Below are 64,144 nucleotides of genomic sequence, written 5' to 3'. Positions count from 1 at the left end.
TTCCTCGCTCTTTCACAGCTCTTTGTTTTCTGCCTCAGATCTCATGGCCCATCTTCATAACTGCTGTACAGTCACTCCCTGACAAACACACTCCAAATTCCTTTGCCCCTCTTCTTCCTTTGGGAACACCCCTTCCCGAACAATCCGGAATCCCCTTGTCTGCTTTGTCCAAGCCAGAGTTCAAATACCTGAACTTGACTGACTGGTTTCACTTTAAATTCACGACCACAAACCTCCAGTGGGCAAACACTTGGCATCCTAGAAGCTTTGTTTTCCTATCCCCACACCTCCTCTCTCCCCCAGTTCCCTATATTCCTCTCCTCTGCTCACCTTCAGCTTATGATCTCACCTCATACCTGATCAAGGAAAGAGGAAGTATCAGAGGAAAAATCCTTCAAGTTCCCACCACCAGATCTCCAAAGCTACTCGTATCTGCAGCCACAGTCTGGTTTCCGTCTGGTTACAATAAACATCCTCCTATCAAAGGCTTATCTCAACATCTGTGCTGCCTTCCACCCTTCTCATGGCAGGCACTTTCCAGCACCTATCTCCTCTCTCTCCGTGCATCATGATTTTCCCATTCTACTGAGTCACCTTGTCAGCATGCAAACATGCTCTAGTGTCTTCTGTCGTAAAAACGACAGCAACCCACCTCTCCACCCACCCTCTTTCTCTATTACTCACACTTCTCTCTGTGCAGCACTCTGGTTCCAATTCCTAGCCTCCCATTCCTTCCCTAATCGACTTCAATTTAGCTTCTGAAATCGCCACACCATTGAAACAGCTTGGGACAATAAAGATTGGTAGTTACTACCAAATTTCTAAATACAATGGACAGTTTCCTGTCCTTATCTTACTCAACTTCTCAATTGACATGTTGATCAGTCCCCTGTTTGAGACACTCTACCCTCTCAGCTCACAATACTTGATAGTTTTCTTCCTTCTTCTCTATTTCCAGCAGTATCTCTGGAATTCTTAACCTTGGGCCTTTTTCTTACCTATATCTACATATGCTAAGTGGTCTCATACAGTTTTATGGCCTTTTTTCTTCACCACTCTATTGCCAGTGCTTTACTCAGGGCCTAATTTAATACATAGTAAGGTAGTATTTGATGAATAAATGAATAAATGATTCCTTGTATTTCTGTCACCTAACATAGTTCTTAGTTGGTTTCCATAAAATATTTGTGCAATAACTGAATGGACATTATTATTCTAATCCTGCAAATGAGGAAATGGAGGGTCAGAAAGATTAAATAATTTATCCATGATCACACAGCTAATAAGTGGCACAGCTGGTATTCATTTGCTCTTAATTCCAAATCTTTGTTCTCGCCATTACATCAAACTGCCTCCCTGTATATTTCACTCCTAACTCCAAGAATCTACCTTCATTTACCCTATTCTCAAGCCACAATGGAATGACCTTTGCACTTGAATATGCCTCTTATTTTCCCACCTCTCAGTCTTTTTCAGGCTTGAACCCATATTTCCACTTCTAATTGTACATTTACAGGAAGTTGTCCTACCAGTCTCTTAAGATACCTTTCAAATTCTATGTCAACCTTAAAATCTTAATTTTTCTGGTTGCAAGTAAATTTTCTCCCACCTGTGAACGAAAAATGTCGCCTGCCGTATTAGTAAACAAAGGATGTTGCAGCCATCAAGCCATCACGTTATGGCCACCCGACAGTTGGCCCTGGGGGAACTCAGGATGGAGGCAGGATTGCCCCACCATCCTGCAGTCAGGTGCTGACGTACCCGACCACCCTGGCAGTGCATCCTGAAGAAACTCAGGATGAGGAAACACAGGATACTGGCCCCCAGTAGCTGAGGTGCACATCAAAGGAATGCTTTCAGTGAGCCCAAACTCTTGCATCTTCCCATACATAGAAATGTACTAAATTCCTTAACTTGAGATGTCTGGTTTTCTTTAAATAGCAGTAATCTTTTGATGTTCCCACTACCAGGTCTTTGTTGCAAAAACAGCTGTATATCCTGGCTCCCCCATTGCCTCTTCGCAGCCGTCCCTCAGAGCGATCTGAGAGTCCTGTCTCCAGGGCTTGAAGTCCTCAGAATGTCCACCGAATAAAACGTAACTCTCAACTTCTAGGTTGTGCATTTTTTTTCAGTCAACACACTTAAATTGCCTTTAAGTACAACTGTATATTTGTATCATATTCTTTCAGTGTTGAAACTGCCTATGTGCAGGGATTGTAATCCGCACAGTGTCCCCTTAATATTATACCTTACCTTTCACGTTGAAAGGCTGAATCAATGTTTATTGACTTGGAATGAAGAGTTTCAACTTTGTATTTGATCTAAAGACAGAATACCCAAGGGACAAGAGTAGAACCAAGTAACTGAATATACAAATATATATTTAACATTAAACTCTATCCAGAGAATCTAACTGAGGGTCTGGATCAGTTGAGGGAATTTGGGGGAAAGATGTTGGTTCTTCTTGGCTCATTCAGACAATTAGGCCATTTTCTTCAGTGGGCTTTTGACAGGGAAATGGGGAGCTGCTGTGACTGAGGTGGTGAGATAAAGCAAAGTCTAGATTAGCAGCAGCTTGTGAGTCTTGAGTTGTTGGTATGCCATCTCTGATCTGATGCAAGTGGAGAAGCCAGGAAAGGGTGGGCTGGGAGAGTCAAAGGAGGTCCTTTGTGTCAACATGATGGGCTAGAAACAATCCCTTTGTCTTATCTTTCCAAACTTGTCTGCTGAGTGTAAGCGAAAATAATGAAGGAAAGGGAAGCCATCTTGCATTCTAAATCCAAGAATCTTCTCTGTTGCCATGAAACAAGTCATCTACAGGCTCAGATACAAAACGTCTGCTGAGAGGTCAACTTTAACACATTTCTGGCACCATTGTCATCTTTTTTTTTTTTTACATCTTTATTGGAGTCTAATTGCTTTACAATGGCGTATTAGTTTCTGCTTTATAACAAAGTGAATCAGTTATACATATACAAATGTCCCCATATCTCTTCCCTCTTGCGTCTCCCTCCCTCCCACCCTCCCTATCCCACCCCTCTAGGTGGTCACAGAGCACCGAGCTGATCTCCCTGTGCTATGCGGCTGCTTCCCACTAGGTAGCTATTTTACGTTTGGTAGTGTATATATGTCCAAGCCACTCTCTCACTTTGTCACAGCTTACTCTTCCCCCTCTCCATATCCTCAAGTCCATTCTCTAGTAGGTCTGTGTCTTTATTCCTGCCTTACCCCTAGGTTCTTCATGACATTTTTTTTCTTAAATTCCATATATATGTGTTAGCATACGGTATTTGTCTTTCTCTTTCTGACTTACTTCACTCTGTATGACAGACTCTAGGTCCATCCACCTCCTTACAAATAGCTCAATTTCGTTTCTTTTTGTGGCTGAGTAATATTCCATTGTATATATGTGCCACATCTTCTTTATCCATTCATCCTATGATGGACACTTAGGTTGTTTCCATCTCCTGGCTATTGTAAATAGAGCTGCAATGAACATTTTGGTACATGACTCTTTGAATTATGGTTTTCTCAGGGTATATGCCCAGTAGTGGGACTGCTGGGTCATATACCATTGTCATCTATCACAGCTGTCTCTCGTGTTCTTTTAAGCTTCAGTTACTTTGTTTTTTTCTTTTAATTTTTGGTGAAGTCCAAAAGTGACCAGGTGAAGCCTAAGAACTAGGATTAATAATAAATTCAGTTCAAATAAAACAGGTCTCTTGGTGACTTTTACGGGCCTACCATTGTACGCACTTTACAACAACCCTGAAGATTCAATAAATGATCGACTAAGGCTATGCAGCCAGAAAAAGCGGAGCCAGAATCCAGCGGAGGTCCGTATACTCCCCAAATGTTCGGCTGTGGAAGCGCTGTCCTCCCTCTCCGCGTGCTCGCTCTCCTGTCTTGGGTGGGAGCTGCTGCAGCAGCTACATCCCAACGAAGTCGAACGTGAACTTGTAAGTTTTATGATTTCCGCACGCTCTGAGGTGAATGCGGATAAAGTTTTCAAATTAAAGCAAACTGAGAATGTCTTTGGAAAGTACACATTCCATGGCAGGTGGTTCAGGAGCCCCAGACAGCTCGAGGCCGCGAGCAGAGAACAAAGGCGGACGACGGGCAGCGACTGGGAACCGGGAACACCGGGAGATGAGGCAGGGGCCCCACAGCCCACCGCGACGAGGCTCCCGTGAGGGGGGTTGGGGAGGGGACCCCCGGGAGGGAGGGGACGCCCGGAAGGGAGAGGACCCCCAGGAGGGAGAGGATGGGGGTGAAGACTCCGGAAGGAGGAGGAGGAGGCGGGGCGGCGAGGACCCCGGGAGGGAGGGGAGGGGAGAGGCGGGAGAGTGACCCCTGTAGGGAGAGGAAGGGGGCGGGGAGCCCTGGGAGGGAGGGGGTGGGGACAGGGGCGCGGACACCTGGGAGGAGGGGCGGGGAGCGACCCTCGGGATGGAGGGGGAGGGGAGGGGCGGGGAGCCCCGGGCGGGGAGAGGTGGGAGGAGAGGGCTGACGTGTGAGGGGCTGGGCCGGGGGCGGCGGGGAGGGGGCGGCGGCGAGCGCGCCCAGGGCGGCGGGCCGGGGCGGGGCTGGGGGCTGAGGGGAGCGGCGGGAGGTGGGGCCGCGGAGCGCGTTGGGCTGCGGCGGCCGGTAGGCGGGGTAGCGGCGGGCTAGGGCTGCGCGGGGCCGAGGGCAGCGGCTGGGGGGCGGCGGCGGCGGCGGCAGCGGGCGCGGCGGGCGGCGGCGGCGGCGGCCGCGGGAGCAGAGGGCCCCGCGGGCGCGCACGGCGGCGGGCTCGGCGGGCGGCGTCCTCGGCGGCGGCGGCGGGCGGCGCGCTGGCGGCGGCCATGGCGGTGGCGGCGGCGCTGGCGGGCCGCGGGGCGCGTGGAGGCAGGGGCCGGCCCCCGGGCGGCGGGCGGGCGGAGGGGGCGGGGCCCGGGCGGCGGGCGGCCCGCGCTGCGGCGGCGGCAGCGGCGGCGGCGGCGGCGGCCGGGACGAGGCGGCGGCGGCGGCGGAGGCGGCGGCGCGGGGCGCTCGGGCTGATGGCGGCGGCGGGCGGCCCCGGGACTGCGCTGTCCCCACGGCCGTGCGACAGCGACCCGGCCACCCCTGGAGCGCAGTCCCCGAAGGTGAGGAGCGGTGGACCGGCGGCGGCGCCTCGGGGCCGGGCCCGGGGCTGGGGGCCTGGGGGCGGCCCCTGGCCGGGGGCGGGGGTGGCGGCCGTGAGGAGGCCGTGAGGGGGCGGCGGGGACCCGGCGTCGGGCTGGTCCGTCTGGCCCACAGAGCCCTGGCACAGTCGCGGAGCCCCGCGCGGGTCCGGGGGCGAGTCGGCCTCGGTCCGAAGTCTTTTTGGCGGTTTCTGCGCCGAAGGAGCTTCTGAGCACGTCCCCCGGGGGACGTTCTGCTCCGCGTAGAAATAAAACTTTCCTCAGAAACGGAGAGAGTTTTCTTCACGTTAGTCTGGGATACTATATGTTTTAAAAAGCGCCTTCATTTGAGGAGTATGTTTCTGAAATATTTGAGCTCTTCCTAAAAAATAGAAATGTGTACAAGTGGAAAAACAAGCCAGCCAGTTAATGAACTTGGTTTGAGAACAAATAACCGTTCTCTTATTTTCAGGCCGACTTTTTTTTTTTCAAGTTTTGTAGTTTGCACTGTTTTAAGGAAGTAAAACGGACTTAGTGTTTTAAAGTCAGAGATGAGTGGAAAAGAATCGAGATGAGCGGTAGGATGTCGTGCATTAAAACATTTTGTTTTCAAAGTTAGTTTAGTAGTTTGTGACAGAAGGTTGGAATGGAGCGATGATTCGTACAACCTCAGTATTTCAGTTGTAACTGAAAAGTTGGAATTGCAATGTGATGGGGACCGGAACCCCGAGGACCCGTGTCTTCGTTGATCCGGGGTGAGCGTTGACATAGGGACGGTTCTTCGGTCCCCTGGCGAGGCTGCCCCTGCCAGGAGCCCCTCCTGTGCGGTCCTCTGTGCACGAGGGCCCTCAGGTACCCCTACCGGTGACGGCGGCCAGGCGGTGGGTCTCCGCACAGCTGTGCTCGCAGAACCTGAGGCTGGGCCTGCGTGCGGCGGTGGGCCGGGGCCCCCAAGTCCAGGCCCAGCTGGAGGAGCGTGTCTGAATCAAGTGTGGGACTCCCAGAAACGGGTTTAATCCCAAGATGGGAGCCGCCTGTGACTCTGAAATGCAGGTAGCTGATATCGGAGATTTCGGCAGCCTTAAAGCTTAGGACTTCTGGGTCAATATCGAGGTTACAAGCAAAGTTCTTTCAACTTAATTGCATTCCATCATAATATTAGGATGTATATTGCTGTTTGACCTCTCCGATGTTCACCTTATGTAATAGCACATTTGCCTAGAATTTGTAATAGTAAGTTCAAACACTACTTGTGAAATTGTGGTTTCAGCTTTTCTGAGGACTTCGCATTTTTAACTTTTTGTCTCTTTCTGAGTGTCTAAATTTTTTAGCCAAGGGAAATGTGCTTAAATGGATATTAAAATCCTTAAAGTGCTCAGAAGCAAGTAAAATATAAATGATACTCGAATGCTTATTGAATATGAAATGTTTCAATTGGGAGACTTACTGTTATGTGTAAGTTTTTGGAGAATGGATTTAGACTGTTCTTCGTCTCCTACCTGGTTGTTTTTCTTAATAGGAGTATACAGAGCTCTTCAATTGAATGCTTATTTTGTAAGAACTGAAAAGGAGAATATTCCCCGTTTTTTGCTATTTGGTAAAGAATCTGAGTAAATTCCTAACAGGTGGAGCCTTTTAACACTTTGTAATCATATCATCATAATCATATTAACTAACTTTTACTGGGCACTTAATTGTTCGCTAGGCCTTGCTCTAAGGGCTTCCCATGTATTAACTTATTTAATCCCTACATTAGCCAAGTATTGGAGGCAGTATTAGGGTCCCAGTTTTAGAGATAAGGAGCTGATCACAGAGGATAACTACTCAGCCCGTGAGGGGCAGTGCCCAGTAAGATGCCAGGCAGTCCAGCTTTGGCATGCTTGACCAACATACTTACTACCTCTGTATTCTTAGAACCGTGGTATTTAACAAAATTGTATTGTCTTAGGAAGCTACATTACCTTGATTTTTTTTTTTTTTTTTTGCGTTACACGGGCCTCTCACTGCTGTGGCCTCTCCCGTTGCGGAGCACAGGCTCCGGACGCGCAGACTCAGCAGCCATGGCTCGCGGGCCCAGCCGCTCCGCGGCATGTGGGATCTTCCCGGACCGGGGCACGAACCCGCTCCCCCTGCATCGGCAGGCGGACTCTCAACCACTGCGCCACCAGGGAAGCCCACCTTGATTTTTTTTAATCTATTTTTTTTAAGCCTTAACTAATACGCGATTAAATTAATTTCCTGGCACTTGATAACATCATTCATTGCCTTAATGAAACGGCCTAACTTAACAGCCCTTCGTATTGTCACTTAGTGGAAGATGTCGCTTAAAATTTTTTTTAAGCCTCTCCTTTTTGGGAGGTAGTGTGTGGTTTTATATAGATTGATGACTCTTATTAGGGTATATTTTTACTAAATTTTTGCAATGTAAGAAAAAAAATTAACAGGATTGATCATCTGTTTTTAGTCCTTTTGTGTCCTCTTTTCACAGGGATATAAGTACCTAAAGTAGCCAATTAGAATAGTCCAATAAACCAGCTATAAGTTGAGTTAAACACTAAATGATCCGTACATTTTTATCCTAGCTAGGATAGGAGGATTTGCTTTAATTTCAGAGTACTGCAGCAATTTTTTGTGTTTCTCTAAAGCAGGAGGCATTTTAACCTCTTGGTAAGAAAGCAAAAGTAGATTTAGACTTACAAGTTTATTGAAAATTTTCTTACTTTGATTTGTATTGAAGATTAGTTTTTAGTTTTTCCCAGGTCTTGCCCATTCCAATTTCTTGTCCCTCGTTAATTATAGTAGGAAGTTAACATTTGTATAATCCTTAGAAAGCCTTTAAGTTGAGCCTTTTAGCAAGTCTGGGAGGATACGTAATTAATCATTCCTTATTTATTATTCTTTGTCTTGTTATTTTTTGAATCTTTTAAATGTTTAGGATGATAATGAAGATAATTCAAATGATGGGACCCAACCGTCCAAAAGGAGGCGAATGGGCTCAGGAGATAGCTCTAGGAGCTGTGACACTTCCAGTCAGGATCTTGGGTACTGTCATTTTATTGCTTAATAATGTTTTTTGTAGTACATGTCTTTTCTCTGCATTAGCTCCCTGCTCCCCATCCCCCAGCCCTGGCAAAGGCAATTATTAAAGATTGTAGAATGTTTTTATTGTGTTTTACAACGTGACAGCAAAGTTGCTTTTTGCTACTTAGTGCAATTCAAAAAAAAATTTTTTTATTGTGGTAAAATACACTTAAATTCACCATTTTAACTTTTTTAAGTGTATAATTCAGTGGCATAAATTACATTCACAGTGTTGTGTAACCATCACCACCATCCATTTCCAAAACTTTTACATAATAAAATTCCCATTTCCCGTATCCCCAGCCCCTGGCGGCCACCATTCTACTTTCTGTCATTATGAATTTGCCTATTCTAGGTACCTCATGTAAATGGAATCATACAGTGTTTGTCTTTTTGTGTCTGGATTAATTTGGTTAGCATAATTTCTTCAGAGTTCATTCATGTTGTAGCTTGTGCTAGAATTTCCTTCCTCTTTAAGGCTGAATTATACTCCATTGTTATAATTATACTCTATGTTATGTTAATCTCTTTATCTGTTGATGGACACTTAGGTTGTTTCTACATTTTGGCTGGTATGAATAATGCTGCCTTGAACATTGGTGTATAAATATATTTGTTCAGACTTCTTTGGGTATATACCTAGGAATGGAACAGGTGGGTCACGTGGCAATTCTATGTCTAACTTTTTGAGGAGTTGCCAGACTGTTTTCCACAGTGGATGCACCATTTTATATTCCCACCAGCAATGTACAAAGTTTCTGACTTCTTCACATCCTTACCAGCTTGTTATATTTCCTTTTTTTTTTTTTGATAACAGCCATTCTAAAAGGTGTGAAGTGGAATCTTGCTGTGATTTTGATTTGAATTTCCATAATGACTAGTCAAATTGAGCGTCTTTTCATGTGCTTATTGGCCATTTGTATATCTTTGGAGAAATGTCTATTCAAGTTTTCTGCCCATTTTTAAATTTTTTTTTGTTGTTTAGACATTCTTATCAGACGTATGATTCGCAGATATTTTCTCCCATTCTGTGGGTTGACTTTTCACTCTGTTGATAGTGTCTTGATACACAAAATCTTTAATTTTGCTCAAGTCCAAATTATTTACTCTTTCTTTTGTTGCTCATGCTATGAATCCACTGCTCAGATTTAGCAGTGGATTCATATCTAGAATCCACTGCTAAATCTGAGATCATGAAGATTTACCCCCTATGTTTTCTTCTAAGAGTTTTCTAGTTTTAGTTCTTACATTTAGGTCATCGATCCATTTTTAAATTAATTTTTCTGTGTGATATGAAGTAAAGGTTCAATTTCATACTTTTGCATTTGGTTGTCCAAATTCCCAGCACCACTTTTGAGAAAACTGTTCTTTTGCCTGTTACTTTTAATTGGATAGATGCATAAAATGGTATATATTTTGCTTGTATTATCCACTGATGAAATTTAGAGGTTGAATTGGTCCAGGTCCAGACATCTGTCGTCTTTACTCTTCAGGATTGGGGATTGATCTGCAGTGCACTGGGTATGTGGAGTCTATGTGCTTCATAGTTCAGTTTATTGAGAAATGGGTTTTTAGAGTTCTGCTTTCTCTGCTGTTTGTGACTCACTGAACAGAAGATGGGAAACAGAAGTTGATTACTTTATACTTTGGGTGCATGAAGTAGTGGCTATGGGTGCTAAGCCCGTGAGAAAGAATTCAGAACTGGTATCACTACCCTGATTTGCAAAAGCTAAAAGACGTTGCCTTTGTTCCTGACAGTTGTGAGACTTTGTTCTTTGTGATATGTGGAAAATGTTATTTCCAGTGTACTTTTTAAAAAATAATTCATTTATTTTTGGCTGCGTTGGGTATTCGTTGCTGTGTGTGGGCTTTCTCTAGTTGCAGTGAGTGGGGGCTACTCTTTGTTGTGGTGCGCGGGCTTCTCATTGTGGTGGCTTCTCTTGTTGCAGAGCATGGGCTCTAGGCACGCAGGCTTCAGTAGTTGCAGCATGTGGGCTCAGTAGTTATGGCTCGTGGGCTCTAGAGCGCAGGCTCAGTAGTTGTGGCTCATGGGCTTAGTTGTTCCACGGCATGTGGGAAGAGATCTTCCCAGGCCAGGGGTCAAACCTGTGTCCCCTGCATTGGCAGGCGGATTCTTATCCACTGCGCCACCAGGGAAGTCCTCCAGTGTACTTTTTTGCTTTGGTATTCCAGATGGTTGTTTCTTTTATCTCTACCTCTTTTGTAATTTCATTGATGCACATGAAAGCATAAGAACTTCTTTGTATTACAAAATCGTAGAAGACTGAGAATTTAAATAATTAAAATAGTTTTTCCAAATCCTTAAAATATATTCTCAAAAATGTTTAAAAATGAATATCCTTTAAAACAAAAATGATTAAAATTTTATAAAAGCTACATTTAAGGCATAATATATATTTCTGTGCTTAGCTTTAGCTACTATCCAGCAGAAAATTTGATAGAGTACAAATGGCCACCTGATGAAACAGGAGAATACTATATGCTTCAAGAACAAGTCAGTGAATATTTGGGTGTGACCTCCTTTAAACGGAAGTATCCAGGTATTAAGTCTTAGTTTATATAACAGATTAAATCTAACTTTTAACTAATAGTAATTATTTTTGATAGGTTGTCAAGTTCTGAATATTTGAGTACGGATTATTTATAACGTGTTTTATATTCTACTGCTTGCTGATTTTTATTTGCACCTTTCATTCATTCAGCATCTCTCTCTTATGTCTTGTAAACTGATTTACAAGCTAAATGAGGAAGATGAATTTCCTGGAAAAACTTTAGGGAGAAATCATTTTGTAGCCACATGAATGAACTAAGGGTTTTGTTTCTTGACTGTTGCTTCTTGGCCTTGGGGACGGAGATAGCTACATCAGCTATATCTGAACTTGGAGAGGCTGTGTTTCATCAGTTTAATACAGTTATTTGTCTTACCTTCTGGCTTTGGATTACTCTGTTTTCAGTTTTATTTTAACTTTAATTTTTTTAATTTGTAAGCTTTTTTGTGTAGTCTTTTAATAATATTTGGAATATGTAACAGGGAATACTTTTTTAAATCCATGAAGATTTTAACTTTAAACATTTTTATAAAGTTTTTTAATCTTTTAAATGTTTTACAAATGTAAAAGACTATTTTTGATAGTCTTTTATTCTTTTTTTTTTTTTGGAGATTTAGAGCGACGAGATTTGTCTCATAAGGAGAAACTGTACCTGAGAGAGCTAAATGTCATTACAGAAACACAGTGCACTCTAGGTAATGAACATTAATGAGGCGATACCGGATGAGTATTTATTTTCTTTCCCAAAATATTTTACAAAATTAATAAATAGATTGAATTATTTAAATGCTAAACTGTTAACTTCATTTTTGATTATTGTTAAAATACAAAAGAGAATGATGTTTTATAACAATATCATTTTCTAGTAACTTTACCAGAAGTGTCAAAGTGTGTGTATGTTTTGTGTGCAAAATTTGTATAGTACTTTTTAAAAGTATTGGTCCTTGTCTCTTAAAAGGCAAATTTTGCTCAATTTTTAGTTATGTGTAGTTATCTCCCTGCTTTATTTGTAATTTTCCCTTCATAAATATATTAAGGCAACTTTTTTTTTTTTTTAAATTTTATTTATTTATTTATGGCTGTGTTGGCTCTTCGTTTCTGTGTGAGGGCTTTCTCTAGTTGCAGCAAGCGGGGGCCACTCCTCATCGCGGTGCGCGGGCCTCTCACTATCGCGGCCTCTCGCTGCGGAGCACAGGCTCCAGAAGCGCAGGCTCAGTAATTGTGGCTCACGGGGCCAGTTGCTCCGCGGCATGTGGGATCCTCCCAGACCAGGGCTCGAACCCGTGTCCCCTGCATTGGCAGGCAGATTCTCAACCACTGCGCCACCAGGGAAGCCCTAAGGAAACTTTTTAATATAAAACCATGGGAGTTCATCTCAGCAGTTGGTATAATCTGATACCATGAGTTTCAAAAATTGCCTGTGTGATTTATGTGCTGATGCTTTTGGTGAAATTTGAATTGACTCTATAATATTTCTAGTATATCGAATTTGAAGACTAAGAACTGAAATATATTGAAAAAGCCTTTTTTCTCATCTAGTATCCCATGTTGATTGACAAGTGGTTAGTGTGCATCATTATTTAGCAATTGTTTCTAGTAAAGGGATATATGTTTATATATAGTATGTAGAATCTTAAAAAAGTTTTGGTTGAAAAATTGATTTATTTGCCTTTGCAACTTTGGTAATCTATTTCTTTTTAATTGTTTGACTTTGTATTATGAATATTATTTTTTATTACTTTTGAATGTATTAAACTATTTTGTTTGACTATTGGAAAACTTCTTAAATGTAGAGTAGTTTGAAGGAAAAGCAAATTTTGAAAATTGGTATGTTCACTTAGCCTTGAAAAAGCTTCTTTACCTTTTCTTTGGTCTGAAATAGGCTTAACAGCATTGCGCAGTGATGAAGTAATTGATTTAATGATAAAAGAATATCCAGCCAAACATGCTGAATATTCTGTCATTCTTCAAGAAAAAGAACGCCAACGAATTACAGATCACTATAAAGAATATTCTGTAAGTATCTAGGAAACCACCATCTTGGTTTGGGGGAATGATGTTTTATAAAGTTAAATGTGACTTCCAACTGTTATATTTTTATTTCAGCAAATGCAACAACAGAATACTCAGAAAGTTGAAGCCAGCAAAGTGCCTGAGTACATTAAGAAAGCTGCCAAAAAAGCAGCTGAATTTAACAGCAACTTAAACCGGGAACGTATGGAAGAAAGAAGAGCTTATTTTGACTTACAGACACATGTAGGATCTCTTACCTTTATTGATCCCTGAACCTCGCTAATTGCTTGTTACCGTAGGCTACTGAACACCTTTACTGTAATGTTTTGTACCAGCAGTATGTCCTTTTCTTCCCCAGAACCGAAGCTGTCATTTTTAATGTGCCTGATACTTACTGTTTGCTTCACTTCTCTGCGTGTGTGTGATATGTCTCTTGCTTTTTGGTTGGCATGCTACTGAAGGAGTCTAGTAGCTGCATAGCATCCTTGTGTGTCCCAGGGATAGGTACAAGAGATTTCCATAGTAGTTCATGTACTTCTCACCCTTACCACATGAGGTTAAAACTTACTATTTCCGTTTCATAGATGAGGACGTTGAGCTCCAGAGGTTTTATAAGTAGCCCTTAAGTGGTGAGCAGACACACTGCCTTTCCTCAGAAATGATGGCCACGGTAAACAGCCAGACAAACTCACTAGAACTAGGAATACCAACCCCCTTAGGTCATAGCTCCTAATGTCTCTTATATTTTTAGCTTTTGGGGGGAGAAACGTGGTAGAAAGCAAGAGGGGGCTGTTTTCCTAAAGCCTTGATTCTTGGCATGGAGTTGGGTGTGTCTTTCTCTTTGTGTTAAACCAGGTTATCCAGGTGCCTCAAGGGAAGTACAAAGTGTTGCCGACAGAGAGAACCAAGGTCAGTTCTTACCCGGTGGCCCTCATCCCTGGACAGTTCCAGGAATATTACAAAAGGTACTTAGTGGTTTTTTTTTTTTTTTTTTTTTTTTTACCATTAATGCCAGTGTTGGTGAGGGACTTCAAAGCCTTGTGTTTGTCTTCTAGAAGTTTTTAGCTCTATAAGCATCACCATAAGATGTATAAGATTTGTGTCAGTCTTTTCTATCTTCTCTGGTTCTGTGGTGAAGAATGCTCTTTACAGAACTTGAACATCTGCTGACAAAGCCTGGGGTGCCATCTCACTGCCCACCTGTTTGTGTTTCTGTGGACAGGTGCTAGGGGTTCTCCAGACCTCCATCCTTAAAGTATGGTCCATGGCCCAGCATCGCTGGTGTCACGTGGAAGCTTGTTGGAAATGCAGACTCTCAAGCACGCCCCCAGACCTTCTGCCTGGGCATCTGCATTTTCACAGATGCAGAGGGCATGAAGGAAGGCACAGAGTGGCTGTGGGGAGGCATGGCCACCTGGGAGCTCCTGCTATCCTGGCCTGGCCACTACTTCCGTTCCTGTAGCAAGAACGATGCTTGTCTCTCCTTTCCAACCTGGATGTAACTGAAAACAGGGCCCACAACGTCACTTGTGTCAAAATCTCAGCTTTTACTTCATAAAAGACCTTTCGCTTTCTAGGATAGAAAATATTCTTTAGACAGTAGTATTTAAAATAGACTATACGGGCTTCCGTGGTGGCGCAGTGCTTAAGAATCCACCTGCCAATGCAGGGGACACGGGTTTGAGCCCTGGTCCGGGGAGATCCCACATGCCATGGAGCAGCTAAGCCCATGCGCCACAACTACTGAGCCTGCACTCTAGAGCCCAAGAGCCACAACTACTGAGCCCGCATGCTACAACTACTGAAGCCCACGTGCCTAGAGCCCATGCTCTACGACAAGAGAAGCCACAGCAATGAGAAGCCCGCGCACCTCAACGAAGAGTAGACCCCACTTGCCACAACTAGAGGTAGCCCATGTGCAGCAATGAAGACCCAACACTGCCTAAATAAATAAATAAATAAATAAAATTTAAAAAAATAAAATAGACTATACAATCACACTATTTGAAAGTCAAACTTAAATCATGGGTCAGCAAATTTTCATTTTCTCACTTTGGGCAAAGCACATTATTGAGTGATAGGCCTGTGTCCCAACCCCTTTGGTGTGACGTCTTAGGTGAGCGGGATGCTGATCCAGTGTCCTCTCCCTACTGAGGTTCCGAGATCATAGCCACCTGGTGCGATCCTGTGGGGACGGCTTGGACGTCATCAGCGGGCCTTTTGCTGACTGACCTGGGGAAGGGGTTGCCGATCCCTAGTTTCAGATAAAAGAGATGATTACATTTGTTAGAATACATGCTTCACAAATTGGTCTAAAATAATTTGTTACTGGAAATTTTGTTTCTTAAATAGTATCTTGTACCGTGCACCGCTGTGACTTACCTGTGTTAATTTATTTGATGCTCACGTTGACTCTGTGAGGTGGACTTTTTACCATACCTGCTTTACAGGTGAAGCAGCAGCCGTGCGCAGGCAGTGAGGACTCAGGACAGTGGGAGGGTGGAGGTGCTCAGGCAGGATTCTGGATTGCCACAGCTTCGTCCTTGTCTGCTGACATTTTTTGCGGGGGGAGGATGTTGAGGGTAAAGGAGAGAGACATAATCTTTTGATAACAAGAATCAAATATATATTTTATACTCTTAGACTGGTGAAAAAATGTTTAGGCTTTTTTTTAATTCCTTGTCCCTATTTGAGTACCAAAATGAAAAAATTATTTATTGCCTCTAATCATTTTCAAAAGTATTTGTGGTTAATATTAAGGCTATTATCGTAGTTCAAAATTAGTCCATATATATTTAACAATAAAGGAAAACTGGGGACTTCCCTGGCAGTCCAGTGGTTAAGACTCCGAGCTCCCACTGCAGGGGGCACGGGCACGGGATGGAACCAGTTCCATCCCTGGTTGGGGAACTAAGATCCCGCAAGCTGTGCGGCACAGCCAAAAAAAAAAAAAAGGAAAACTGAAAATCCTCTCTCTGAACTATAGGTACTCGCCAGATGAACTGCGGTATTTGCCATTAAACACAGCGCTTTATGAGCCCCCCTTGGATCCTGAGCTCCCTGCTCTCGATAGCGATGGTGATTCAGATGATGCCGAAGATGGTCGAGGTGATGAGAAACGGAAAAATAAAGGCACTTCGGTGAGAACATTTATCTTCAGTAGGAGGTGTCTCCTTTTCCTTTGAATTTTTGCTGATAGCTTTCCTGGAGTGTTAAATTGAACTTGTATCACTACCCTCTTTTTGAAAAAGGACAGTTGCATATAAGTTCCAGAAAGCTTCCATCAGGAAAAGTTATTGATTGTGTGTGTTGATACGGACTGTCTGTGTGTGGCCTTTGGTAAGTTTTATCCTTAAAGTTGCCCCTTTGTGGTTTTCACAAGCAGGTTAGGCAGGGTACTAGACATTGGTTTACAATCTTATGCTTAACCATCTTGGGTTAGGGGGAGCACATTAACTTGTGTTCCTGTTCCTTAATTAATAGTCTTCGGCCTCTTCTAGGATAATGTTAAGGTTACCAACATGTTGTGCTGTCAGTTAGGTCTTCCTGCATGACATCTTTTTTTTGGTAGAAAATGCAATTGCAGGACAGTGGGGAAGTTGGTGTGCTCTGTGGAACTGAAGGAGAACAAAGAAGACAGTAGTCAGGGGTTTGGTTTTGATTTAGCATATGGCATATTAAGCAGCTGGCCGTTTTATATCTTTCTAGCCGACCTGAACGTGGGGTTGTCTTAGCATTAATGGGCACTACACTTTGTCACTAACAGCTTCTAAAACATATTTAGTGATGCATGTCGCATTAAAGTAAGATGCTCTTCAGATACTAAAGTGATGACACTGCTTTTCTTCCGTCACGTTGGTAAAGGGGTGCTGTGTTGTGATGAGGGTGTGATCAAGTCGACTTCCTCCTACACTGCTAGTGGGAGTGTCGGTTAATACAGCTTTCTGGGAAAGCATTTTCACAGTCTGTACCAAGATTTTTAACTTCCATGGAATTTGACTTGGCAAATACACTAATAGAATTTATCCGAAGAACCTGATCAGATGGTAACAAAATTTAATTAGGAAAAAATGTCCACTGGATTGTTATTTTCTATAGCAGAAATTAGAAATATCATGTCCACAGTGGGTTATATATTATATTTACATGGTAGAAATGCAGTTCAAAGAATATTTAATGATTTGAAGAAATGCACATAACACTTAAAAATATTAAAACGCAGATGCACACACACATACAGTGTAATTCAGCTTCGTGTTTGTGTTTTAAAAAATGAGGGCACACATGTAGGTAGGATGTGTATGTGTTAATGTGTGAAACTGGGTATCTGTACAAACACGTAACTAGAAAAGAGATACATCACGTTCCCAGGCGTTGTCTCAGGATGTTAACCAGGGTGGTTATGGATAACCTGATCTTTTCTTTTATAATTTTCATAATTTATATGAACATAACATTTTTATTCTAATTAGAAAAATTTAAATTAAAAAATGAAGAATTAAGTGATTATTGAACTCCTAAACTTTAAACATGTACAATATGTCTGATACTGTTGTAAATACTTGACGATATTGGCCCTCTGCCTAGTTTAACATTAGGAAGTTACAGGTGTGGGCTTAAAGGACTTCTTTAATAACCTTTTTTACTCAGTAAAAATACCCACACTTCGTTAAAGTAGTTTCTTTTTTAAAGAATATTTTTGTGTGCAACAAATATGCTCCCTTGTGACATGGTAAAATGGTGTTGAAGCTGTGTCGTGTAATGATGGCTGAAGTAGATAATTCTGTTACTGTTGACTTAGGTCAGAAAACAAAGTCAGTTAAGGTACTTGCTGATATAAATGGAACTAGCTATAATGTATTTATAAGATGGATAAATGATTCTTACCATGACTTCTTTTAGTCTCACACTGGAAAATGTTTTCTTAGATTAGAATTATCTTTTTACTTTTGAATTAATGGAACTTTAAAACTTTTCTTGGATATATTCTGTAGTTTTCGAATCTGCGTGAGTTCCAAGGAACCTCTGTTTGTGCCTTTGACTTGCAGGACAGCTCCTCTGGCAACGTGTCTGAGGGGGAAGGCCTTCCTGAAGGCCAGGAGGAGCCTCTGCAGGGAAGACAGAGGTCCAGGGACAAGGCTGCTCCCCCACGAAAAGATGCTTCCAAACGTTCTGTACTGCCCAAGTCAGTTCCCGGGTACAAGGTAGAAGAAAAAAGCCCCTGACTCAGCTTCCTTCCTGACCAGCCTCTCTCCCTGAAGTATTTTAACTTTGAATCTCAAAGTTGTGGAGCTCCTGCCTGCTGCACTTCACTAGCTGTTCTTCTGTGGTGTGTGCCCTCTGTGAGCCTCCTTCCTTTTTGCTTTATTTTCCTGGTGGCTTTTCTATCACTTTGGCTATGGTTTAGCTTCTGTTTTCTGTATATGTACAATTGATAAGAGAATCTTTTTTTGTTCTTTTAAATAATAACCAGGCAAGTATGGGTTTTTAAGGAGTGATCTAATAGGCAGAACTTTTTACTTGTTTCCTCAGAGTAAAAAGCATCATGGTCTGACGCTGAAAGCGCCCTGGTACTGGTGAAGCTGGGCCCGCTGAGCCATGCAGTGGGGAGGGAGCCCCTTAGGCCAGGCTGCATTTCTGCAGTGCCTTTCACTATGAGCCATCTGGGTTCAGTCTAGGAACTCTTTGGTCCACTCACTGGCCAGGTTGATTTAACCCTCTGGTGGAGAACAGTAAGACTGGTCTACATTGTGGTGGCTTTCAGCCTAACCTTGGCAGGTAGCCTGTGCAGTTCTGTGACAAGGATTTACACATTATCTGGCAGGTGATTTGGCTTAGATGCACTTGTTAACGTTTTGATCTGGTTACTCTCAGAGTCAAGTAGCATGCTGTCAGCAATAGGGTTATTTGTATCATTTCCTCCTGCCGTCGGCCCCTTCCCCTTCAGAGGGTTGGGTGAGAGATGAGTAGACTTATTCATATATGGGCATTTAAGAGTATCATAAAAGGAGTAGAATTAGCTGCAAGTTTTATGTTTTGAATGGTAACAGTAAAATATTCAGTTTTCAGTCTGGTAGGTATCAGTATGCTTGTTATGTGGTTATGAAGGTGTTTTGAAGGAGCATTTTAGAGTAAGTTGATCAAAAAGTTTTGCTGAGCGGAGTTGCTGAACACTTGTGTATGTCAGGTCAGTGTTGTGGTGTATAATCCAGAAGCACAGGTTCAAGTGGGCGCTGGCCAGTGTCCCTTCAGCCTAAGCAGAGCCCTTCTAACAGTCCATTGCCTTTCTTTTCCTAAAGTAAAAAAGCAACTTAACAAATTAGCATATTCCATATTTAATTAGAAAATGCCTTTACGTCATCAGCTTTCAAGTATATATTTTTTCAGCCCAGCTTCATTCAGCAAGGACGGCTGCACTAGGCTGCAGCCATGTGATTTTTGTCCTTGGTTTACATACATAGCTTATCTAATTTTTTTAAACTAAAGATTTAAATTAATGCTTAATAATTGAAAGCAAATGAACTCCAGAGATTAAGTTTTGGAGAGTTAGCCTGCTGTGTGTAGTAAACAGTGAGCTTCTGGTCCTAGAAGAGCTGGGAATGGGGGTTGCAGCTCAGAGCACACTGTCAGTGCTACATAGGCCTCTCAGAAAGTAAGCCTGGATTAATCATGGGTTAAAAAAGAAAGAATACTGAAACAGATGTTTAGAGGCTGAAAATGAAGAACTATTCAATGCTATCATTGATTTAAGGTAGAAGAAATAAATTGATTAACCTAAATTGGTAGTACTCAAGGGAGTCTGATATGCAGAATGCACATTTTATAATCTGTGAACATTTTTAGTACCTAAAAATGTTTCAGTTATTTCAAAGTTTGGAACAACCAGTATCTAGACAATACATTAATGTGAACATGTTTATTAAAAGTTAACCTCTCTATGAAAAGTATTAATAAGCCAAGATGTGCCTAAATATTAGGGTACTTTAAGCTGAAGGTCATATATATAAATATGTTTTAAAATATGGGAGTTAAGAAAAATTATAATGTATTTGATGTCTTGCTTAATAAGATTCACTAGTGCTTGCCCTTAATTTTGTAGGACAGTATTGTTTAGGTTACATTAACCTGAAACTAAAGCATAATTATTAGAATTCAGGCCTATGTTAAAAGTATATAATTAAAATCTATGCTATATCAGTGCTAACATGAAAGTCTCACTATCTTTGGTTGTTTTTCAAGCAGGAAAATAAGTGTATTGTGAGCCTTTTATTTGAGATGCTGAGAACTCTTAGGGAGATTATTTTAATTTTCTTGTCAGTAGTGAAATTTTGATGTTGTGCTGTTACGAAGTAGGACTGTCTCCATCAGACACGTATGGAGGGTTCCGTTCATTAACCTTCAGAGAGTTCCATACACTGTTCCCTTCCTCCATCACCACTGCAAAGCCCGAGAGACGAGCTTCCCAACCAGCGATTGGTACCCGACGTGTACAGTCCTGGATGTGAGCAGTGTGGCTTCTGAGAGAGCTCAAGAGTGCTTGAGTGAACAAAGTATTCTTTTATATCGAGCTGTGGCATCATCATAGAAAATGCTGCAAAGCTCTCTCTCTCTCTCTGTCTCTCTCCCTCCCTCTCCACCCGTCTCTCCCTCTTTTCATCAAGATGAAGACTATTGGGTAAGAAAAATTTTAAGTGGTTTAACAAAACATTATGATTTTAAGCTTAGAAGTAAGCCTAGAATTTTCTTGGCATCCCTTTTATCCTAGGTGTTCAATGTATATTTTAATGATTGTAGAACTTGAACTGCTCTAGAATGTGAATGACTAGCTTTGTGTTTTATTCCTTTCGATGTTTTGTAAAGGATCTCCTGTGAGGAGTTCTTGATTTAGATTTTAATATTGTGTGGTTACTTCCTTGACTTTACTGAAAAATATTAAAGTACTTAGTATGCCAGTATCTAACTTGAACTATAAGTATTAAATAAGTGTATCTTTTACAGTTAGTGCAGGTACCATAACCAAAAGATATTTCTTTCTTCGGTGGATTGAGAGGTAGCTTTCTGCTGTATATTATGGCAGTTACAGATTTGATCATAACTGAACCAGAATTTGGATCATAGAAGTGCACTTCCTAGCTATTTTTTATTTAGGTATAAGAAAACACAATGAGAACCTTTTATGCTTAGAATGTAGCAGTAACAACAGAGGGTAACTACACTGCAAGACTTAAGAGGTTTGAGCATGTGACACTATCCTTTTGTTGGGGAGCAGGGTATAAAGATATACAGGAGATGCAGAATAGTCAACAGTAAAGTTTTATATGTATGTTTTAACTTCCATGATATTTATTATTTTGTAGAGACATTTGTGATTGTTTAGAGTTATTGTTTTTATTATATTTATGTATAAGGTTGACTTTTTTAAAATAAATAAGCCAAAAATTATTTTTGAATGCCTCTGTCATCTTTTGTAGAGAAAGATAATTTAAAAAATAAAAAAAACCCTAAAGAATTAAGAACAAATTAGGCTGTGCAGGTTTTGAAGGTGGCAGTGAGACATTTCAAAGCTGGTATAATACAGTATGCAAAGTTGGATTTTGTTTAGGCTCCTCTTTTGTTCAGTAACTTAGGAAAGGGAAACATAAGATGCATTTGGCTGGGCTGTACTAAACAGAAATACAATATTTCTATTTAAAATGCTTTTTCTCCCAGTTTTTATATAAATGGACGAATGAATGAGTGGATGAGTGAGTGAACATGCCCCCGGCCCCCCTTTCCTGCCTGGCCCCGGCTTGCTCTCCTTTCCTACCGCTGCCCCGTGTTCATGTGGGGCCAGTGAACATCATGTTACTACAGTCAAGGCGGTGATGTTCCAGTGTCCCCTTTCCCCTCCCAATTTCAGGTGTAGTGAACCTTCTTCTTTGTTCTTTTCCATGTGTTGCCAAGTGTTTTCTTAAAGCCCAGATGCCTTCATTGGATAGTGCCTGTTTTTAATCTGAAAAATGAATGGTACTAAAAACATAGGGTGTCTGCATATTTTTAAGTGATAATTTCATATTTTGCCTGTCTGAGAACTACTTTTCTCTTTCATGTTTTATATGTCATAGTGAATGCTTTTTCTCTTAAATATAGGCTCTTTTATTAATGTATTAGATATGCAAAGGGAATAATCACACAACTCGGACTCCCACAAACCTTTTTTGCACATGACAATGTATGCTGAGACATCTTGCAATTAAAAATGTTAAAACACTGATTTTGTAACTTAGATTTTATAGATCTAGTTTCGCAACTTTGGAGAATATCAGGTTTTAAACAAAATGCGCATATAAGCTGCTCACAATGGAGTCTTTCTTCTCTTTGGGAACAAGCCTAAAACTTCCGTGTAATGGTCACTCAGTACTTGGGTTTTTCTCTTTCAGTTAATAGTGCAGTTTGACAATGTATTAGTCTTCCCTTCCAGTTCATTATACAGATCTTACTGGGCATGTAGGGAGTGTAGAATGCTATATCTAATCCTAACATGAGATCATGCCATTGACAAAATTTAAAAATGAAATCTAAGGCTTTAGTCGGTAGGCTGTTGTAATGTTGAAGGCAGATTCATGTCAGGTTATGTCCTTCAAAAAGGTCCTCATGAGCAAGTTAATCCGAAGTAAAGATAAGGCAATACAGTGATAATTCCTTTTGAACCCATCAGTAAGTTCTTCTGGCATGAATTTATAGCCCTCTTCTACCCTTCCAGCCAAAGGTCATTCCAAATGCTCTATGTGGAATTTGTCTGAAGGGTAAGGAGTCCAACAAGAAAGGGAAGGCTGAATCACTTATACACTGCTCCCAGTGTGATAACAGTGGTAAGTATTGACATGTCTTCACATTTTAACCACCCTATTTGTTGCTTTGAAAACTAGGATTCCTAGTTGTCAGCTAGAGACTTGAACCAAAGAATCATCAAATATATATAAAGTCCGTGTATTTTTTTTGACTTTGTGTTTTCATCCCTCTTTGGCAGTTAAACATTGTAGCCATTCTTGAGACGTCCAAGCCAACTAGCATTTTATTTTGCCATATTAAGTTAAAAACTCATGTGTGAAATACTACTAATACTGGTTTTGGTTTAGGCCATCCTTCTTGCCTGGATATGACCATGGAGCTTGTTTCTATGATTAAGACCTACCCATGGCAGTGTATGGAGTGTAAGACTTGCATTATATGTGGACAACCCCACCATGAAGAAGAAATGATGTTCTGTGATGTGTGTGACAGAGGTTATCATACTTTTTGTGTGGGCCTTGGTGCTATTCCATCAGGTAAAGATTAAAAAAGAAGGAATGTTATCTTTGAGTGAAGGGACTCTTCCAGCATTTTTTTTTTTGTTTTTTTGAGGCTGCATAAACACCATAATCACATGAAGGGCCTGGAGATCCTTCTATTCACAAGAAGTGACCAAAGCTGTGATCATGTCCACCTGTTTTTCATCCTTAGACAAGCTGACTAAAGGACAAGTGAGATATCAGACTGCCTATAAGTTTTGGAAGTAGAGCTCAGGGTATATAGATTGAGCCAGTGTTCTACTGAAATAGCTAAAGGAGTAGCATCGATTTGTTTCAAAGCCTTGATTTTATAAGTCATTTAGAAACTTAACAAAATGACTGCTATGCCTTTATACATATTAAACCAGATCTTTGTAAATCGAGGCAGCATAGCAATTCCAGGTAACTTCAGAATGGACACAAAATCAAAGAATAAATCATAGTAATCGGACTAAAACATTACACACGTAATTGTGTAGCTTTAGAACTTACTTGCACGGTTGACACTGTCTCATACTTTATAAAATATATTCCCAGGTTTCCTGGGACTTGTTGAGATGCAAGCAACTTAATTATTCAGAGTTGTTTAGTGATTGAGATCAAGTATGTTGTAGAGCTCATCATAATGCCGTCAGATACTTGACACACTTTACAGGGCTGTGTGAGCGCAGCACACCAGCACTTGAGAGGATGCCAGGAGCGCACAGCTGCCGCTGAGCAGCACAGAAGGCTGGAAATAAGCGAAAGTCAGTAACAGGTTTTCTGTTGGGATTTGTATGCTTGAACTCTTAGAGTATGGTAGTGTTTGAATTTCAGAAAGGATTTTAACTGTTTAAAGGTCTCTACCATTATTTAGTTCCTCCCATGACCCCTTTCCTCCCCCTGTGCATTTCACAGGGCATTGATGACACTGATTACCTTAAGAGAAGTTTGCATTTTTCTCCTTAAATTAAGGAACTCATTAGTGTCCGTCCCACCAGAAGTCCAGTGAGGATTATCAATAGCCATTGCTAAGGAAGGAGAGCTAACTGGGTTTAAAATTCAGTCCTAAAAAGTTAAATTTCATCCTGTATTAACTAACAATTTTTCTCCTAGGTCGCTGGATTTGTGACTGTTGTCAGCAAGCCCCCCCAACACCCAGGAAAGTGGGCAGAAGGGGGAAAAACAGCAAAGAGGGATAGTTTTTGACCCCAATACTGTAATGTGCATTTAAATGAAGTATTTGGTGCCAATTTACAACATTCTCATTTTTATGCCAATAAAAGATTTTTGAAACTAACTATGTGCTTAAAATCTGCAAGTTCATTCATTTTGTTATAAGCTACTCTTACCCTTGAAACCAATTTCAGGTAGAAGAATAGTTCCATCTTCCAAAAGGTCTTTATTTCTTGGTACTCTGTCTGTTTCCAGAAATTCAGTGGTAATATCATGCAGCTTAATTTGAAATACTTTATTACTCCGTTAGCCTAAAAGTTACTATTATTTTCATGAAACTTTCCTAATCTATATCCTTTCTGGTCTACCATGGGTAGCATAGCAAAGTTATTTAATAACGGAAGACTTTTAATAGGAGCCCAAGATGATAAAATTACAAATGACCTGATGAGATTTGGTGCAGCTGGGTTTAGAACTGTCTTTAACTGGGACCTGTCTACCAGGAAATCCCGTTTGGACAGGAGGTGCTGTCCCTGCTTGGGGTGTAGGCATGGGACTTTAGTCCAGGCTCAGGCAAGTGTGGAGAAATCATTACATTTCAGACTTGCTTTTAGTAACTCTTCAAATCTGACACTTTGTAACTTCATTAAGTCACTGCAATCATCTGTTTAGTTACCTGACAAACTAATCAAAATGGGGTTTAAACATTTTATTATGCACATTCCTTTTACAGGAATTTTGATGTTTAGAAAGAAAATAAATATCGTGCTTGATGCTTTTCATACTTCTGGGGTGACTGAGGTAACAAAACTGTATGGCTTTATTTTTCCATCCCCCATCTAGGAAAGGTAACCAGAATTCCAACCAGGTACAAGTAGCTAGGTTCACAGCGAACTGCACTCAGCTTCACAGATTAAAGGTATTATACTCAACAGTATGTTAAAAGAATCAAAAAAGAATTTCAAGTACCAATTTCAAGATACTAATTAATATCGTCCAAAGAACAGATTCCTCTTCTTGAGATGCATCTTCTGGAGCATAAGCCTGCTTCCGACTCGTATCTGTACCGTCTGAATAAACAGTCTCACCAAACGGGTGCTGTTCGATCGTTGTATCAAAATACACTTTCATTTCAAATTCACTCTCGTGGTGAGATGGATGTCCATAAATCCCTATTCCCACGGGGCGCTGGAAGTGCGCTGGTATGAAAACCACGTCCTGGCCACAAGTGACAGACTGTAACTCGTAGTCATCAAAGCTCGGGTGGAGGGTGGTATCGGATACATACAGGTCCGCATCACCTTTCAAGCTCTGCATCTTAAGAACTATTTTTCCCTCATGATTTAACCTCAAATAGCTGTAATTCCCAGCTCCTATCTGACCCTGAACAACGTGCAGAAGGACCCATTCTTCTGGAACTTCCTCCTCGTCAGAGGCGTTCAACGAGGAGACAGCCTGAGATGCCAGAAGCAGCAGCAGAGCGCTCTTCCACGGAGCTGCCATGACTGGGGCGCCTAGTGCGGTGCCTTCCTCATCTGTGACTTGTCCTGCGGACACACGACAGCGGGAGGACACGCTGAGCGCGTCCGGAGCCACAAACTGCGGGCGGGCCCCGGCCACCTCAGCGGCCCGCCCCGCGCTGCCCCCGCCCCGCCCCCGGCCCGGGGAGGGGACCCGCGGGGAGGAGGACGCGCGCGAAGGCGGGACGGGAGGGGCAGAAAAGGGGAGTGGGCCGGGGACCCACCGGGCGCGGGGTCGGGCGGAAGGCGGCTCGGGGCCCAGGGCTCCGCCGGGGTGGGCGTGGGCGGCAGGTCCGGTATCTGCCCCTGCACTCACCACCGCTCCCCGCAGGCGCCGCGCCCGGAGCATGAGGGCCGGGCAGCCGAGCCGGAGGAGCCGGAACTGAAGAGCGCCCGGAAATAAGGCGTCCGGAGGTGGCACGGCGCCCGGAAGCCGGCGGTTGACCGGCGCCCGGAAGTGAGGCAAAGCCCGGAAATGAGGTAGTGCGTAGGCTCCGGGTTCTCGCGAGAATGGCGAGGTGGTGAGGGCGCCGAGCTGCGTGGGCTCGTAACCAGGGCGACGGGGGCGGGGCGCTGGCCCTACGCCGCAGGGTGCTCACCTGGATTGCGCGTCCACTTGGCGAGTTCAGCGTCAGGTCCCAGAGGATCCCTAGGTGAGAAGCAGGTGTGCCCGAGGGACCGTTGTCCGGGCACCTGTTACCTGTTCTCTGTTTCTCTTAACTGTGTTACTTCTCGAAATGCTCCTAAGAGAGGCTTCAGACTGAAGTTGTAGTTATATTCAGGATTTATTTTGTTAATTTGGAATATGGTGTTAATGGAGGCCTGTTGGCCATTGGAAAAGATTCTCCCAAGAAAGATTATGTGCATTTTAGCATCACACTTTAGTGTTGATTCCAATTCCTGTGTTTCATTTTAGAACTTAATGAATCACTTTTGTGGAAACAGGTGGAGTGTAAATATTAAAAAGAGGCAGTGACCCTTGTGCTCCTTTCTACAGGACCTGAACTCTGCTAAGTAGCTACAAGATGTGGGTTGGTCATTGTTGCTAAGGAGATTGTCATGTGTTGGGTTAAAGAATGTGTCTGTTGCCGCATTGAATAGTTACATTTGCTGTCACCTTTGGGCATGTAAAAGAGACATGACAGACTTAAGGCTGTTATTTTGGGGGGGTTGATTTGCCTGAAGTTAGGAGAAGTTGCATCCAGGTGGGTAGTTACTGGTTGGGGTTGATGATGAGATGGCACTAGTGGACCTCAACACTTCCTCCTGCAAGAAGTATCTGGTTACCTGTGACACCCACTGAACCGGGGCTGTTCCAAGTTTAACATTTTCCTGTCAAGAAAGCATATCAGACTGGAATACAAGAGAGTGTGTAGGTTATAGAGATACATCTGGATCTGTTTTAAATCACTGGAAAAGATTGACTTTAAAACTTTAGCATCATTACTGCTATTGGTAGTCAATGATTTGTGCTTGCCTAACAAGTCATGGTGGTGTGGACTGAAAAAAATGCACAACCTAAAAGCTGAGAGTTATGTTTTATTCGGTGGACATTCTGAGGACTTCAAGCTCAGGAGACAGGACTCTCAGATAGCTCTGAGGGACTGCTGCAAAGAGGCAAGGGGGAAGCCAGGATATGTAGGAATTTTTGTAACAAAGACCAGGTAGTCGGAACATCAAAAGATTACTGTTAGTTAAAGAAAACCAGATATCTCAAGTTAAGGAATTTAGTGCTTTTCTATGTATGGGAAGATGCAAGAGTCTGGGCTCACTGAAATCATTCTTTGATATGCACTTCAGCTACTGGGGGCCAGTATCCTGTGTTTTCTCATCCTGAGTCCCCTCAGGGTGCACCGTTGGGATGCTGTAATGTGATGGTTTGATGGCTGCAACATCCTGTGTTTACTGATATGGCAGGCAACATTCTTCATTCACATGGCATAGAAGTACAAAATTTGTGTTTCAAGAACCACAGGTTTGTAAAATCAGGCTTTCCTCAGCCTGACCAACAGAAAGAGTATATCAAATTTTTTTTAAATTAAAGCAGCTAAATATAAAGAGTAGTAATACCTTTTAAAGTGTTTACTAACTTAGGAAAGGACTTAAAGTCACGGGAATGCCTGAGTATAATTTGGTAGTGTTCCCATACCTCCGTGATCAGCCATTGCTCCATTTTTATACTAGTTCTGTCCTCAGAGGAGCTAGAATTAGAACCTGTCTCTGGTTCTGGCGAATGTGGAGAACTTTATATTTTCTTTTGCTACAAAGTAAGCCATTAAGGGTACTTTAATTATGGTGCCTGTGGGCACTCAACCTGCTGTCTGACTACCACACTGTGTTTTCCTAACTCAAGAATAAATTGGCACATCTCTGGCTGGCTTAGCTGCTAAAAGAGAAAGATTGTGATCTTTTTTACTCAAAAGGGAGTAGTTTTCTCTTTCTAAAAAATATACCTATACACATTTATACAAAGGAAAATAAAAACAGAAGATGTGCAAGGTTTTAACAGTGGTGCCCCTTGTTTCTTTTTTCTAGTCTGGATTTTCTAATTTTGTGCAATTTACATGCTCTGCTGTATCAGTGAAAGGGTCTTGAATATACAGCCTCTAGCTGTCTGGGGTTTACTGACTTAACTTTAAAACAATAGTCTCTCTGGCAGCCACTGTCTCCAGATTTTCCTAAGGTGCTTCTGTAGCCTGAGATACACAAGAACCTTATTAGAAACTAACTGTAGTGTGTCCTCTCAGACCTGTTCCTGTGATGCGCATATTGGACTCTTACATTGATTTTCCCCGGGGAAGACACAGCAAGGAGGGGAGGTAGGGAGGGAAAGGCCAACTCTATTATTTTTGCATTGTTTAAATATTTTGCATTGTATTGCTTTTGTACATGAAAAAGGTTAAAGGATTTCTGTCAGTGTGGGTAGACTAGTGCAGAAGCAAAGAACCCTGACAGATAATAGCATGCTTCCTGCCCACAGGGTCCTTGTGGCTGTTCAGGCCGGATGCCACTCCTCAGCATCTCTCCACCTGGTGGTTCCCTCCTCAGTAGGCCCTCCAAGGCCTCTCCATCTAGCCAGGGGGTGGGGGGAGGGAAGAGAGTCAGGTGGGAGGGTTTTCTGGACTGGGCTTGTAAGTGGCCTGCATTGCTTATCCCACATACTCCCTGATCCTGCTGCCCTGGCCAGAACTCAACCACGTGGTGGCACTTAGCTCCAAGGAAGCTGGATCTTGTAGTTTCCAGAAGGGAAGGAATGGCTTGGGGAACAGGGGCAGCCTCTGTTATCTGACTAAAGCCAGAAGTCCGCTTTGGCTCTGAGCCCACAAGGAGAACCCACCTCCTCGGGGCACAACCTGGGCAGGGCATTCAGCAGGACACAGAGGACTCCCAGCATGCACTGCTCTCCCCGTCAGGCCTGGACGTGGTTCCTCATGGTCCAGTGACCCATGAACTGCTCCCCCTCCAGAGACTCTCCCCTTCCTAAGGGAGACAGGTCCATAGCAGTGCTGAAATCAGGTGGAGTGGGTGTTGGAGGAGTTTCCCAAGTGGACCCTGACTCTACTGCCTGGGGACTGGACGGTTGTTTTCTGAAGCCTTTGGTCCTCCTCTCAGACCTTCCCCTCCATGGCCTCGTGTAAAGTGGTCTGTGAGAAGGGGGCTGCCGTGGTCCCCCTCCTGCAGCTGTGAAGTTGGGGGCCCAGAGATGCTCAGGCCTAAGCAGTCCGCCGTTGTGCCTGCTGTGCCCTTTCTCTGGCCTCCTGGCTCTCCCAGGAGCGTGTGGGCTCCTGGCTGTGTTCATCCCGTCAGCTCCACCTGCCAGCCGGCAGCTCTACGTCAGTCCCACCAGGTGTGCTGTTCAAGCCTGACTTCTTCTTTTCTCTGTGTGTCCTTGCTCTCTTGTCTCTCTTGAAACTGAATGGCTGAGACCTGGAGGTTATGTAGAACTAAAGGCTTGAGTGAGAAGGTAACCATCCTTGACCTGACCTTTCCGGGAAGGCTGAGTCTAGATGGTCCCTGGTCTCTTTCGAGCTTTGAGGGGCAACCCATTCCAGTTTGCCTCCCTGAAGCCCCCAGGCTTCTGGATACTTTCTGTTTCCACTCGCTTCAGCTTGCTTGAGCCAACTTTAAGTGTGGGCTACCAATGCTGGTTCTTTCCCATCATTTCCTTGAGGGCTACAGGATCAGAGAGAGGGGTCTGCCTTCCAGGTCATAACAAAGTGGAGTTTAACCAGATGCCCTGTCACCGTGGACCATCTGCATACTGGGTTCTGTGTGCGTCTGGGCAGGCTTTTGCAAATAATCTCACGTTTCAGTGCCTGACACAGTAGAAGTTCGTTTCCTGCTTTTCAGCACTCCAACCCAGTGCTGCTGGTCAGGTGAACACTACTGGGTAGCAGCTCAGGTGACCAGGTGCTTTCCACTAAGCGCCCTCTCTCTTGGTGTTCTGGTGGAGGGAGGCTCGTGCCGGTGGGGCTGAGCCTGTGCGTAGGGCTGCAGCTTCTCCCTGCATTCAGCTGGGTTGTGCGACTTCCAGAGAGGCCGGGAAATGTGGTTTGGCTGTAGGGAGAAAGTGGAAGGGTTTTTTGGTGAAAAACTAGCAGGAGAAGATGGCGTACTAGGAGGCCGTGAAATTCACATCTCTGCACAGCTAGGGCACCAACCAGGCACTGGTGGGGGACCACGGACACCAAAGGGGATGGGAGGAACCCCGATCGACTGGTTGTTTCAATTATAGTTTTATTTTTCCTAATATATTTTTTATCTTTCGAATTTTATTTTGTTTTATATTCTTTGATATTGTACTGCTTGTTTCCTTCTTTCTTTCTTCCTTTCTCCCTTTCTTCCTTTCTTCCTTCCTTTCTTTCTTTCTTTCTTTCTTTTTCTTTCTTTCTCTCTCTCTCTCTCCCTCCCACCCTCCCTCTCTCTCTCTCTTTCTTTCTTTCTTTCCACAAAGCTTGTGGGATCTCGGTTCCCAGGCCAGAGGTCGGGCCCGAGCGCCTGTGGTGGGAGCTCCGAGTCGAAACTGCTGGACTGACAAGAGAACCTCAGACCCCAGGGAATATTAATTGATGTGAGGCCTCCCAGAGGTCCTCATCTCAGCACCAAGACCCGGCTCTATCCAACTGCCTGCAAACTCCAGTGCTGGACGTCTCAGGCCAAACAACCAGTAAGACAGGAATACAGCTCCACACATCAGAAAAAAAAAAGGAAAAGAAATGACAGAAAAATATGTTACAGACAAAGGAGGAAGGTAAAAACCTACAAGACCAAATAAATAAAGACGAAATAGGCAACCTACCTGAAAAAGAATTCAGAGTAATGATAGTAAAGATGATCCAAAATCTCGGAAACAGAATGGAGAAAATACAAGAAACATTTAACAAGGATCTAGAAGAACTAAGGAGCAAACAAACAGTGATGAACAACACAATTACTGAAATTAAAAATACTCTAGAAGGAATCAATAACAGAATAACTGAGGCAGAAGAATGGATAAGTGAGCTGGAAGATAAAATGGTGGAAATAACTGCCAGGGCACAGAGTAAAGAAAAAAGAATGAAAAGAATTGAAGGCAGTCTCAGAGACGTCTGGGACAACATTAAACACACCAACATTCAAATTATAGGGGTCCCAGAAGAAGAAGAGAAAAAGAAAGGGTCTGGGAAAAGTATTTGAAGAGATAATAGTCAAAAACTTCCCGAACAGGGGAAAGGAAATAGTCAAGTTCAGGAAGTGCAGAGAGTACCATACAGGATAAACCCAAAGAGAAACACACCAAGATACATATTAATAAAACTATCAAAATTAAATACAAAGAAAAAATATTAAAAGCAGCAAGTGAAAAGCAACAAATAACATACAAGGGAATCCCCGTAAGGTTAACAGCTGATCTTTCAGCAGAAACTCTGCAAGCCAGAAGGGAGTGGCAGGACATATTTAAAGTGATGAAAGGGAAGAAACTACAACCAAGATTACTCTACCCAGTAAAGATCTCATTCAGATTTGATGGAGAAATTAAAAACTTTACATACAAGCAAGAGTTAAGAGAATTCAGCACCACCAAATCAGCTCTACAACAAACACTAAAGGAACTTCTCTAGGTGGGAAACTCAAGAGAAGGAAAAGACCTACAAAAACAAACCCAAAACAATTGAGAAAATGGTAATAGGAACATAAATATCAATAATTACCTTAAATGTAAATGGATTAAATGCTCCAACCAAAAGACACAGACTGGCTGAATGGATACAAAAACAAGACCCGTACATATGCTGTCTACAAGAGACCCACTTCAGACCTAGGGACACATACAGACTGAAAGTGAGGGGACGGAAAAAGATATTCCATGCAAATGGAAATCAAAAGAAAGCTGGAGTAGCAATTCTCGTATCAGACAAAATAGATTTTAAAATAAAAACTATTACAGGAGACAAAGAAGGTCACGCTATGATGATCAAGGGATCAATCCAAGAAGATATAACAATTATAAATATTTATGCACCGAGCATAGGAGCAACTCAGTACATAAGGCAACTGCTAACAGCCATAAAAGAGGAAATCGACAGTAACACAATAATAGTAGGGGACTTTAACACCCCACTTTCACCAATGGACAGATCATCCAAATTGAAAATTAATAAGGAAACACAAGCTTTAAATGACACATGAAATAAGATGGACTTAATTGATATTTATAGGACATTCCATCCAAAAAACAACAGAATACACTTCTCAAGTGCTCATGGAACATTCTCCAAGATAGATTATATCTTGGGTCACAAATCAAGCCTTGGTAAGTTAAGAAAATTGAAATCATATCAAGTGTCTTTTCTGACTACAACACTATAAGACTAGATATCAATTACAGGAAAAAAATTGTGAAAAATACAAACACATAGAGGCTAAACAATAGGCTACTAAATAACCAAGAGACCACTGAAGAAATCAAAGAAGAAATCAAAAAATACCTGGAAACAAATGACAATGAAAACACGACAACCCAAAACCTATTTGACGCAGCAAAAGCAGTTCTATGAGGGAAGTTTATAGCAATACAGTCCTACCTCAAGAAACAAGAAACATCTCAAATAAACAATCTAACCTTACACCTAAAGGAACTAGAGAAAGAAGAACAAACAAAACTCAAAGTTAGCAGAAGGAAAGAAATCATACAGATTTTAGCCTCAAAAGGGATGTTTTCCTGGCTGCAGGATAATGGGTTTTAAGCTTTTTCTCATTTATTTATAATAGCTCTCTAATTTTTAAGGATAGTGGATAAAGAATGTCACCTGCCATTCCAGTAAACAATGAACGTTGTCTGCCATCAAGCCATCTGCCACGGTGCACACTGAGGGGACTCAGGATGGGGAAAACCAGGGTACTGGGCCTAGGTAGGTAAGGTGCATACCTAAGGAATGATTTCAACAAGCCTAGACTCTTGCATCTTCCTATATATATAAAAGCACGAAAAGCATTAACTTGAGATATCTGTTCTTTGTGACTAGCAGTAATCTTTCGTTGTTCGACTACAGGTTTCTTGTTCGTTTGTTTTATTTTGTTTTTCAGCAAAAACTCCTGTATATCCTGGCTCTTCCCTGACCACTTTGGAGCAGGTCCTCAGACCCATGTGAGAGGCTGCCTCCCAGGCTATAGTCCTCAGTAAGTTCCCCAAATAAAACTTAACTCTCAACTTCTAGGTTGCACGTTTTTCTTCAATTGACAGGATGTTGATTATTTGTCTTTATTGTTTCAGATTTTTTCAATACTTATTTTATTTTATTTCTGAATTTTTGAAATTTATTTATTTTTTTATACAGCAGGTTTTCATTAGTTATCCATTTTGTACATATTAGTATATACACGTCAATCTCAATCGCCCAATTCATCCCCCCCCACCACCACTTTCCCCCTTGGTGTCCATACGTTTGTTCTCTACATCTGTGTCTCTATTTCTGCCCAGCAAACCGGTTCATCTGTACCATTGTTCTAGGTTCCACATATATGCGTTAATATATGATATTTGTTTATCTCTTTCTGCTTACTTCACTCTGTATGACAGTCTCTAGATCCATCCACATCTCTACAAATGACCCAATTTCGTTCCTTTTTATGGCTGAGTAATATTCCATTATATATATGTGCCATATCTTCTTTATCCATTTGTCTGTCGATGGACACTTAGGTTGCTTCCATGTCCTGGCTATTATAAATAACGCTGCAATAAACATTGGGGTGCATGTGTCTTTTTGAATTATGGTTTCCTCTGGGTATATGCCCAGTAGTGGGATTGCTGGATCATATGGTAATTCTATTTTTCGTTTTTTAAGGAAACTCCATACTGTTCTCCATAGTGGCTGTATCAATTTACATTCCCAGCAACAGTGCAAGAGGGTTCCCTTTTCTCCACACCTCTCCAGCATTTGTTGTTTGTAGATTTTCTGATGATGCCCATTCTAAATGGTGTGAGGTGATACCTCATTGTAGTTTTGATTTGCATTTCTCTAATAATTAGTGACATTGAGGAGCTTCTCATGTGCCTCTTGGCCATCTGTATGTCTTCTTTGGAGAAATGTCTATTTAGGTCTTCTGCCCACTTCTGGATTGGGTTGTTTGTTTTTTTACTATTGAGTTCAATGAGCTGTTTATATATTTTGGAGATTAATCCTTTGTCCATTGATTCATTTGCGATATTTTCTCCCATTCTGAGGGTTGTCGTTTTGTGTCATTTGTGGTTTCCTTTGCTTTGCAAAAGCTTTTAAGTTTCATTAGGTCCCGTTTGTTTATTATTGTTTTTATTTCCATTACTCTAGGAGGTGGATCAAAAAAGATCTTGCTATGATTTATGTCAAAGAGTGTTCTTCCTATGTTTTCCTCTCCGAGTTTTATAGTGTCCAGTCTTACATTTAGGTCTCTAATCCATTTTGAGTTTATTTTTGTGTATGGTGTTAGGGAGCCTTCTAATATCATTCTTTTACATGTAGCTGTCCAGTTTTCCCAGCACTACTTATTGAAGAGACTATCTTTCTCCATTGTATATCCTTGCCTCCGTTGTCATAGATTAGTTGACCATAGGTGCGTGGGTTTACTTCTGGGCTTTCTATCCTGTTCCATTGATCTATATTTCTGTTTTTGTGCCAGTACCGTATTGTTTTGATTACTGTGGCTTTGTAGTATAGACTGAAGTCAGGGAGTCTGATTCCTCCAGCTCTGTTTTTTTCCTTCAAGACTGCTTTGGCTATTTGGTGTCTTTTGTGTTTCCATACAAATTTTAAGATTTTTTGTTCTAGTTCTGTAAAAATTGTCATTGGTAATTTGATAGGGATTGCACTGAATCTGTAGATTGCTTTGGGTAGTATAGTCATTTTCACAATATTGATTCTTCCAATCCTAGAACATGGTATATCTCTCCATCTCTTGGTATCATCTTTAATTTCTTTCATCAGTGTCTTATGGTTTTCTCCATACAGGTCTTTTTTCTCCCTAGGTAGGTTTATTCCTAGGTATTTTATTCTCTTTGTTGTAATGGTAAATGGGAGTGTTTCCTTAATTTCTCTTTCAGATTTTTCATCATTAGTGTATAGGAATGCAAGAGATTTCTGTGCATTAATTTTGTATCCTGAAACTTCACCAGATTCATTGATTAGCTCTAGTAGTTTTCTGGTGGCATGCTTAGGATTCTCAGTATCGTGTCATCTGCAAACAGTGACAGTTTTACTTCTTCTTTTGCAATTTGTATTCCTTTTCTTTCTTTTTCTTCTCTGATTGCCGTGGCTAGGACTTCCAAAACTATGTTGAATAATAGTGGTGAGAGTGGACATCCTTGTCTTGTTCCTGATCTTAGAGGAAATGCTTTCAGTTTTTCACCACTGAGAATGATGTTTGCTGTGGGTTTGTCATATATGGTCTTTATTATGTTGAGATAGTTTCCCTCTATGCCCACTTTCTGAAGAGTTTTTATCATAAATGGGTGTTGAATTTTGTCAAAAGCTTTTTCTGCATCTATTGAAATGATCATAAGGGTTTTTTTTGTTTTTTTGCAGTATGCGGGCCTCTCACCACTGGGGCCCCTCATTTCTTCCTGGTTCAGTCTTAGAAGGTTATACCTTTCTAAGAATTTGTCCATTTTTTCCAGGTTGTCCATTTTATTGGCATAGAGTTGCTTGTAGTAGTCTCTTAGGATGCTTTGTATTTCTGTGGTGTCTGTTGTAACTTCTCCTTTTTCATTTCTGATTTTATTGATTTGAGTCCTCTCCCTCTTTTTCTTGATGAGTCTGGCTAATGGTTTATCAATTTTGTTTATCTTCTCAGAGAACCAGCTTTTAGTTTTATTGATCTTTGCTATTTTTTTTTATTTTTCATTTATTTCTGCTCTGATCTTTATGATTTCTTTCCTTCTACTAACTTTGGGTTTTGTTTGTTCTTCTTTGTCTAGTTCCTTTACGTGTAAGGTTATCTTGTTTATTTGAGATTTTTCTTGTTTTTTGAGGTAGGCTTGTATTGCTCTAAACTTCCCTCTTAGAACTGCTTTTGCTGCATCCCATAGGTTTTGGATCGTCGTGTTTTCATTGTCATTTGTCTCTACGTATTTTTTGATTTCCTCTTTGAGTTGTTCAGTGATCTCTTGGTTATTTAGTAACGTATTGTTTAGCCTCCATGTGTTTGTGTTTTTTTCCCCTTGTAATTGATTTCTAATCTCATAGTGTTGTGGTCAGAAAAGATGCTTGGTATGATTTCAATTTTCTTAAATTTACTGAGGCTTGATTTGTGACCCAAGATGTGATCTATCCTGGAGAATGTTCCATGCACACTTGAGAAGAAAGTGTAATCTGCTGTTTTTGGATGGAATGTCCTATAAATATCAATTAAATCTATTTGGCCTATTGTGTCATTTAAAGCTTGTGTTTCCGTATTAATTTTCTGTTTGGATGATCTGTCCATTGGTGTAAGTGAGGTGTTAAAGTCCCTCACTATTATTTTGTTACTGTCAATTTCCTCTTTTATAGCTGTTAGTAGTTACCTTATGTATTGAGTTGCTCCTATGTTGGATGCATAAATATTTATAATTGTTATATCTTCTTCTTGGATTGATCCCTTGATCATTATGTAGTGTCCTTCCTTGTCTCTTGGAACATTATTTTAAAGTCTACTTTATCTGATATGAATATTGCTACTCCAGCTTTCTTTTTTTTTTTTTTTGTAGCACGCGGGCCTCTCACTGCTGTGGCCCCTCCCACTGCGGAGCACAGTTCCCGGATGTGCAGGCCCAGCGGCCATGGCTCATGGGCCCAGCCGCTCCACGACGTGTGGGATCCTTCCGGACCACGGCACGAACCCGTGTCCCCTGCATTGGCAGGCGGACTCTGAACCACTGCACCACCAGGGAAGCCCTCCAGCTTTCTTTTGATTTCTATTTGCATGGAATATCTTTTTCCATCCTGTCACTTTCAATCTGTATCTGTCCCTAGGTCTGAAGTGTGTCTCTTGTAGACAGTATATATATGGGTTTTGTGTTTGTATCCATTCTGAGAGCCTGTGTCTTTTGGTTGGAGCATTTAATCCATTCATGTTTAAGGTAATTATTGATATGTATGTTCCTATTACCATTTTCTTAATTGTTATGGGTTTGTTTTTGTAGGTCCTTTCTTCTCTTGTGTTTCCTGCCTAGAGAAGTTACTTTAGCATTTGTTGTAGAGCTGGTTTGTTGGTGCTTAACTCTCTTAGCTTTTGCTTGTCTGTAAAGCTTTTGATTTCTCCGTCGAGTCTGAATGAGATCCTTGCTGGGTAGAGTAATCTTGAATGTAGGTTCTTCCCTTTCATCACTTTAAATATATCTTGCCACTCTCTTCTGGCTTGCAGAATTTCTGCTGAGAAATCAGCTGTTAACCTTGTGGGAGTTCCCTTGTACATTATTTGTCATTTTTCCCTTGTTGCTTTCAATAATTTTTCTTTGTCTTTAATTTTTGTCAGTTTGATTACTATGTGTCTTGTTGTGTTTCTCCTTGGATTTATCCTGCCTGAGACTCTCTGTGCTTCCTGGATTTGGGTGGCTATTTCCTCTCCCATGTTAGGGAAGTTTTTGACTGTAATCTCTTCAAATATTTTCTCGGGCCCTTTCTTTCTCTCTTCTCCTTCTGGGACTCCTATAATGCAAATGTTGTTACATTTAATGTTGTCCCAGAGATCTCTTAGGCTATCTTCATTTCTTTTCAATCTTTTTTCTTTATTCTGTCCCATGGCAGTGAATTCCACCATTCTGTCTTCCAGGTCGCTTATCCGTTCTTCTGCCTCAGTTATTCTGCTATTGATTCCTTCCAGTGTAGTTTTCATTTCAGTAATTGTATTGTTAATCTCCATTTGTTCTTTAATTCTTCTAGGTCTTTTTTATACATTTCTTGCATCTTCTAGATCTTTGCCTCCATTCTTTTCTGAGGTCCTGCATCATCTTCACTATAATTATTCTGAACTCTTTTTCTGGAAGGTTGTCTATCTCCACTTCCTTTAGTTGTTTTTCTGGGGTTTTACTTGTTCCTTCCTCTAGTACATAGTCCTCTGTCTTTTCATTTTGTCTATCTTTCTGTGAATGTGGTTTTCGTTCCACAGGCTGCAGGATTGTAGTTCTTGCTTCTGCTGTCTGCCCTCTTGTGGATAAGGCTATGTAAGAGGCCTGTGCAAATTTCCTGATGGGAGGGACTGGTGGTAGGTAGAGCTGGCTGTTGCTCTGGTGGGCAGAGCTCAGTAAAACTTTAATCTGCTTGTCGGCTGATGGGTGGGGCTGGGTTCCCTCCCTGTTGATTGTTTGGCCTGAGGCAACCCAACACTGCAGCCTACCTGGCTCTTTGGTGGGGCTAATGGTGACTCTGGGAGGGCTCATGCCAAGGAGTACTTCCCATAATTTCTCCTGCCAGTGTCCTTGTCCTCATGGTGAGCCACAGCCACCCCCCGCCTCTGCATGAGACCCTCCAACACTAGCAGGTACGTCTGGTTCAGTCTCCTACGGGGTCAGTGCTCCTTCCCCAGGTCCCGATGTGCACACTACTTTGTGTGTGCCCTCCAAGAGTGGAGTCTCTGTTTCCCCCAGTCCTGTCAAAGTCCTGCAATCAAATGCCACTAGCCTTCAAAGTCTGATTCTCTAGGAATTCCTCCTCCCGTTGCCGGACCCCCAGGTTGGGAAGCTTGACGTGGGGCTCAGAACCTTCAGTCCTGTGGGTGAACTTCTGTGGTATAATTGTTCTCCAGTTTGTGAGTCACCCACCCAGCAGTTATGGGATTTGATTTTATTGTGATTGCACCCCTCCTACCATCTCATTGTGGCTTCTCCTTTGTCTTTGGATGTGGGGTATCTTTTTTGGTGAGTTCCAGTGTCTTCCTGTAGATGATTGTTCAACAGTTAGTTGTGATTCCGGTGCTCTCGCAAGAGGGAGTGAGAGCACGTCCTTCTACTCCACCATCTTGAACCCTTCGTTGTTTTTTATTTTTTAATGGTGTTTGGTAACCTGCAATCCATCTGAAATTCAGTTGTTTTTGCTATTATTTCCCAAGTGTTTGTCTGGTCCCTGAAAATTAAAATGGTCTGTTTCTTACACTCAGGGTGATATTCCTTCAGACTGTATCCCAGCTCAGCTGGCTGTCCAGAGTTCTGTCCTGGGCTCTGCTCAGCCTGTTGGTTAGAATTAGTTGGGATGGGCTGCAACTCAGTGCAAAGGAAAACCACATCTGTGTCCTGGGAGAGACCAGCCCAAACCATGCATTTGGTCCCGAGGGTTGGCAAATCCTCTTGGGGCTCAAGTCAGAATAAATAGTGTGAGTAGGTTTGTAGGTGGCAGCTCCGAGCATGGTCACCTGCCGCTGTGGGCATAGATGCCAAGCCACTGAGGTGGCCCTGAGTGGCAGAGCACAAACCCACGCTCCTCCCCTCAGTGTGTTTCCTTCTCTGCTGAGGCAACGCTTTCTGGGACCAGATGGGCTGTGAGGTTACATAAAAGCACCTGGTGGAGGTGCCACCCACCACGAGTCAGAAAGTGTAGATGTGGCAATTCCACTGACTAGTCTTAACACTTTCTAATTTTTCTGATTTTGTTCCCTGGAAAATGGGAAAAAATATAATCATTTTAAAGGGTTATTGTAAGAATTAAGTGGTATTATGTATTATTGATAAACACAAATCTACATGTTAATATCTATGAAAGTACTATTTGCAAATCATGGTGCTAAATTCTATAGGAATTACAGAAGAGATTAAGACAGTTGAAATAAGACACATACAATACAGTTTATCACAGTTTGATGGGTGGATTCTTAAAAATTTTGAAACAATTGTGACTTTTGATATATTATTTCATGTGTTTCTTGAAATGTTTATGCTTTCAAAACACAGCGGAAGGAGGCACAGTAACTTCCTTTCATCCACTGGGGACACGTACACCCATCATTTCCACGTGCCAGCAGTGCTAGGCACTGGGTACTTTAAAATTATAAAACTTGCAAAGCAAATCATGGTAGCTTTGAAACACTTAGCTATTTTTTATATGAAGCTCACTGCTGTATCTTGGAAAATGTAAAATAAGTAAGTAAAACCAATTTGTAAATTAGAGAAGAATGCGCTTTAAAATATTCAACGCATTTTATTTTTGTTTTTCTCCAAACATCACAGGCTTCTCAAGTCTTTCAAAGTCTCTGATTTATTACTACAGAGAATGTGTGTCCTGGGGAGATAGGGGGGTGCACAAGGCCTGACTGGGTCTGGTGTCTGGCCTTACAGGTGCTAAAATAAGGCCTTCTATCCACCTCCTATTGGAAGTGCTTCCTGCCTTCTTTGGGGTTATTTCCAACAGAGTTTCTTAGGTAACATGTTTTTGTTTGTCTGCTTTGTCTTGTTAAATCGTGACCCCTGCACCTGCAGGCTGGAAGGTGATTACAGCCCCACCCATCGACCCAGGTGTATGCTGGGGGGTCACCCTCCATGAAGTGGCCTGGGAGTCTAGATCCATACATTCCTTGTCGTGCAGGTGGGTGCTGCGTGGGAGCCCCAGCCTGAGGCCCCTCGGCCGGTCCCCGCTGACGGTGAACTTCCCACCGCCGAGGTCCTGCGCTCCCGCTGTCTCAAATTGTGTGCTGTTTCTTTTCACAGTTGGAATGAAATCAGGTAGTCCATTATTTAGGGCTCTCTGGTTGGAGATAACAGAATAGCCTAGACGAAGGGAAACCCCACCAGATCCAAGACAGAAGGAGTAGAACCACATGCTGGGACCCAGCGGCCCAGACCCAGTCCTGCTCTTCTCTACACAGCGCCCCCTCTGCGCCACACCCCCCACGGCAGCGTCCCGCTCGCCCTCGGCTTCCGCGTTCTTTGCCTCTGTGCTAATGGGATTCTGGCCCCCGAAAGAGAGAATCACTGCAATGTTAGCAGGTAATCCACCAGGTGTCCACAGCAGATTATACTTTTAGGATTGGCATGACCCTTCACTTGCTGGGTGTTTGAGGGACAAATCTGAAATTCCCCACGAAGAAAGAAAGGGCTGGGCATGGATTGGATATGAGGGCAAAAAAAAGGAAGGAATTAATATTCACTCAAGCTTTGTGCCTGGAAACTTGGAAACTAGGAAAACGGTTGTGCAGTTAAGAGAAATGTGGGGACAGGAAAGGTCTGCAAGGGAAGGAGAGGGTGGGAACTGAGGTGTTGGCTGACCTTCCGTTGTCCTTGCAGAGCCACTGACCAGGCTCTCTGGGCCAGACCCCCGGCCTGGGCTTGGCTTTAGCCCCGTCGAGCCCACCCAGCCCCTCTCGACTCTGACCCCCGGCGCTGCGGCCAGATTGACGTGTGCATTTCCAGCCGGGCAGCCCTGATTGTCTCAATTCTTTGTTCAGCAGCCTTCAGTAGCTCCCTAGGGTCACCTGAGCATAAGGATGAGCCCTGCTCTGCGGTCTGTTGAGTGGCGACCATCCCAGGATCTCCCCTCGGGAGCATCAGCTGCCCCCACTTCTTAGCCCCACCCCATCTCTGCTGGTCACTGTCCAGAGTCGTCTTCTGTGTTAACTACCACTTCCCCCATGAGGCCTGTCGAGGCCGAGTCCACACAGCCAGCATGGTGACCACATGGCTGGGTTCTTTGAATCTAAACAACCAGCTTGGTGACCGGACAGCTAGGCGCTTTGCTCACGACTTTGTAGCTGAGGCTTCAGGTGTGTCTGGTGCCCGTGAGGCGGTGCGGAATCAGGGGTGACCCAGGGCTACTGCCGCGTGTGTATAACCTGGTAGCTGTTACGAAGTTACTGACTGTGAAGTGGGACAGGTCTGAGACTGTTTTCATTTCTGTCCGTGTGTCACTGATTGATGCTTTATAAGACACAGCCAGTGAACCAGTGGTTGTATAAGCCGAGATAACCAACTTTAACGACCTAGAATGTTGTGAACTAGTTGAGCGAGTCCCAGATGCACAACGGGTATGGATTTGTTTTGTAGTTCACCACTGACCTTGTTCATCAGTGTAGAACATAACTTTGCATCTTAATCATTGGTAACAGTCTTCGATTTTGGTCGTGGCTCTCTGAAAGCACTTCTCGGTGCCGGTGCTGGAGCATCGTTTGGTCCTCGCGAGGCCTCTGCGAGGGTGGCGTTCCCTCCGTCCCCAGTGGGGGAGCAGGCGCTCCGCATCGAAGCAAGTTCTGCTCAGTGGGAGCCGTGGCGCTGGAACCGAGGTCTGCTTAACTTGAAAGCCCGTGGGAGCAGTGAGCAGTCGTGACAGGGAACCTCTGGGGTGTCAGTGATTTTCTTTTTCTTGGGGGTGGGGAGGGAAGACGAGTCACCAGGTGTGACGTGTGTGTGATCATATTGGTAATTATGAGTAAACAACAGACTGTCCTCTGCATGAAATACCATATCCATAGTCCTCTTATATGTACTTTGTGTTTCAGGTTGAAGATGGAAGAACCACAACAGATTTTCTCCATGAATGATGGCCACATAGGTGATGTAGTCGTGGAAAAATACCTGGTGCATTCCAAGAAGTCCGCATCCCACCTTCAGCTCACCTGCAGTGGGCAGTCCTGTGCTTTCCCCTTAGATGGAAACAAACTTTGTGTATGGGACACCAAGGAACCTCCTCACCAGGTACTTAAAAAGTTATACGTGTTTTTTTGTTAAGTCACAGAAATTTTCCACCAAGCTCTGTTTCTCTGATGCTCTTTGGGTGATTTTGCCCTTTGTGGATTCAGTTCCCAGCTATGGGGAAAAAATGCTAACAAAACAAAGCATATTAAGTTTTGACTTTTAGGAAATAAACTGGAATCACTTCATTTAAAAATAAATTTAAATAATTTAAAATCATTTAAAATTTCTTCTTGAGTAAGAATATAAACAAGAAGAGGTTCTTCTTAACACAATCAAGACAAGTTGAACTTTTAATTTTAATTGTAGATTTTTAATACAACATTTAAGGGAGTTTATTGTGTTTATTGCAGAATCTTTAACATCAAACTGATAGAGTTTTAAAGACATCAGTTTTCTTTCTAAAGATTATTTCATGACTAATATAATTATCTTAATACTCTTAAAAGCAGGTTTTATTGTAAGAAATAAAAAAGCAAAGTCTATCAACATTTTTGGTATTGGGATAGTTTTTTTTTTTTTTTTTTTTTTTTTGCGGTATGTGGGCCTCTCACTGTTGTGGCCTCTCCCGCTGCGGAGCACAGGCTCTGGACGCACAGGCCCAGCGGCCATGGCTCACGGGCCCAGCCGCTCCGCGGCATGTGGGATCTTCCCGGACCGGGGCACGAACCCGTGTCCCCTGCATCGGCAGGCGGACTCTCAACCACTGCGCCACCAGGGAAGCCCTGGGATAGTTTTTATCTTCATTTTGGGCTTCAGGAGTTTGAGAATAGTGATTACAGTACATACAAACCAAAACTGTATTTGCTTTGAAATTTTCTTTAACTTTCAATTATGCTGGCAATCACTTTACTAATAGTGGAAGCTGTTCATCATTGCTGAAGGGAAATCTGTATTTTGATTTCTTTCCCACTTAGTTAAGAGAGGTTTTTATGTGTTTCTTCAACACAACTTGCACTGATGAGTTGACCCTACATTCTGATCTCTGGCTTGATCTCTCTTGTTTTTTTATCGAGCATAAAATACTTAGAAAAATGTGTCCCAGGTGTTAAGGTGCACATTGTAGTGATAATAACAAAGTGAACACAGCCGGCGGCCACCACCCAGGTTCTGCCTCAGCTGGTGCTCCCTTCTCTCTTCCCCAAAGGTGGCTCTGGCCCCACTTCTAGCACATAGCTTTGCTCGTGTTTGAACTTTGTATAAATGGTGTCACACATTACACATTCTTTTTTGCTGGTCTCTTTGGTTTGCCATTATGCTTATGAGATTTATCCACATTGCTTGTTTTCATTGCTGTGCAGTATTGCATTGTATGGCTAGACCACACTTTATCCATTCTACTATTATTGGAGGTTTGGTTGGTTTCCATATTTTGATTGCTACATTCTTTTATATGTCTTTTGACGCACATATATATACAATTGCTGAGTCTTAAGGAATGCATATATTTAGTCTAAAAGTTTAAGCTAAGATTTCCAAAGTGGTTGTACCAACCTGTCCTTCTTCACATGGTGGGTAAGACTTCCAGCTGATCCACATCCTCACCTACACTTGGTCCTTTTAATGTTGTCCCTTCTGGTGGGTGTAGTGGTACTTAATTATTATTTGCAATTCCCTGATGATTAATGAGGTTTAACTCCTTTGTGCACATTTATTGGCCATTTGGACATTCTCTTTTGTGATATATGTGTTCAATCTCTTGCCATTTTTCTACTGAATTATCTTTTTCCTATTGATTTGAAGGGGTTCTTTATGTATTCTAAATATAAACTTTATATTAGTGTGCATTTTCTAGAGTTTTATGTAAGTGGAATCAGGCAGCTTTTACTCATTTTGTCTGGCTTCTTTCACTTAGAATAATTATGTTGAGATTTATCTACATTGTTGCATGTATCAACAGTTTGTTCCTTTTTTATTATTGAGTAGTATTCCATTGTATGGATATACTGTAATTTGTTTATCCATTCTCCTGTTGGTGGACGTTTAGGTTATTTTCACTTTTGAATATTATAAAGAAAGTTGCTATGAATATTTGTGTCTTTTGTTTTAGTAATGTCAGTTAGATGGAGTTGGTTGATAGTGTTCTTCTAGTCTTCTGTTTATGACCACCTGCTCTGTCAGTTATTGAGAAAAGCATATCAAAATCTATGACTCTAAATGTGAATTTGTCTATTTCTCTTCTATCAGTTTTGCTCCATGTATTTTGAAGCTCTGTTATTAAGCATGTAAATGTTCAGTATCTTTATGTCTTCTTGGTGAAGTGACTCCATTAACATTATGAAGTGACATGCTTTATCCCTGGTAATATTTCTTACTCTGGAATTTTGGCTACACATTTCCTTTTGGATTCTACTTTTTACTTGCTTTTTGTATTTTGAGGCCATTATTTTTTAAGAGCAGTTTTAGGTTTACAGCAAAATTGAGGGGAAAGTACAGAGAGTTCCTATGTACCTGTGATATGCACCCACACATGCATATTTTCCCCCGTGCTCAGCATCCTCCAGATGGTACATCTGTTATAGTCGATGAACCTACATTGACATTGTTTTCACCCAAAGTCCATAGTTTGCCTTAGAGTTCACGCTCTGTGTTGTACATTTTGTGGGTTTGGACGAGTGTATAATGATATGTACCCACCACTCTAGTACCATACAGTGTTTTCACTGCCTGAAATTCTTCTCTGCTCTGCTTATTCATACCTCCCTACCCCCATCTTCTGGCAACCGCTGATCTTTTGCTGTCTCCAGAGTTCTGCCTTTTCCAGAATGTTGTATGTTGGAATCATACAGATTGGCTTCTTTCTCTAGTAATATGTATTTAAGGTTGCTCCATGTCTTTGCATGACTTGATAGCTCACTTCTTTTTAGTGCTGAATCATATTCTATTGTCTGGATGGACCAGAGTTTATTTATTCATTCACCTACTAAAGGACATCTTAGTTGCTTTCAAGTTTTGGCAATTGTGAATAAAGCTGCTATAAACATAAATTTCTGTGCAGATTTTTGTGTGGACATAAATTTTCAACTCCTTTGGTAAATACCAAGGAGCAGGATTGCTGAGTTGTATGATGAGAGTATGCTTCATTTTGTAAGAAACTCTAATAAGGTGGCCACACCACTCTGCATTCCCTCCAGCAAAGGATGAGAGTTCCTGTTGCTCCACATCCTCGCCAGCATTTGGTGTTGTCAGTGTTCTGAATTTTAGCCATTCTAACAAGTGTATAGTAGTATCTTACTGCTGTTTTAATTTGACTTTCCCTGATGACATATACTTTTCATATGTTTACTTGCTATCTGTATATCTTCTTTAGTGGGGTGTCTGTTAAGGTCTTTGGCCCATTTTTAAATTGGGTTGTTTATTTTCTTGTTGTGTCTTAAGAGGTCTTTGTATATTTTGCATAACAGTCCTTTATTATATATGTCTTTTGCAAATATTTTCTCCCAGTCTGTGGTTTGTCTTTTTATTCTCTTGATAGTGTCTTTCACAGAGCAGAAATTTTTAATGCTAACGAAGTCCAGCTTATTAATTTTTACTTTCATGACTCATGTCTTTGGTGTCTTATCTAAAAAGTCGTTGCCAAACGCAAGTCGTCTAAATTTTCTCCTATGTTACCTTCTAGAAGTGTATAGTGTTCTCCACTGTATTGCCTTTGTTCCTTTGTTAAAAGTCGGTCGATTCTTTCTGGCTCTCTGCTGTCTCCCAGTGATCTGTTTGTCTTTTCTTTTGCCAACATCACTCAGTCTCAATTGGTGGAGCTTTGGAGTAGCTTTGAACTCAGGTAGATCAGTCCTCCAGCTGTGTTATTTTACAGTATTATGTGGCTGTTCTCGGTCTTTTGCCTCTCCATGTAAACTTCAGAGTAAGTTTGTTGATTTCATTCGGATTGCATTGAATCTGTAGATTAAGTTGGGAAGAACTGACATCTTGACAATGTTGAGTCTTCATATCCACAAACATGGAGTATCTCTCCATTCATTTAGCTCTTCTTTGATTTCTTTCAACGGAGCTTTATAATTTTACTCATGGTGATCTTATGCATATTTTGTTAGATTTGTATCTATTTCATATTACATTACATTTTTGCTAATGTAAATGTTATTGTATTTTTAATTTCAAAGTCCACTTGTTTAATGCTAGTATATAGGAAAGCAACAGAATTGTATATATTAACTTTGTGTCCTGCAAACTTGCTACAAATTGCTTAGTTTCAGGAGTTTTTTGTTCATTCTTTTGGATTTTCTACATAGACAATCATGGAAACATCTGTGAACAAAGACAGTTTTACTTCTTCCTTCTCAGACACTATTCCTTTTCTTTTCTTGTATTAGTGCATTAGCTAAGACTTCCAATATGATGGTGAAAGGAGTGGTGAGGGGGACATCCTTGCCTTGTTTCTGATCTTAGTGGGAAAACTTCTAGTTTCTCACCTTTAAATATGATAACTTTTGACATTTTGTAGCTATTCTTTATTATGCTGAGATACTAGTATACTGAGAGTTTTTTTTTTACCATGAATTGTTGTTGGATTTTTAAAATGCTTTTTCTACCTTTATTGATGTTTTTGTATGATTTTTCTTCTTTAGCCTGTTGGTATGGTGGATTAGTTGATTTTTGAATGTTGAACCAGCCTTGCATACATGGAATAAATCCCATTTGGTCATGGTTTATAATTTATTTTATACATTGTTTAGTTTGATTTGCTAATATTTTAAATATTTTGTTGAGGATTTTTGCATCTCTGTTCTTGAGAGGTATTGATCTGTAATTTTCTTTTCTTGTCATGTCTTTGTCCGGTTTTGGTATTCAGGTAATACTGGCTTCACAGAATGAATAAGGAGGTATTCCCTCTGTTTCTTCTGAAGTGTTTCCTCTTATTTTTCTTCTATTTTCTGAAAGACGTTTTGGAGAATTGGTCTGATTTCTTTCTTAAATGTTTAGTAGAATTTACCAGCGAGCCCATGTTGGCCTGGTGCTTTCCGTTTCAGAAGGTTATCAATTATTGATTCATTTTCTTTAACAGATAGAGGCCTAGTTAGACTACCTACTTCTCTTTCTGCAATGTCTAATCTGCTTTTAATCCCACTCAGTGTGTTTTTCATCTTTCATTTTAGTTTCCATCTCTTGAAGTTAGAATTGGGTCTTTCTAAAATATATTCTAAGCCTCTGTTTAACCTTTTGAACATATGAAATGAAGTTATAATGACTGTTTAAATGTCCTTATCTAGTAGTTTTGACACCTGGATCAGTTCTGGTTTGGTTTCAAGGTCTAAACGACTTGTGGGTGTTTTCCATCATTTCTTATTTCTCTTGTTTTTTGACCGAATGGTCTTGTCTCCTTGAGTACCTGATTGTTTTTGATTGATTGCTGGACATAATATATGAAAAAAAATACAGCTAGTTTGAGGCTCTGTCACTTAGCTTCTTCCAGAAAGAATTTATGTTTGCTTCTGGTAGTTGGCAAGTCGTGGGCACTAGCAACCCCAGATGACCCTGATCCAGTCAGGGACTGAGGGGACTCAAAGGTGGGTCCAGGTCTTCCCTGGTGGTGCAATGGTTAAGAATCTGCCTGCCAATACAAGGGACACGGGTTCGAGCCCTGGCCCGGGAAGATCCCACATGCCATGGAGCAACTAAGCCCCTGTGCCACAACTACTGAGCCTGAGCTCTAGAGCCCGCAAGCCACAACTACCGAGCCCACGTGCCACAACTACTGAAGCCTGCACGCCTAGAGCCTCTGCTCCGCAACAAGAGAAGCCACTGCAATGAGAAGCCCGCGCACCACAATAAAGAGTAGCCCCCGCTCACCGCAACTAGAGATAGCCTGTGCATAGCAATGAAGACCCAACACAGCCAAAAATAAATAAATTAATTAATTAGAAAAAAAAGAAATTATGTTCAACTTTAAAAAAAAAAAAATGTGGGTCCAGTGCTTGTGAGGGCTCTTATGTTTCCAGTTCATCTTCCCTCCTTGGTCTGGTCCTTCGGGTTCCTGCTCTAAGCCTAGAAAGTTTGGCAACATACCCCTCCCTCCCACCTGAGTAGGTTGTATTCTTTTTTTAAAGCAGCAATTATATTAAAATCCACTCATAGTGTTTTTTTTTTTTTTAATTATTTGTTGTTTATCTGAAATTCAGTTTTAACTGAGTGTCCTGTATTTTTATTTTTAAAGTCTTTATCGAATTTGTTACAGTATTTCTTCTGTTGTTTTATGTTTTGGGTTTTTGGCCATGAGGCATGTGGGATCTTAGCTCCATGACCGGGGATTGACCCCGCACCCCCTGCACTGGAAGGCGAAGTCTTCACCACGGGACCGCCAGGGAAGTCCCCACCTGTAGTGTTTTAAAGAAAACAGTATATAGAGTCTCCACCTTAAGGGTATTGAGTCTGTTCTCAGAAGTACTTTGTAACGGGACGGAATTCTTTGCTCTTCTCCCAGTAAGATCCTTTGGTTTATGCCCTGAAATGATGCATCTATTTACACCGTTTTGTGCCTCCAGCCCAGTAAATATCTCACTTCTCAGATGCTCCACTGGAATTGTCAGGAGCTGCCTTTTGTAGCTCGGATCCTTCCCCTCGCTTTTCTTCTTCTCTGATCTTAATAATGCATTGCCTTCGTTACTCTCTGATGTCTTAAAAATCTTTTTTTTGCAAAATTTGCCTGGTTTTTCTTGTCCTTCTCATCAGGAGGTTGGTGCGGATGAGTTAGCTGTGGCCGGAGGTGGGGCTCTCCTAGGCCTCACGTTTGAAGCAGAGCCTTCACAGCAGACTGCCTGCTGTCCACTTGAGGTTGGCTTGAGAGCACCTCAACTTGCCTTGGGCGAAGCGCCCCACGTCCATGCAGATTCCACCCCATCCTCCTCTTGTGTTTCCTCTCTTTCTTACGCCATTATTCACCTAAGATTTCAGCTTATGAAGCTGACTGTCTCGGCTTTTGTCCTTTCTTCCATCCCTTTGGTCCATTGGTCATCCCTCCCATTTCCACCTCTGCCTCCTTAGCTCAAGCCTATGCTGTATCTCCTTTGGAATATTTTGGTTTCCACTGTATCCTCCACTCTGGTCTCTCTTCTGTACTTGCAGAAATTTATGTTCGTGAAAAACAAATCTGGTCATTGCATCCCTCTGCTTATACACTGCTGGCCTCTAACTCCCCAGAGCTCCATCTAGGCTATGTATGTAGTTGTCAGGGTATTTGCACCCTGACCCAAACTTCCTCTCGCTTCGTCTTCTTTTTTTTTTTTTTTTGCTGTACGCGGGCCTCTCACTGCTGTGGCCTCTCCCATTGCGGAGCCCAGGCTCTGGACGCGCAGGCTCAGCGGCCATGGCTCACGGGCCCAGCCGCTCCGCGGCATGTGGGATCTTCCCAGACCGGGGCACGAACCCATGTCCCCTGCATCGGCAGGCGGACTCTCAACCACTGCGCCACCAGGGGAGCCCTCGCTTCGTCTTCTTAGTTTACTTGGACCAGAAGTTTCTTGAACACACTTTGCTTCCCCAGCGACCCAAATGCTCTCCTCCTCTTGTCAAATCCTTGTTATTTTCCTTATCCTTCAATATTTAGCTGTTACTCTTCTGGCATGGAGTGGGGATGCAATATGCATTGTTTAATTAATAAATAGAGAAGAAACAGAGGGAGGATGTAATCACTTGTGTGCCATTTGTGATCCTGAAAAACAGTGAAATGGTTTACATGAGAGAGTAATTTAACAGTGCATGAACAGCAGTTTTAATAGATGAAGTTGAAATGACTGTATGAAATAAATATGTTTGAAAAACTCAATGCATTTAGTTCCTTAGGATTGAGGTTATGTTATGTTCTTCTGTTTTTTAAATGTTTTCTATAATCTATGCTTTTTCTGTTTTTTGTTAATTTCTTCAGCTGCTAACCTTAAGAGGACACCATCAGCCAATCACCGCCGTGGCATTTGGAAACAGAGTGAGTCCACTTCTCATCTGTTCTGCATCACAAGATTATGTCATAATGTGGAACCTGGATGAATGCAGACAGAAAGTGCTTCAAGGAAAAGGAAAATTTTAAACACATTTAAAAAGTGCACAAAGGGAGTGACTCGTTCTTAAATAAATACAAGAGGGTTTGGAATCATTTTTGATTCCTTTAACCTTGAAACCAGGTGTCTAAGCTAGAGGTTCTGTGTAGGAAGCAGACCAGGCCATTTGAATCTATTGACCTTGGCTGTATGTGGAGCTGACATCATAGGCTCGTTAGTTTTCATCTCAAGATTGTCTTATTTTGAAATCTGTGATTTTTATGGAACTCTGAAAGCAGGTAGACAAGTTGAAATATTCTTTCCTTACAGAGACAGTGGTGAATCTATAGCTTAGAGTGGGAGACAGACCAGGAACACGTAAACAAGCATACAGTTGTGGGTAGTGTGGTAGAGAAAGGAAGCGCAATGCTGGCAGGGAATGCGGGCAGGACGCGCTCAGTGCTGTGGACTCTGCAGAGGCAGCGCTTGGGCTGGAGGAGGAGGAGAGTCAGGGCAGGAGCCACTGTTTGAAGAGCTGAGAACCAGCCTGTAGGTTGGAGCTTAGTGATGTTAGGAGAATTTTATCAGATGAAGTAAAAAAGTTAGGTGGGTCACAGAACTAGAACAAATAATTTACAATCTGTATGGAAACACAAGAGATGCTGAATAGCCAAAACAATCTTGAGAAAGAAGAATGGAGCTGGAGGAATCAGGCTCCCTGGCTTTGGACTATACTACAAAGCTACAGTCATCAAAACAGTGTGGCACTGGCACAAAAACAGACACAGAGATCAGTGGAACAGTATAGGAGCCCAGAAATAAACCCACACACTATGATCAATTAATCTATGACAAATGAGGCAGGAATATACAGTGGGGAAAAAGATAGTCTCTTCAATAAGTGGTGCTGGGAAAACTGGACAGATACATGAAAAAGAATTCTCTAACACCATAAACTCAAAATGGATTAAAGGACTAAATGTAAGATCAGAAACCATAAAATTCCTAGAAGAAAACAAAGGCAGAACATTCTTTAACATAAATCATAGAAATATTTTTTGGATCTGTGTCCTAAGGCAAAACAAAACAAAATAAAAATAAACAAATGAGACCTAATTAAACTTAAAAGCTTTTGCAAAGCAAAGGAAACCATCAACAAAACAGAGACAACCTACGGAGTGAGAGAAAATATTTGTAAATGATGTGACTGATAAGGGATTAATATCCAAAATATATAAACAACTCATACAACTCAACATCAGAAAAACAAACAACCTGATTAAAAAATTTATATTTTTCCAAAGAAGACATACTGGTGGACAACAGGTACATGAAAAGATGCTCAATATCACTAATTATTAGAGAAATGAAAATCAAAATCACGAGATATCGTCTGGCACCTGTCAGAATAGCCATCATCAAAAAGAGCACAAATAACAAATGTTGGTGAGGACGTAGGGAAAATGAAATCCTTTTACTCTGTTGGTAGGAATGTAAATTGGTGGAGCCACTGTGGAGAACAGTATGGCGGTTCCTCAAAAAAAAAAAAAAAAATGGAGCTACCATATGACCTGGCAATTCTGCTCCTGAGTGTGTATCCAAAAAAATCAAAAACACTAATTTGAAAAGACAAATGCACCCCAATATTCACAGCAGGATTATTTACAATAGCCAAGATATGGAAGCAACCCGAATGTCTACCGATAGATGAATGGATAAAGAAGATGAGGTACATATATACAATGGAATATTACTCAGCCATAAAAAGAATGAAATTTTGCCATTTGCAGCAACATGGATGGATTTGGAGGGCATTATGATCAGTGAAATGTGTTAGAGAAAGACAAATACTGTGTGATCTCACTTACATATGGAATCTAAAAAATAAAAGAAATGAATATATATAACAAAACAGAAACAGACTCACAGATGTAGAGAACAAACTAGTGGTTATCAGTGGGGAGAGAGAAGTCTTGTTGAGACTTGTTTTGTAGCCCAGCATGTGATTTATCTTGGAGAATGTTCCACGTGCACTTGAAAAGAATGTGTATTCTGCTGTTTTTGGATGGAATGTTGTAGATATCTATTAAGTCCAACTGCTCTATTGTGTCATTTAAGACTAATGTTGCCTTATTGATTTTCTGTCTGGATGATTTGTCCACTGATGTCAGTGGGGTGTTAAAGTCCCCTACCATTATTGTATTGTTGTCAATTTCTCCCTTTATGTCTGTTAATATTTGCTTTATATATTTACGTGCTCCTGTATTGGGTTCATGTATGTTAATGAGTATAATATCCTCTTGTATTGCTCCCTTTATCGTTATATAATGCCATTCTTTGTTTTTTTTTTATAGCCTTTGTTTTAAAGTCTGTTTTGTCTGATACGATTACTGCTACTCCTGTGTTCTTGTAGTTTCCTTTGCATGAAATAGCTTTTTCCATTCTCTCATTTTCAGTCTGTATATGTCTTTAGCTCTGAAGTAAGTCTCTTGTAGGCAGCATATAGGTGGTATTTCATGGTTTTGAATAAGAGTTTATATATATATAAATTCATGTATACATATATATAAATTCTATGGAATAAAGTTATACATGTAAATAGGGAAACATTCACCTTGTTTCTAGTTTATTTTTTATTTCTAATGCCACTTTGGACTATCTCAATTATTTTCTCTTATCTTCCTTAAAGTAAGGAGTACCCTTTGGAGAGTCCTCTGTCAAGCAGGCTCAGCAAGCAGTTTGCCGTGGCCCATGACCAAGCTGCCATGCTCTGTGTTCAGTATTCAGGTATGCTAGTCCAGCCGGAGCCGTGCTTCTCTGCATTTGTAAGAGTCTCTTATTCTGCCCACTGTTCCATTTTAAACAGATTTTTAAAGTCTTGGTTACTTGAAGTTATATGACACTGTTTGAGTCAATATTAAAAACAAAACTCACTTCCCCTGGAACGTTATTAGAATTAGCCCAGAGCGTCTGTGCAGTTCCTGCAACACGAGCACTGGGTCCAGGTCTGCACTCTGTGTGTGTGGCCATCTCCTCCATAAGCTCCAAGGGAGCCTGGCAGGAGGGCTGCACATAGAGGCTTATTCATAGACAAAGAGAAGCTGCAAAATAGCCACCAGCTGTCCCCTGGAGGCCTGGTCTTCTGGTTCCTCAATGGGTTGAGCCCTTCCTCCCCCAGGTGGAGTAGGGCACTCAGGGCCGGGCACTCTTGGCCTCGTGGCAGCACTGGGACGTCAAGTGCATCAGAATGCCTTTAATTCCTTTCTGGGACCTCAGAAGTTTTCTCGGTGAAGTTTGGAAGAAGTCGGGAGGCTGTTTTCATCCAGGCAGCTTCACTCTGAGCTCTTCTTTTCAGGAGTGAACATCATTTCTGCTCCCTAGATTTGCTCACAGGTGAGAACATGCCTTTGCTCCCAGCCCAGGGTCTGCTGTGCACCAGCACCCCCTCACCCTAACCTCCATGAGTGCTTGACCAGCCAGCCATCTGTGCAGAGCAGATCCCAAAAGCTTACGGTTATAACTGTGATGGCTTCCTTCTGTTTTTCATATAATTCTAGCCAAAGAATTTTTTTGAATAATTTTAGGAAATTAGATATGTAGTGTTATCAGTAAACTGAATATTTTTGTGATACTCAACATGCTTGATTAAAAAGTGGGCCCTCAAGTTGGAGTGTTGGGGGATCTATAACTCATTTCTCCCTTGTTTTAGGGAACTGTTCAAATGGAATGGCTTAGCCGAGTATGCCTCTTAAAGAGCTGTTGAGTGGGCGGCCTGTGCTCAGACCTGTGTCCTGGGCGTGACCCTTGGCTCCCAGCCCTCAGGCTCCTCGCTGTAGAAGAAGTCGGGCCACGAAGTGAGGCACCCGGTGGGCCCTTGGTGCCCGGTGCTGGGGAAACATAGTTGTTACCTGTTCCAGGTTTCCTCACTACCTGAGGAAACGAGCATCAGGTTAACTGGAGATGCTACATTTTATCTGCTGCAAGTGTGACTCCTCCGAGTTATGATTTATAAGGAGTTGCTCTCACGTTTTTAAGCAGGAGATGGACAGCAGCTGGCCTGTGGCTTAGCCAGCCACTTGTCCCTGGTCTTCAATGACGATCAGGGACACCTGCTGTCTTTTCAGGTAAAATGTAGAATTGTAGTTCATGTGGATTTATGAGTGGGTCTTGTTACCAAACTAGGTTCGTCTGCCAGACGCTTAGATGCCATGGGGTTATTCATGACGAGATGGGAGAGCACATCCCAGATTCGCTCCTCAGGGGCGGGGACTGAAGCCCCAGTAACCAAGGGACCCGGACATCAGAGGCGTTATCTATAGAGCTGGCTAGGGAGTCAAAGATAAGGCAAGCTTGGTCGGGACGCGTTACCAGTGAGGGTCCTGACCAGCTCTTCCCTCACCTGCTTTCTGTAGGACGAGCTCAGGGGTTTCGTTGGTCACCCATTTCTGTTAACCCTGTGGGCATGGTTTCAGGACAGGCTTTTTAATCCTATGGGGCATGGTTTCAGCCTCATTATGGTCCTGTTATTAATTGCTAAGTGCAACTCTTGTTCCCTTCAAGACAAGGACAGACTAGAACCATGGCTTGACCTGGGGAATGAAATGATGAGATGTAACAAACCAGATTCCACTGAGCTCCGCTAGACCAAGAAGGGTGAGTGTAATTTGTGAGACCAGAACTGCGGGCGTGTTTGTGGCAGGGGCCCCGAGGTTTTGCGGGAGTGAAGTCGTCTTACAGAGAGGACAGAAACATGGTTTGGAAGTTAGTAGCATTTGTAAATAAACATTTTTATGAACGGAACAAGGCAAGGAACTTTTTTAAGCAAGTAGGTGTGAGATGAGGGCAATGATGTTAAAATTACTGCCGCTTTGGCTTTGTGACTGGGACCTGTAGGTTCCCGGTCCTAAACCTTGAGATCTCGCCCCTCTTCATGAGACTCCTGATGCTGCTTGCTTCAAAACTTAACACTTGGTAGGTATTTTAACAACCACCGAAAAAACAAAAAATCTTTCACTAATCCGTGTGTTTCTGTGAACTATAGAGGAGGAACCAGGGGTCACTGGCCCCAGCCGGTAGGGAGGCCACACCCGGCAGTGGATGAGAGCACACCCTGGCCTCTCTCCAGGTTCCCGGCCTCAGCTCTTCCCAGAGTCTGCAGCCGGCTCTGGACAAAGTGAAGGAGCGGCCCTTCCCAAGGGCAGACCAGGGCCTGGGGGGTGTGCTTCTTGCAGCGTCGCTTTTCCTCACCCACCCAGCCTCTAGCCCATGTAATTCCAGGACGGCCTGTGGCTCTGCCGGGCTCAGTGCCTGTGTCGGGAGTGCGCTCTTAAGGTCCCTGGTGCACGTACACCAGGCAACCCCCATGATGGGTGTCCACGGTGATTGCGTTGGTTGCGGACGTCTCTCTGTGGATTTTATTGTTAGCAAAAGGGCTTCTGCTGAATTAAGAAAATGCAGTGGAATAGTCCAGCTTGCATTTTAAAAATGTGCTCCATTTCCATTTTGGGGAAAAGAGTCATCATTACCCACCTTTCCTGTTATCAGCACAGCATTTTACCCCAGGCGGGTAGTTGGTTAATGGGCATACAGTTCAGGTTTGAAAATAGGATTGGTCTCTCAGCGTTTACCTGGAAGGCAGGAAAATGGGGTTTTGTTTCCATCATCGTCTAAGGGAAATAAGTGTATTCTGGATATTTTGATTGTGGTCAGTATTAGGTGCTAAATTAAAATTCCCTCCTGGAGGACCTGACCTCTGAGAGCACAAGCAGGTGGTGTGTCCCGTGTGAAAACCACGGATCACAATGATATTTAATTTACTAACGGGATCTGTGTTTATGCTTTAGGCTTTAGAACGTTTCCCACCACACGCTGCTGTCCGGCCTGGAGACGTGGGGAGCCCGGCCCCATGCCTCCTCTTAGCCTGCGCCTGGCACCGGGCAGACTTGGGGACAGGCTGGGTGGGTCTGAACGCGTCCCTGGGGGGCCCAACCCCTCTCATGTCGGGCTGAGGGCAAGGGGTGTAAAGCCAGATCCTGGGGTCAGTCACTTCGGAAGATTAAAGTAATTAAAATTTCATTAAGTATTATGGAATTGTATGAAAACGAATTCTTACAAAAGGATGCAACTGAGCTGAGAACTCGTGCTTCTGGATCTTGAGTCCTTTGTCTGTCTGGGCGCTGCTGAGTTGGCCCCCTTCCCGCTGCCCGTCCTGTTGGTGGGGACCTCGCGCCCTGTCCCTGTCCGCGCACCGTCCGTCCTGCCCCTCGCTCGGGCGGGAGCCTCCTCCCTGGGGCACAGAGGACTGCGGGTCTGGGTTTCGTGTCCTGCTCACTCTGTTTCTAGAGCGCGTCCCCGCCCACACCCGGCACATTGGTCTTCGGAGGTGAGAGAAGACGTGTGTGCCACGTGGACACAGAGGAAAGCGCGTCCTGGCTGGGGTCCCTGGGGTCCCGGTGCTCACCCCGAGGCCACGCGTCTGCACAGGGCTCCGGCTCCGTGCTTCGTGTGCCCAGGCGGAGCTTGGAGGAGAAGGTCCCGTTGGGGTCCCGTTGTTGTCACTGGGAGTTGGGGGTCTGTCCTGAGGCGCCGGGCAGGCTCCTTACGGCGTCTGTGCCGCGGCGCCCCTGCCTGCTTGGGTACCGCAGCCGCGCCGTCGGGAGCCGGGGAGGGATGCCTGTCAGTGGTGGGAGGGCTGGGAGGACGAGAGGAGGGTGTCCCGCTCCGCCGTGGATGACGGGGGGCCCCGCTGAATACACCACGCGTGGCCCCGCGGCCTCTTGCCGCCCGGGGAGGTGGGTGGTGCGAGGGCCCTCGTTTGACGTGCGAGGAAAGGCAGCTCAGCGCGACAGCGGCGCGCCTGGAGGTCCGAGGGACGGTGTCGGGCCCTCCGCGCTCACGCGGGGCCCGCAGCGCCGTCTCTGCGCGGGGCGCTCGGGGGCGCGGCGTCCTGAGGAGGCGCCGAGGTGCCGCCCCTTCTCCGACCTTGGTGCTTCGGCGAAGCTCCCGGAAACTTACACCAGAGGGCAGCAAAGCCATTTCGGATATTTTTCTGCTCGGTAAATTTTAGCTCTCAGTTTTGTCGAGGTCATGTCATAGAGCTGCAATGTGCACTTGTACATCTTTCCCGGTGTTTCCAGTTCTTCCTGTTAGTTTTCTGACAGGTGTGATGTGGGGATGTTGGAAGTCACGGTCTAATCTCTAAATTACCATCTGTAATTCACACGCCGAGCCCACGTGAGCACAGGCAGCTGGTGGTGAGCTCCTTGCGACGGCAAGGACGTCTCCTAGCCCTGCGATTTCAGTCACGAAGTGTCAGACTCGGGAGATCTGAGGCCTTGGATCGCCCAGGATCACGGCGCCCAGGACGTGGGGCTGGAGCCCTTCCCAGGGCGTGGCAGCGGCTCAGAAGCGCAGCTTTGCTGCAGCACAGGGAGCATCGCTGGTTTTCTGGTTCGAGTGTCTCCCCGTCGCCCGCCCGCCCGCCCGTGCACCCACCGGAGCCTAGTGGGCAGCCCAGCCTTGCCCCCTTTCCGTTTCACACCGCTTCTCGCAGGGCCGCAGTTTTCATCTCCCAGACTCCAGAAACCCGCCTCCAAGAAGCCTCTCGCCGCACAGGCTCAGCGTGGCAGGCGGTGGCAGCGTCTGGGGGTGACTTTAAGGGTGCCCCTCCCGCCCGCCACTGCGAAGGCCTTTCGAGGTGGTCACTAGGGCGGGGCAGGACGGGGCCCAGACAGAAGCCACAGCGCTTCCCGCCGCTTCATCAGGACGGAGCTGACGGGCCGGGCAGCTCAGCGCTGGGGCCGACGGGGCACGGGACCCCTCGTCTGGACGGCCGTTGCACTGGCCAGGTGCATGACCTGGGCAGTACTGCCTTTCCCTTAACTGAGCAGACGCTTATTTTCCTGTAAATGGAGGGAATGGATGCAGTAAGTGATAACCGGTCCGCTATCTGCAAGTTTAATTATTCTGATGCTGTAATTGCTGGTCAAGCCGATGGGTTACGTCACAGTTCAACACCTTCTTCAGAAGCCATATTTAGCCTTTAAATGAAGTAAAATCCACCTCCTTGGGCATTGGTTCCCCTGGGTCGCTTGGCTCGGAAATGCCTCTGGCTTCCAGCGTTACTTTTTCCTGGACGAGGTGCGGTTCTGGTGTTTTGGATGAAGGTACTAGGTCTTTCCTTCCTGCTTTTTCCCCCTCAGGTCACGACAGAGCAGTGAGCGCTGTCCGCTTCCTGGGACGGACGCTGAAGGTGTGGTCGGTCCGCAGGACAGAGCTGGCACTGTGTCTGGTAATGGTGACCCCAGGGAGACTGTCGGGCAGTCCGCTGTCCAAGCAGAGCTCCTCCATGGTCCCCGTCTCCTACCCTAACCAGGAGGCCGGGCAGCTGGGCAGCACAGTGACAGTGATCGATGGTTCAGGACTTTCTTCTGTGTGTGCGTGCGTGTGTGTGTGTGCGTACACATACGTGACATGCATGTGCGCACAGCACACAGGTACATACGTGTGTGCACACACACACATACACACAGTTAAATAAGGCTTTCATTTGTGTGGCCTAAAAATGACAGCGATTAATACTAAAATACTGGAATAATTTAAATATAAATTCAATGTGATTTTATTGTACAGGTGAAAATATGCCCAAGGGATACTATGTGGAGGAAGTACCTTCTGGGGAAAAAACGCCTTGTTTCAGTGAACTTATAGGAGGTCATTTGGAAATAGAATGGGAACGGGGAACAGGAAGATGACAGGAAAAGAGGTGATGACAGGAGACGTGGCTTCGATTCATCAGATTATGTGCTGGCAAAAAGCATATTTTCAAGAAAGCTGTTAGCCTTTATTTTCTATGAGTCTTGTAAAAAGGGACTGAATCCTGGGGAAACTAATCAGGAGGGGAAAGTTGGCTAATCCCAGGCCTCTGCAGGGTGAGGCGCTCGGCAGCGGTGAAGAGAGAGGGAATTTGTTTTGGGCCCTTAGTCCTGTCAGCGTTTACCCTGTGACGTGGGCTGTGCCATGTGGCAGCAGACACCTCAGAGCCATGTCTTCAAACAGGTGTAGAAGTTCGGCTTGACTGTGTTTACTGACCAGTTGGTTTCGAGGTTTTAGACGGCCAGAATCCAAAACACTCATTACAGTAAAATTTAATCATGGAACATCTTTTAGAAAGTCAGGAAGAAGAACCAAAAGCTAAGCTGGGTCTAACAAAGTACATTCTATACATTTAGAGTAAATAGATGTTCGGTTTTAAGATGAAAGGGTTTCATATTTAGAGCAGTAGAGTTTTTAGTGACATTTATTTTGTTAGTAATGATTACTGATTTTCATTGCAGGGCAAAGACACATTTCCTAAGCCTGTACAGTCTGTGCGGTTTTATTACATAGACGCGTTTATTTTGTCGTCCTCGGCCTTGAGTTTCAGCTGCTCGAGCATCACATCAACACCAGCAAAGGCGCCATATGAAGGCAGTCATCTCCTCTCGGGCCTGTCCGCTCTGGACCCGGGGCGCCGCATTTCCACAAGAAGTTATGTGTAAACAAAGCGTTTACATTGACAAATGCCATCCAAAATGTGATAATAGCCTCCTGTTACCAGAAACCCCCCTTCTCCACACGTGGAGCTTCCCTGTAGGGCCGTCCCTCGGCTTGGGGTGATCTTGCCAGTGGCCGGGGCTCAGGAAAGGGGGTCATCACCCTGGTTCAGCAACATATTTAACTCATTTCGTATGCAGAACCATTACTGTTTATAATAAGTTGAAATTACGGAATATTTCATATATATCCACAGATGTACGTTTGTGTGGGCTACTAAACACCTGCCTGGCCACACCTGACTTTGGCAGATATTAATGCTTTACTGTCTTTGTTTTCAAAACTTTTTGAGGAAACGAAACCTTGCAGAGAAAAGTGGAGGCCTCCCCTCCAAGCCCCGTTCCCCCGCTTTCCTCTTCCCGAGACCAGCGTCCCTGCTCTGTATTTGCTGTGCATCCAGGTGTCCCTGTGGTTTGGTGGAGGGGTCACGTGTGACGCGCCTTTCGTGCTTATGGCCGCGCCTATTCCTTTAGTGTTAGTAAAATATGATTGTTAAGTGGCATGAAAACTTTTTTTTTATTTTCAAGTTTTTTAAAGGTAGAATCTTTACTTGTAGTGAAAGGGAAACAAAATGATGGATCATATTTCATTCTCTTCCAGGTATAAACAGGAGCAGGTGCACACCTGTTTTCAGGCTCCCCGTGACAGATGCAGCAGACGATTACTAGCTTATCAGCAGTGAGTGACCTTTATTCCTGTGTCCTTCCTCCTGCCGTCCTCCCATCACATCCTTACCGTTGCCCTTCCAGCAAAAGCATGTGCTGAAGGTCCAAGCTCCAGGCTTGGGCTGAGCGCCGGGAACTCGGGGAGCACATAGTCCTTCGTGTAATGGCTTCATCTCAGTAGTGAAAAGAGCCTCAAAGGAAAAATAAAACTGGAGGCAATAGAGCATATGACATATAGCAGGGTGATATAACCTGATGCTTCCGGTCTATTAAATAACATAGTAATTTAGTACATTTAAAAAGTAAACTGCTACACTTAGTATGTGCATCCTGTGATGAATTGAACAGTTTACCCCATCTCATGTGGAAGATGGCAAAAATTATAGCAGTTGCTGTTGAATAGGAAATTGATTCCAAAACTTTAAGTTTTGAGCTTTTGTGGCTAACATCATCATTTTAAATTAAAGAGCACTGATTTTAATTTATTTAGAAGCAAAGCTCTGAGCTTCAGATACTCGTTTTATAAACTTATAATTTATTCAAAGGTCTAAGTCAAATTCTTTTGAGAAGTGTTATACTTGAAATTTCAGAAGGACTGATACAAGGTGTTACAGGTTCTAGTATATTTTGGTGAGAAATGTGACATTTTTGTGCTAGAACCTTTTGCTAAAAGAAAACCCCGAACCAACCAAACAAAAAACACCTAGCAGAAATGTGTCACTCTGATTATTCTGGCCTTGAGTGAGGATTTCTGCATATTTTGGTGTTAGCATTGGGTTTATTATTGTATCTAGTACTCTTTCTGCTCTATACTTTTCTGCCACATACACTTTTTAAAAAAATTTATTTTATTTTATTTATTTCTTTTTGGCTGCGTTGGGTCTTCATTGCTGTGTGCGGGCTTTCTCCAGTTGCGGCGAGCGGGAGCTACTCTTCGTTGCCGTGTGTGGGCCTCTCACTGCAGTGGCTTCTCTTGTTTTGGAGTGTGGGCTCTAGGCACGCAGACTCAGTAGTTGTGGCACGTGGGCTCAGTAGTTGTGGCTCGCGGGCTCTAGAGCGCAGGCTCAGTAGTTGTGGCCCACGGGCTTCATTGCTCTGCAGCACGTGGGATCGTCCCGGACCCGGGCTCGAATCCATGTCCCCTGCATTGGCAGGCGGGTTCTTAACCACTGCGCCATCAGGGAAGCCCTCCCACATATACTTTTTAAGACAGTGCTCTGGGCTAAACACTGAAGGTTGGGTCGTTGGTACATTGTCCCTCCTATGCCACATTGATGAAGTTTACCCACCACGTGCTGTGTCGAGGGCTTGTCCTTCACGTGTGCAGCCTGTGCCTGGGGTCTCTCCCGCCCATGGCCTCGCTGTCTAACCTCTGGCTCAGACCTGTCTTCCAGCTCAGTACCTACGTGCCGGACGGCCGTTCCACCTCTGATATGGGGTGTCTGACATCTGCAGCCTCACTTACCTCTAAGTAGGCTCTTAGTTTCCCACCTGGAAATCCATACTGCCCGGGTCTCCCCACTGTTTGAGCAGTGCGCCCACTAGCTCCGGCCAGTTGCCTGGGATCAGCTAGGGGAGGGGCTGTGGTCAGGCCTCTGCTGTGGGGCCTCAGAATCGTACCTAATCATCCATCTGTGCATCTCTGGTTGGAAGGAGTTCCCAACCGAGTCACAGGCCTCATGGTTGCTGCTGGGTGGAGCAGGACCCTGGAGGTTTTGACCTCAGTGCGGCTGCAGTGCCGCCATCACGGCGGGAGCCCATTCTCGCCCCGTCCACCAAATTTGTCAAAGTAAAGCGAGTGAGTTTTTGACAGTGCACAGCCTTTGTCAACTTTGTTTAAAGTGTTTAGCAGATGCAAAGGTACGATGCAATCAGTTTGCTGCCAGGTTCAACGGTAGTTTTTACTGGGCATGAAATTCTTCTAAGCCTTGATGTTTGACATTAGAAGACATTCTAATTCTGTATCGAATGTTAATGTTTACACTTTTGTCTTTGATTAGTTTATGGGCCCAGTTTTTGATTTTACTGGTAATCCATTTTCACTTAAAATGTGGTGGAGCGTTTGGGTGTTTCAAGCGCTAGGTGGACTGGGTGACAGTCATGGAGATTCTGCAGGAACGCGAAACAGCCTTTGGGAATCCGCGGGTTCTCTGTAGGATGTAGCTAGTCTGTCTCTACAGAGGATGTGTTTAAAAATGCTCACAGCTGAGGGTTGAAAATCGGGGAATTGAGGAGGTGGCCCCTTCAATGAATTCATTGCCTCACAGTTTAGTTCAGAAGACACTTTGTTACCCAGAAGAGCAACTAAGAGCCTTGTGAACAAAACTTTTGTTTGTAGGACTACAGCTACAATTTTGATTTTTCATATATTTGGAATGGCTTTCTAAATTAAGGGTTTAATGTATAATGCCTTCTGAAATCTGCATTATGATTCAAGGGTATCCTCTTTATTTCAGTGAAGTCTTACCATATTGCTTAAAAGGACTCTCTTATCCACAGTTTCAACATGTTATTCCAGGTTTACTTTAAGTTTCTGTGTAATAGGGCAGGCACAGTCTGATAATCTGTGAGCCTTTGTTACTGATGTGCATGAGGACAGAACACAGACTCTGGACCGCGGGGCTGAACTCGCTCGAACGGACTTTGTTCCAGCGTCCTTCTCAGTGAGTGGGAGCTGAGTCAGGCTGTGTCGCGGTGCAGCGGGGGACCCCCGATTTGGGGGGCAGGCCTGGGGCTCCACGTCCGTGTCCTGGGAGCTCAGTCTGGATGGCTCCTGCGCGTGGCCCAGAGGCAGAGCTTCGGGACGTGGGCCGGGCAAGCGGCCGGGGAGGCCGCCTGGGACGAGGGGCCCCCTCTCCTGGGGCCAAGTGCCCTCTCCTCACTGTGGGCACCTGCTCTTGGATGAGAGCTCTGAAGGCCCAGATAGGATCCTAGCTTGACGTTGCCCCACATTTTACCCTTGGAGGCTAATTGATGAGGACGTTTTCAATTATGGTAGGAGGA

The 64,144-nt window shown here is 43.3% G+C and overlaps 3 protein-coding genes across 6 annotated transcripts; 2 read left to right on the top strand and 1 right to left on the bottom strand.

Moving 5' to 3' along the window:
• Positions 1 to 5,015: 5,015 nt before the first annotated feature.
• PHF10 (PHD finger protein 10) lies at positions 5,016 to 24,391 on the top strand. 2 transcript variants are annotated; one of them, XM_081250726.1, is made up of 12 exons: positions 5,016 to 5,126; positions 8,080 to 8,186; positions 10,656 to 10,786; positions 11,407 to 11,490; positions 12,678 to 12,811; positions 12,902 to 13,051; positions 13,664 to 13,773; positions 15,795 to 15,948; positions 17,857 to 18,012; positions 22,551 to 22,659; positions 22,927 to 23,115; positions 24,214 to 24,391. In XM_081250726.1, exons 1-12 carry the CDS (start codon positions 5,040 to 5,042, stop codon positions 24,297 to 24,299), a joined length of 1,497 nt encoding a protein of 498 aa, XP_081106852.1. In that variant the 5' UTR covers positions 5,016 to 5,039; the 3' UTR covers positions 24,300 to 24,391. The 2 variants fall into 2 exon arrangements, with proteins under 2 accessions (XP_081106852.1, XP_081106853.1); XM_081250727.1 differs by having other exon boundaries at positions 5,024 to 5,126; positions 11,413 to 11,490.
• An 88-nt stretch (positions 24,392 to 24,479) lies between these two features.
• Positions 24,480 to 26,218, bottom strand: LOC308626025 (UPF0669 protein C6orf120 homolog). 2 transcript variants are annotated; one of them, XM_081250758.1, is made up of 2 exons: positions 26,110 to 26,218; positions 24,480 to 25,820 (listed from the first exon to the last, which is right to left on the bottom strand). In XM_081250758.1, the coding sequence occupies exon 2, from the start codon at positions 25,774 to 25,776 to the stop codon at positions 25,222 to 25,224; it is 555 nt and encodes a 184-aa protein (XP_081106884.1). In that variant the 5' UTR covers positions 25,777 to 25,820; positions 26,110 to 26,218; the 3' UTR covers positions 24,480 to 25,221. The 2 variants fall into 2 exon arrangements, with proteins under 2 accessions (XP_081106884.1, XP_081106883.1); XM_081250757.1 differs by having other exon boundaries at positions 26,018 to 26,216.
• A 75-nt stretch (positions 26,219 to 26,293) lies between these two features.
• On the top strand, positions 26,294 to 54,288 carry WDR27 (WD repeat domain 27). 2 transcript variants are annotated; one of them, XM_081250759.1, is made up of 8 exons: positions 26,294 to 26,446; positions 33,360 to 33,452; positions 36,994 to 40,935; positions 41,079 to 41,199; positions 42,705 to 42,900; positions 50,774 to 50,830; positions 53,572 to 53,669; positions 54,238 to 54,288. In XM_081250759.1, the coding sequence occupies exons 3-7, from the start codon at positions 40,926 to 40,928 to the stop codon at positions 53,572 to 53,574; spliced, it is 387 nt and encodes a 128-aa protein (XP_081106885.1). In that variant the 5' UTR covers positions 26,294 to 26,446; positions 33,360 to 33,452; positions 36,994 to 40,925; the 3' UTR covers positions 53,575 to 53,669; positions 54,238 to 54,288. The 2 variants fall into 2 exon arrangements, with proteins under 2 accessions (XP_081106885.1, XP_081106886.1); XM_081250760.1 differs by lacking the exons at positions 26,294 to 26,446; positions 33,360 to 33,452; positions 53,572 to 53,669; positions 54,238 to 54,288 and having other exon boundaries at positions 40,675 to 40,935; positions 50,774 to 53,524.
• Positions 54,289 to 64,144: the final 9,856 nt, after the last annotated feature.

This window comes from Mesoplodon bidens (genome assembly GCF_964165515.1).
Source record: "Mesoplodon bidens genome assembly, chromosome: 12".
NCBI classification, from domain to species: Eukaryota; Metazoa; Chordata; class Mammalia; order Artiodactyla; family Ziphiidae; genus Mesoplodon; species Mesoplodon bidens.
Note: the sequence above shows the minus strand (reverse complement) of the source record. Positions and strands in the feature narration are given on the sequence as shown.

Excerpts from the sequence above, each read along its gene's own strand:
- PHF10 (XM_081250726.1), top strand. The coding sequence starts at position 5,040 with ATGGCGGCGGCGGGCGGCCCCGGGACTGCGCTGTCCCCACGGCCGTGC. Across the intron at positions 8,187-10,655 it reads ACTTCCAGTCAGGATCTTGG|CTTTAGCTACTATCCAGCAG; the intron begins GTACTGTCATTT and ends TTCTGTGCTTAG. Across the intron at positions 22,660-22,926 it reads CTCCCAGTGTGATAACAGTG|GCCATCCTTCTTGCCTGGAT; the intron begins GTAAGTATTGAC and ends GTTTTGGTTTAG.
- LOC308626025 (XM_081250758.1), bottom strand. The coding sequence starts at position 25,776 with ATGGCAGCTCCGTGGAAGAGCGCTCTGCTGCTGCTTCTGGCATCTCAG.
- WDR27 (XM_081250760.1), top strand. Across the intron at positions 41,200-42,704 it reads AATCACTGCAATGTTAGCAG|GTTGAAGATGGAAGAACCAC; the intron begins GTAATCCACCAG and ends TTTGTGTTTCAG. Across the intron at positions 42,901-50,773 it reads CCAAGGAACCTCCTCACCAG|CTGCTAACCTTAAGAGGACA; the intron begins GTACTTAAAAAG and ends TAATTTCTTCAG.